Here is a 60,948-nt window from a genome sequence, read left to right as displayed (position 1 = left end):
GAGAACAAAAGGAAAGAGTATACCGGTGCAATTAAGACAAAGAATGGCTGGAACTGAAGTATCTAAAGTGGATGGCATGGCCCCCCTAAACTTGGGATTAACTGTGGTCCTAAAATTTAGCACTCGGATAAACTCATCAAATAACAAAAAAGGTAATCAGTGCACAGTGGACATGCAAGTGTAAATGAAATAAAGTAGTGAGAGAGGTATAAGGGTGGTCCTAAAAATTATATAGCATTCTCTCTCACTGTAGTCACTGTGATGCACCTGATGGAGTCAAACAGATAGATATGAGAACATAACACATGACATCCATAACAAAAGCATATATAAGGAAAATAGAGTACTGGATACATCAAAAGATCAAAGCCAACAGACCGGCTACAAATATAATAATGTAGCAGACTAGCAATATTGATATAGAGCATAAAAAGATAGAGAGACAGGGAGTCTCAGGCAGAGGATGCAGGACTAGCAGGGCGATCTCCGCGAATTTCCCTGGATAAGTCAGCAAGTGCAGCCATGATCTCTGCACAGAAGGAAGCAATGTCAGCTCTAATGGCAAGCAGGGTATCTTCCAAAACCTGCATCTATGCTTCAAGTCTAGGTATTTGATCAGGAGCCTCAGATGCAGGTGGAGCAGAAGAATGGGCAGTCTAAGCTTGGGAGGACTCTGCAGGCTCCTGTGTTCGAACATACTTTTGTTTAGTCATGTCCTACAAAAAGGAAAGTGAAACTTGCCATAGGAGTTAATGCTAGAATAAAGAATTGAAAACACAAAATAGAGACATGCATGTCAAATGAGATAGACAAAACAGATAGATGACATGAATCTATGCAAGTGACAGGATATGAAGCATGCTAAACAATATAAGTATGAAATGCATCGAATATGGAATATCACAGGCATTGGGCATATATGAGATAGCATGAACATAATACATGATGAATGAAGTCTATGTATGAGATCTGTAAAGTTCGATCAATCATAAAAAGGTTTGAGATTGGTCTCAAAATTTCGATCGATTTGAGAAATAAGTTCGATCGATCAAACTGTACGAAGATGAAAATCAAAAGATCACAGATCTGTGACGTGGATGGCACAGGGCCTTCACGAACAACGTCGTGGGCCCATCAACACAACATACAATCAATCCTATTCACTTTACAAAGCCCATACTCCCAAAATCAATTCAAAAATAAAAAAATATACAAAGCATATAAACACAGTGCTTCAAGCTTCATCAATGGTGGATTTCATCAACAATATATCATGGATTCAACATTTAAAACATATATTTAACAACTTAAAGCTTGAAGTTAAAGATGGGGTTTGGATCTTACCCAAAATTAAAGAGAGAAGATGAGATGCCAAGGGGGTGATGTAAACTCAGATCCGAGATGAGAAAGAAGAGAAAGAGAGAGAGAGTCGAAGCTCACTGGATCTTGCCGGAAATTCGCCGGAGATGATGATGAAGATGGGTATACAGTGGCAACGGGAATGAAGGACTGAGGGTTTAGAAAAAGGGGTGGATCGATCTAATGAATCGATTGTGAGATCCTCAGGTTCTATTTTTAAAAACTTTTTCCGATCAGTTCGATCAATCGAACTGAGATTTCAGATCGATTGAACTGTTATGATCTCTCTTCAAAGTATTTTTGGAATTTTTAAATTTTTGAAAAATTAAAAACTAAAATTAAAATTGAAAAATAGAAAATATTTTTGGAAAATAGAATAAAAATAAAAATATTTTTGAATTTTTTTTTTTAAAAAAATTAAAAAGTCAAATGAAGTCAAACAAAAGTCAAAATAGAGAATTGAAGAACTGAGATCAATTTGAACAAAATGTTCGATCGATCACAGAGAGCAAAAATATGCAGGTTTTTGGTTCAAAATTTTGGTTAAGTGGTGGAACTCAAGATCGATCGAACTTTGAAGTTAGATCGATTGAAGAACTTCAGATTGATCTTGAAATGTTTTCAATCAATTAGACAGAGAGCTGAAATATGCAGGTTGATGCAGGCTCAAAATTATTCTAAGTGTTGGAGCACGAGATCGATCGAACTTTGAAGTTGGATCGATCTAAGGTCTTCTGATCAATCTGAGAATAAGTTTGAACGATGGGACAGAGAGGTGATTTGGATGCAGGTGAAAAACTTTTCTAAGTATTGGATGCAGGTGGAAGTTTGATCGATCAAACACTCATTTGAGATCGATCGAACTTATGGAAAATGTTCAATCACAACATAAAAATTCATGCAATCCTAATCACAGTTCCTAGCAATGCATATGAACCAAAAACAAGTATCTAGACTTTGCAAGAAATGAAATTTAAGATAGAAATGAGGAAGGAATAGGGTTTTGACACCCTACGAAATGATTTGCTAGTCTTTAACGTCTCTAGCAAGACGTTGGGCTCTTTTAGCCCGAATCAAAGATCTTGTAATGCATCCCCTCCTTGTTGGGGTGATAGATGCTTTGAACTCCACCCAACAAATAGTTCTTTGAAGAACTTGTTGGATTAACCTCAAAAGAAACTTTTGATCCCTTGTTAATGCAATTTTCTATGTTTTCATACACCGGGTCAACTAGATGTGCAGCTTCCAAATGTCTTTGAAAGACTTGACCCTCTATGTAAGGTTTCAACATCTGTCCATTAACCTTAAAAATGTTTCCCTTCTTTAAATTTTTGATTTCAACCGCTCCATGAGGTGTAACAGAGATGATTTCATAAGGACCCTCCCATTTGGTTCTCAATTTCCCAGGAAAAAGTTTCAGTCCAGAGTTGAAAAGCCAAGCTTTTTGACCGGGTTCCAAAGACTTTTTCACAATATGCTTATCATGAAAGGCTTTTGTTATTTCTTTGTAGAGTTTGGCATTATCATAAGCATTGTGTCTCAATTCTTCTAACTCACTCAATTGAAGTAGCCTATTCTCTCTAGCTTTATCAAGGTCAAAATTGAGCTTTTTAACCGCCCACAAGGCTTTATGCTCTAACTCAACCGGAAGATGGCAAGGCTTTCCATATACAAGCCTATAAGGAGACATGCCAATGGGAGTCTTATATGCCGTCCGATAAGCCCACAAAGCATTATTTAGCTTCCTTGACCAATCCTTTCGGGTGGTATTAACCGTTTTCTCAAGAATATGTTTAATTTCCCGGTTGGACACTTCAACTTGCCCACTTGTTTGAGGATGGTAGGGAGTGGCTACCTTATGAGTGACGGAGTATTTAAGAAATAAATGCCTTAGGAATTGATTGCAATAATGTTTTCCTCCATCGCTTATTATAGCCCGTCGAATACCAAAACGAGCAAAGATATTGTATTTAATGAATTGAATGACCACGGAGTGGTCATTTGTTTTGGTTGCACATGCTTCCACCCACTTGGAAACATAATCAACGGCAAGAAGAATGTATTGAAAACCATAGGACATAGGAAATAGACCCATAAAATCAATGCCCCATATATCAAAGATCTCAACAATAAGTAAATTGGTCAAGGGCATCATATCTCTTCTAGACATTGTCCCCATCTTTTGACATCTCTTACATGATTTGCAAAAATTATAGGCATCTCTATGAATAGTGCACCAAAAGAGCCCACTTTAAAGAACCTTTAAGGCGGTCTTCTTTGCACAAAAATGCCCACCACATGCAAGAGTGTGACAAATCACTAGGACGCTTGGAATTTCACTCTCCGAAATGCATCTCCTCACAATTTGATCCGGACAATATCGGTATAAGACAGGGGTCTTCCCAATAGTAATTCTGGATGTTGGTAAAGAAACGATTCTTTTCGTTCTTCAACCAAGAAGTTGGTAGCTTGCCTACTACCAAGTAATTCACAATGTCGGCAAACCAAAGCATTTTTCCATTGGAAATTTGAAAGAGTTGTTCATCCGGAAAAGAGTTACAAATTGGTAAACTAGGGAAAAGCTCTATCGATAACCTAGAAAGATGATCGGCAACCACATTTTCGCTGCCTTTCTTGTCCTTAATTTCAAAATCGAATTCCTGAAGAAGCAAAATCCATCTAATTAACCTAGGTTTTGTTTCCCTTTTTGTCAATAGGTGTCTCAAGGTGGCATGATCAGAATAAACAACAACCTTGGACCCAAAGAGATAGGAACGGAATTTATTAAGAGTATACACTACGGCAAATAAATCTTTCTCGGTAGTGGAGTAATTCAATTGAGCTCCCGAGAAAGTTTTGCTTGCATAGTAGATGGCACAAGGAAGTTTACCCACTCTTTGTCCCAAAATTGCTCCCATGGCATAATCAGAAGTATCACACATGATTTCAAATGGCAATGACCAATTGGGAGGTTGCATGATAGGAGCAGATGATAATAATTCACGTAATTTATGAAAAACGTTTAAGCATGCTTGGTCAAAGACAAAAAGAGTTTCCTTGGTAAGAAGATTGCACAAGGGTCGAGCAATTTTACTAAAGTCTTTGATAAAACGGTGATAAAAGCCAGCATGACCTAGAAAGGAGTGAACCTCTCTCACCGTTGAAGGTGGAGGCAATTCAGAAATAAGCTCAACCTTCGCTTTATCTACCTCTATTCCTCTCCTTGAGATAACGTGACCCAAAACAATACCCTCTTGAACTATGAAATGGCTCTTTTCCCAACTAACTAAAAGGTTGGTTTCACGACATCTCTTAAGCACTAGATCTAAAATTTTGAGGTATGCATTAAATGAAGACCCAAAGATAGAAAAACCATCCATGAAAACCTCTAGAAACTCTTCCACATATCCGAGAAAATTGACATCATACACCTTTGGAATGTGGCGGGTGCATTGCACAAACCAAAAGGCATCCGTCTATAAGCAAATGTGCCGAATGGACATGTAAAGGTGGTTTTCACTCGTCTAATGGGTCGAGGGCTACTTGATTGTACCCCGAATAGCCATCAAAGAAGCAATAATATTGTTGTCCAGCCAATCTCTCTAGAATTTGATCAATGAATGGCAAGAGGAAGTGATCCTTTCTAGTGGCGGCATTCAATTTGCGGTAATCAATGCATACATGCCATGAATTGGCGGTACGCTTAGAGATTTCCTCACCCTTTGCACTCTCAACCACCGTAATCCCTGATTTTTTGGGAACTACTTGAGTTGGACTCACCCATTTGCTATCGGAGATTGGGTAAATGATTCCGGCATCTAAGAGTTTGACAACTTCCTTCTTAACTACCTCCTTCATGTTTGGATTAAGTCTCCTTTAGGCATCCCTAAAGGGTTTTGTATCATCTTCCATAACTATGCGATGCATACAAATACAAGGTTAATTCCCTTAAGATCCGCCACACTCCATCCTATGGCTTCCTTATTTTCTTTAAGCAGACTTAAGAGAGCATCTTCTTGGTCTTTTTCAAGACTTGAAGAAATGATAACTGGAAAAGTTTCTTTTGGTGCTAAGAATGCATACTTGAGATTGGAAGGTAGAGTTTTTAGCTCAAGAGTTGGTGGAAAAACTAAAGATGAAACAGGTGGAGTGCTAGAGAGTGGAGGAAGAGGTTCTATTGGAGTTTTCTAAGATAGAAAATCTAAGCTTGCAACAGATTCCATGAGATTGCTTACTTCATTCATTGATTTTTCATCATCAAATCCACAATTTTCATACATTTCAAAAAGATAAGAAGCAAGAGGATCATCGGATAAAAGAGATGAAAGACTATCCTCAATTGGTTATTTCATTACCATCGTTGGAATTGATTCCTCAACAACCTCATCTAACACATCAACAAGGCAACACTCATCTTCATCTATGGGATGTCGACTTGCATGGAAAACATTAAGTTTGACCATCATATTGCCAAAAGAAAGGTCCATAATCCGGATCTACAATTAATTATTGCATTTGCTGTGGCAAGGAATGGTCTTCCCAAGATGATTGGGATGTGGTTAGTGGGATTAGAAACTGGTTCGGTATCAAGAACTACAAAATCAACCGGAAAGTAGAATTTATCCACTTTGATGAGGATCTCCTAAACCATGCCCCTAGGTGTTTTGACAGATCTATTGGCCATTTGAAGCACCACCGAGGTTGGCTTCAACTCATTTAACCCTAATTGGACATATACGGAGTAAGGAATCAAATTACCACTTGCACCTAAGTTAAGAAGAGCTCTACAAATTTCATGGGTTCCAATTACACAAAAAATAGTCGGAGCATCTGGATCTTTGAACTTAAGTGGAGTGTGTTGTTGAAGAATGGAGCTCACTTGCTCCGTAAGGAACACTTTTTTAGGGCTTGGTCCCTTGCTCTTCCTCTTTTGTGTGCAAAGATCTTTCAAGAATTTTGCATAAGGTGGAATTTGCTTAATGGCATCCAAAAGAGAAAGATTGAAGTTGACTTGCTTAAAAACTTTCATCATGTCATGTATTTTCCCTTCTTACCTCCCATAAGGTGAAGTTTCTTTTAAAGCATAAGGGAATGGAGCTTTTAGCTCACAAGACTTTGTAATTTGAGATGATGATGGAGAAGATTGAGAATTCCGGTTAGAAACATTTTCATTCAAGGAAGTAGGAGTGGAATTGGGAATTGGATGGGTGACAACTTTAGGTTGCACCGATTCACTATCTTCCTTTGGTAGTTCAACCCTATTGTTCACTTGCTCACTTCTCAAGGTGGTGATGGCTTGTGCTTGAGCTTGGGAAGAACACCCCGATGTAAGGTTTGCTTCCACACAAAATTAGGCTTTTGGATTCCTTTCGGGTTGACTAGGCAATTTTCCAATTTCTCTTACATTCCATACATTAGCTATGGTCCTAATTTGGGATTCAAACTTTGATATGGATTGAGAGTGGGAATGCAACAAGTTAGTATCCTTCTCTAAGCTACCCAAGGCCATTAAAACCTTATCTTCAAATGTAGAATTACTAGAAAGTGCTTGAAGATAATGAAAGCCAACTTGGGAATCATACATTTGAGGATGTAAGAGGTCATTCATTCTTTGATGATGGAAAGAAGAAGAAACAAACCCTTAAGAACCTCCATTTCTTTTATGAGGTGGAATGTATTTTCTTTAAAAAAATTTAGCTTGATAAGGGCTTGAGCTTTCATTCCACAATGGAACATATCATATGCATTTGAATAAGGGTGAGCAAATATAGCATTAACTTGTTCAAAATGTTCATTAACAACATGTCCATGGGGACAATCGAAAGTAGTATGCAAAACACTTGAACATGTCATGCAAGGCTCACAAAGATGGGTTGTATGATGAAAAGGAGATGCATTGATAGCCAGTTTTTGATTCAACAAGAATTGATCAAGTTGTTGAGAAAGAGTTTTAACCTCGGCTACAATTTCCCTTGAACTTTCAATTTGACACACTGTTACACTTTTCTCCTTTTTATTAAAACCATGATCAAGCCGAGAAGTGTAATATTTGTGCAAAGAGTTTTCACTCATTTTTTTAAAAAAGGTGCCAAATGTCATCTTCATGTTTTCCAAAATACGAACCTCCACATGAGGTATCAACTATGTCCTTTTGCATGTCAGATGGCTTTTAAAGAAGTATTGGACAACTTGCCATTTTGGAATACCATGATGTGGACACTTTCTTAGCAAGTCATTCAATCTCTCCTAAGCCTCATGCAACAACTCTCCTTCCGTTTGAGAAAATTCTCTAATTGAAGCACACATTACATTGGTCAAACTTGAGGGGTAAATTTTTAAAAAAAACTCATTTTGCATTTGCGCCCAAGATGTTATTGAATTTACCCCTAAAGTATTGAACCAATGCTTTGCTTTATTTTTAAGCATGAAAGGGAAGAGAAGTAATTTAAGGACTTCTTCTGGGACATCCATGTACCTCACGGTGGAACATAGTTCAAAATATTCATTTAGATGCCTATATGGTTCCTCTTCATCTAAACCATAAAAGAGTGGACACATTTGAATGGTCTCGAGCTTGATTTCATATTGATTAGTCTCAAAATTAGGCAACATAATGCAAGTAGGTGCATGGTATGCATGAAGATTATAATGATCACGAAGGACCATTTGAGGAATTGGAGCTTGAACTCCATGGGCCATGTTGATTAAGAGGTAGGTTTTGCATGAAACGTGGGTCTAAGTAGCCAAGATTACTCTCTAGATTTTCCATGTGAATGCCTAGAATGTATGATATGACAAGGTCTATATAAGACTACAAGCAACACACAAATCACAATAAAATAAGCAAGCACTCCTCCTTCGCAACAAATCAACAATCAACAAACTTCCTCCATATACAATGATCCCTTATTCCCATGCTTTGATAACAATGCAATGAATAATTAAAATGCCTCCACGCGGGCTCACGATTTAACTAAAGGATTGAGTAAAGAAAGTCTCATAAAGGTCCTTTAGCACTTCAACTCCAAATTTTATAGCTTAGCTTAGCAATTTTTTTTTTAACTTTTAAGCATTTTTCCTTGCTTGCTTAGCTCCTTTGCTTGGATGCTCCTTTGCTTACTTCCTAGCTTAATGCTCCTTGTCAAAGATGAACAAACACAATAAGTAATCAAAAGAAAGATAAAAACAAAGTAAAGACATGATCAAAAGAGTACTAATTCCTAATTGATTTTATAAATACAATGTTGCCTAATCCCCGGCAACGGCGCCAAAAACTTGGTGGGTGATTGGTCGTTACTACACCACAAGCTTAGAGAGTGTGCATTAAGGCGAGGGCCAAGTTTTACATTTATAGAAGCCACTACTACCTCCACTAAAAATATAGTTAGGGTGAGTAGGGATCGTCCCAAGGGATTGGAGTCGAATTTAGTTGTAGAGTCGCTATTAGGGTTAGTAGGTCGAGTGATCAAACAAATAGTTGGTTGGTTGATTAAACTAGAGAGTAAATTAAACTAAATAATTGAATGCAATAAAGAGTAAGTAAGAGAGAGATCTTGGGGTTTAGAGGTCACCACCAAACAATATTTTTCTACACCCTTAACAAGTGACTAATGAGGGAAATGTGTGTTACAATATTGATGTGTGTGTGTGTTTGGTTGATTCAACTAGCAAGGGTGACTAATTAAGTATACATTGTCTAATCAACATGTGAAAAGTACAATATATCTAACAATTAAGTGTATATTGTCTAAATAGCATATGAAAAGCACAATATATCTAGCAAGTCATTAATCCTTTCGTTAAGCTCAAAAGTCAAATACACCACAAGGTTAGAGACATATGCTACTTGCATTCAAAAGTATGGAATATCAAACAACAAGTATAGATTGTCCTCCCATCTAACAACTATGCTACCACTACACTACAATTAAGCTAATGACATGAAATTAAACTAATTAAGCTAAGGGAGAGGCACAATCCATCAAAAAATGAGCATAAACCATCTAGAAAATTACAAGAGCATTCCATTAAGCACAATATTTTGACAATCTCTAGATCTATGGCATTAATACACATAGACATGCATCAATAACACAAGAAATAGAGACAAACACATGAACATCTATTCTAGCATACATAGACATATGGATAGAATGAAATGATCAATTAGAAGCATTAAACCACATAAATCATTGAATAAACAAGATATATATATATATATATATATATATATATATATATATATATATATAAGTGCCAAAACAAGTATTACAACACTAATCCCTCAATAATACACAAAATCAAGATGTAGAAAACATGCTTGGGGCTAACTCTAGCCCCAAGAGGATGTCTAGCCACTCATGGTAGTGCTTCTCCAACCCTCAAAGGCTAACTCCATGGTAGAGATTTGCTCCTTGGTTGATGAAGAGTCTCCAATGGTGTCTCTAGCCTCCTTCTCCTCTAAGCTTGCTCTCCAAGAGTTCTACAAGGTATGATATGATACCATGTGATACATGTAAAAAGTAATCCTTATCCTTATATAGGTAGGTCAAATGACACACAAAATAACCTAGGGTTATACAGCAAATATTCCCCAATGATTGGATAAAGGATAACTTTTTGTGAGCTGAAAATTTAACTTTTTTGCATTGGAGGAAGTTCGATCAATCGAACCTTGGACTTGGATCGATCGAACATGGCTAAGATCTATCGAACTTAGGCTGGATCGATCCTCAATGGCGGCGCTTTTTGGATAAAAACAAATCTGAGATATTTTGAAGATATTTTTGGGAAAAGGACAAATGTGGTTGGTAGGGTGGTACAACTAGATAAGATCAATCATTTAGATAAGGACAAGGTAATTCGATCGATCGAAGAATGATGTTGGATCGAACGAACTTTTAAGATCTCTGAAAATGTCATCATGGCTTTGATCCATCTTGAAGTGCTCAGATCGATCATATTGGATCGATCGAACTTTGATCTGAGAACGATCGAAGATTTTGATTTCCACATTTTTCTTCCTTTTGCTTCCTCTTATATCCTTTCTTGGATTCATCCCAGAATTGCTTCATTTCTGCTCTTATTTGGCTGAGTTAGCTTATTTTCGGGATAAGTGCCTGGAAATGGAAATATTATGAAATCAATCTGAGACGGTAAAGTAAGATAGATAAAGGTACTAGAATGCCTAAGCTTAAGGGGTTTAAATATGCACTTTTCAGCACTCATCATCTAGCAAAAAAACTTCTACTTCCATGATGTTTGAAGCTTTGATAGTAACAAACCGAGTAGATGATCAAGTTTTCCTTCTTGGGTCTCGACTGAATCAATGGTAGAGTCTTCAGACCCTTTTGATTTTGGTATTCCAATGGATTGTAAATTGCTTTCCTTATATCTTGAAGGAGGTCTGTATTGGAGTCGAATCGATTGTTAGAGTTGAAAAACATCTGAAATACTTTCAAACATGATAAATGGAGTTGCTTGCATGCTTTGGGCAAATCATTAAAGCCATCCATCAAAACATGTTCAAGTAACTCTTTCTTCTTTTTTTCTAATATCTCCCTTACATTAGTGATTGAGCTTTTAATGTCTGCCCATGGATTTTCTTTCAAATCAAGCAAAACAAGGTTCATATTCCCGTCCTCTTGTTCCTTCTGCATAATATATGAATATATATATATATGTGTGTGAAATTTTTTAGAATGTTTACATGTTAATAGTGGGCATTAATCCAGATGTTATGATCTCTCATCCAAAAAGAGGAGGCTGAGTGTTCGAGCCCACACAGAGCAATACTGTGGGGGTGTATACGTGTGCTTGAACTTTCTAAAAAGAAAATTATATATGTTCATGAAAAGGTACGTTAGTTAATTAACTAACCTGGTTGCTTAATTTGAATGTCATTCAATAAACGAGTAGTGACCATAAGCAATTTCATGACAGTTTCATACTGCACGAGCTTGAGTAATTTGTGAGGCAAGCTCGAACTTATAAAACATGAAGCCAAAAGAACTATAGTGTGCGTAGCAATCGATATCATGCTTATTTCAAGGTATTCATCGATGGATGGTATATATCCACTCTTGCTCCATGTAGTTTCTGGTAGTCACGAAGCAAATGTTTTGCGCCACTTTCACATAAGATTTTCTAAATTGGTTGATAAATAGCTTAAGCATTTGTGAAGTAACTAGTTGAACTACACGGGTAAAAAAGCTTACTATATCTTATAGATCATTTGTTATGTCACTCCCTTATTAATGTAGTTTTTGCTCTGTAATGTCCCTCACAAAGTTGTCAAGGGCATGAAAGATAATCTTACCATGGCCACTTAAGCCTTTACTATCCCATCTGTTATAAAATAAAAAATTAAAAAATATATGTTAAAATGTGAGACAAGGAAAGCTAGAAAAACAAAGTACTATGCAAGGTGTTCTTAAGTAATTCTAGACTGAAAATAAAAGCATATATATATATATATATACCTTAGAACCGCATTGGTTAATCGCTGTAACTCATTCAGAGAGCCTTCCATATCATAAAAATCATCAGCAACTGTAATAAGTATTCCACTTTTGGCAACTACCATTCGAACAGGGGAATTGTGAGGAAGAGAACTACTGGCTGCAACGGCAAAGTAACAGTAAGTATTTTTCTCCCTCCCAAATCCCATTTCACTAAGCCCCACTCCTTGGACCACCTAATGATGAAATAGACAAGCTATTTTGATTAATTACATGTTACTATATATGCATAAATATAACTGTCGTGTTTGTGTGTGTGTGTGTGTGTGTGTATATATATACATGTACCTTTTAAGTTCCTCCAATTCTTTCCTATAAATTGATTGTCGAAACTCATAGTTCTCCACAGCAAGTTGCATTACCTTGTCATTTTGAAGACATAATATCCTAACATTTTATAGTTTTTTTCATTAAAAATATCAATCATATTAGTATGAAATTTAAAAATCTAAAGACTGAATTGTACCTATAGAATGAGACCTTTCCAATGCACAGAGAGTGGATGTTGTTAAATTCAATCCACTTTCTGTGATCCAGATGACTAAGGCGAGCAATCCATGGAACTATCAACTCATGCTCGATCAGTGCAAAATTATGGAGTCATATGATTAATGTGATTAATATACTAGGTTAGAGCCATTGGTGATGGACTATTAAATTTGGTAAGTACAAGAAACTTGGAGTTGGATTATCAATAAAAAAATATTATAAGCTAGGAATAGAAAATTACCAATTTTTGAAAATTTGGTAACATGAAAAGATTATCGTTTATGTTTCCCAATGTACTCATGGATTTCTCAAGTACTTTCCTTGAAAATGACCTTGCCTCCTCTAGTTCATATTCTCTTGAGAACATAAGATCTGTTACTCTATAAACATTATACATTGCACTTGTAAGCACTTCAAAGTTTTCTTCTATATGAGCTACAACATCTTCATAGAGTAGAAACCAACAAAAAGTCCCTGCACATTATAAATTTCAAAATTATTATGACACAAAATTAAGGAGTATTTATATAATCAACATGAGAGGTCTGAAAGACATACATGGGGTCATATTGTACCCTTGCATCTGCAAGAGCCTAAAAGCCAAAGCGTCCTTGTATATTTTTGCAGGTGCTAATTTAACTTTTGTCATTACTGATTCTTGTTTCTTATACATCCTGAGTTTTCGAGTTAAAATTTTCAAAAAGACTAACTAGGTTAGTACGTAACAATAATCGGCATATTTAGTAAGGTGTTGTTTCATAAAAATGAAAATCAAGTATTTTCACTATTAACTGTTTTAAGTTTCAATCTCCTCATTATTTGGATCTTAATTATATATATACGATACATTATCTATACAGGTCTAATAAAGTGTTTTCGATCTCCCCATTGAAATGCTTGGACAACCCTAATCTTTGAATTTGATTAACCATACAAAGCTTTATGAGCTCCTCATCCATGGGATAAATTGATGGAACTGCACCAAAAAACAAGTTCAGAATTCTATATATACATTAATTCCTACACATATACATAAATTAATGAAGCCTTGAGAATTGGTAATATAAAATCATAAATAGAATTAAGAAACTTTTCATAACCTCCATGACCACATCTTCGAACTAGAGAGGCTAAGTAGTCCATGCACTTCTGATTTCCAGTAGTCATATAGGCGTATGCCGTGGCAGAAGGTGATTGGAACAGCGAGCCATTTGATCCATTCAAGTGCATCACTACATCTTCTTGATCAATATCACATGTTGATGGCAAGGCCTCCAAATATGATAATAGTGGAGGATAATGGTATTTATCAACAAATTCTTCCCTATAAATACATGCATGCATGTTACTGATTAATTTAATATCTTGGTGTTAAACAATAATTTTAAAAATATAAATTTGAATATATGCATATTTTTAGGTAAGAATTTACATATCAAGAATCCGTTGCTTGTGGAAGAAAACATCCAGCACTTCTCCTTTGAGCTCGTCAGGGAAGACAATTTCTAGACCTTTTGCTTGAGAAAGTTCAACCATTGCAGGGAAAACAATAGAAAACCAATGAGGATATCCATCTTGTTTTACTTTGAGAAGTGATTGGTACTTTTTGCCGCACTACCGTCCAGTTTGAGAGTGTGTGGATTTTAAGGCGAGGGCCAAGAGTTTTACATTTATAAAAGCCACTACTACCTTCACTAAAAATATAGCAAGGGTGAGTAGGGATCATCCCAAGGGATTGTGAGGATCGGACAAGGTCGTGGAATCGCTATTAGGGCTAGTAGGTCAAGTGATCAAACAATTGGTTGGTTGGTTGATTAGAGAACAACTAAATTAAACTAAGTGATAACAAAAGAATCCAATTAATGGTAAGTAAGAGATAGAGAGATCTTGGGGTTTAGAGATCACCACCAAGCAATGCATTTCGATACCATTGACAAGTGACTAATGAGGGCAAATGGTGTGTTGCAATATTAGTGTGTGTATGTGTTCGGTTGATTCAACAAGCAAGGATGACTAGTTAAACATGTATTATCTAAACATCATATGAAAGGCACAATATATCTAAGCAATGAAGTATATATTGTCTAAACAACATGTGAGAGGTACAATAGATCAAAATAAGTCATTAATCCTTTCATTAAGCTCACAATCCATATACAACACAAGGTTAAAGACTTATGCTTCTTGTATTCAAAAGCTTGAATCATCAAACAATAAGCATAGATTGTCTTCCCATTTAACACTATACTACAACTACACTACATCTGCACTACTAGCATGAAAATAAACTAGGGGAGAGGCAATATCCATCAAGGAATAAGTATGAACCATCAAGAAAATCACAAAAGCATTCTTTTAAGCACTATGTCTTGACAATCTATAAATCTATAGCATCAATACACATAGACATGCATCAATAACACAAAATCTAGAGACAAGCACATGAACATCTATTCTAGCATACATAGACATATGGATAGAATGAAATGATTAATTGGAAGCATTAAACCACATAAATCATTGAATAAACAAGATCTATATATATCAAAGTGTCAAAACATTAATTACAACACTAATCCCTCAATATTACACAAGATTAAGATATAGAAAGCATGTTTGGGGATAACTCTAGCCCCAAGAGGATGTCTAGCCACTCATGGTGATGTTGTTCCAACCCTCAAGGGCTAACTCCATGGTTGAAATCTGCTCCTTGTTGATGGAGAACTCCAATGGTGTCTCTACCCTCCTCCTCCTCTAAGCTTGCTCTCCAAAAGATAATATGAAAATGATATTGGCCCCCTTGTAAAAAATCAATCCTTATCCTTATATATGTAGGTCAAAATGACACCCAAAATGAGCTGGGGTCGTGCACACAATATTCCCTCATGATTAGATAAAGGACAACTTTCAATGAGATGGAAATTTAACTTTTTCGCACTGGAGGAAGTTCAATCGATCGAACCTTGGACTTGGATCGATCGAACTAGCTAAGATCCATCGAACTTAGGCTGGATCGATCCAACTAGTTGAGCTTTTTGGGAAAAGACAAATCCGAGATATTTTGGGGAGATATTTTTGGGAAAAGGACAAAAGTGGTTATTGGGTGGTACAGTTGTGGATAGGATCAATCATTTGAATAAGGACAAAAGTGTTCGATCGATCGAACGAAAGGTGGTGTTAGATCGATCAAACTTTTTGGACTTCATGCTTTTGGGCCAAGGCTTGGATCTATCTTGAAGTGCTGAGATCGATCATTGTTCAATCGATCGAACCTTGAAGTTGGATCGATCGAACTTTGCTGCTTCCCACCTTTGGCTTCATTTGCTTTCTTTTTTCTCCACTTTGCTCCTTTCTTTGTTTAATCCCAGAATTGCTTCAATTAAGCTCTTATTTGGCTGAGTTAGCTTACTTTCGGGATAAGTGCCTAAAAATGGAAATAATACAAAATCAATCTAAAACGGTAAAGTAAGATTGATAAAGGTACTAGAATGCTTATGCTTATGCTTATGCTTAAGGGGTTTAAATACGCACTTTTCAGCACTCATCACACCCCCAAACTTAAATATTGCTAGTCCCTAGCAATGAAGTAGAAAGTAAATGAATGAAATGAACAACTATACAACTATGAGCTAGAAAACAATAAATGGATAACGCCACTTTCGTGGGGAACACGATTGCACTTAGCATATGCAACAAGCCTTCTAAACCCCTAGGTTACCCCTAGTGGACGAGTGAAGTCTCGTGGGGATTTCTAGAAATAGTACCCATAAGCATTAAGCTCATTCTTTCAAAAGAGGTACCAATATTGCAAACAAGCATTGGGAGAAAACTACCTCAAATATGCAATTTTTCAACCCTTTCCAAGCAATCTCTCAAATTTCAACATCAAGCAAGCAAGTATGGTCCTCCACACATCAAGAAAATAATCATGTAAATCAAAACAACTCTATAATTCTTTTGAGTGGACCGGCATCAAATGTGTTGCTATCTAAGCCAACTAAAGAATTAATCATATCCTTACTCTCAAACTAGCACACAAATCTAGTACCGATCATCAAGACAAAAAGTGGACCTTTTATTAAAGCTTTATTGTTCTAGGTGCGCTTATTCTTTTCACTCGATTTTTTATTATTATTATTATTTTTTTTTTTTTTATAGGATCAAAGATGGAAGCATGGTGCAATGTAGTGATCTATGAAGCTTTCTAGCAATTCATGAGGTCGAGCGTTAGGTTAATGACTCCCAAACCAGACGGCTTTAGGGCATTAGGCGTTCAAACACCCCTACAGACTTATAAGCTTAAATCAACTAGGCTACAAATCAAGACAACAACCATCTAATCATTTCTCACTTCTCACCTTTTGGGAGAAGTCCTCACTTTTTATTGCTTTTGCAACTTCTTCTTCTTCTTTTTTTTTTTTTTTTTTTTTTTTTAAAAGCAAGTTCAATTATTAACCTAGAGTTTAGGCCCTCCACTTTTTGGCGTGAGAAGTTCAGTGCTTGATGAGGCTAGAATCCCGGCTACTTAGTGAAAAGGGGTTGTTATCCACCTTTATCAAGAATGAAAGCTTTCAATACACTACTAGTCCAATTGGGATATAACCAATTCAATAATCAACAAAGCATGTACCCCACAAATGAATGTTAGTGTGCACCGGTGCTAGTGTAGAATCCTAGAATGAATCTCAAAACAATCACAAAATCAAGATGATGTGGATCACAAGTGCAAGCAAGATATCAATCTTTCAAAAAATTTACTCCTAAATGGCATCCCTAAGGCATACAAGGAGTATTGGACTCTCAAGTCAAGCAATTTTTAAATTTTAAGTAATATAGTCCTCAAAAGATCAAAATCATAGCTAGATATGGACCAATCATAGAAATATCTCTCAAATACACAAGTCATGCTCAAAATTTTGAATTTAAAACTAACACTGTAAAACACCATTCCCCCCAAACTTAAATGGCACAATGTCCTCAATGTGCAAGAGAATAAGGGAAAGAGTATACCAGTGCAACTAAGCAAGAATGATCGGGACTGAAGTATCCGAAGTGGGTGGCATGGCCCCCCCAAACTTGGGATGAACTGTGGTCCTGAAAATTGGCACTTGGATAAACTCATCAGATAACAAAATGGGATAATTAGTGCACAGTGGACATACAAGTGTAAATGGGATAAACAGATAAATAGATGAGAGAGGTATAAGGGTGGTCCTGAAAATTGGGTAGCACTCTCTCACTGAAGTCACTGTGATGTACCTGATAGAGTCAAACATACAGATATGAGAATATAATCATATGACATCCATAACAAAAATAGATATATAAAATAGATAAAGTGTAGGTACAATAAAAATATCAAAGCCGACAGACCGGCTGTAAAAATAATAATGTACAATGACAAAAGTAAAGTATCAATAGGAGAGAGGGATCATAAAATAGAAGGAACTAGTAACTCAGGAGGATGAGGTAAGACGGGCAGGTCGGGCTCCGCGGATATCTTTGGATAGATCTCGGAACATGGTCGCGACATCCGTGCAGAAGGCAGTAAAATCAGCTCTGTGGGCTATGAGATCAGCTCGTATGGCAACAACAGCATCCTCAAGTGTCTGCAGGCGTACTCCAAAGCTGGGGGTCAGATCTGGAACCTCAGGCATAGATGAATCAGAAGAAAGCTCCTGAGTCTGCTCCTGCTTATGAATAGGTGACCTGGCTAGAGAGTATTGCTTTGTGTCGTCTGTAGGGCACTCCAAGTCAATATCTATATGATCGGCAGCTGGATCGACTAGTGCGTCGTCCGCTGTGGGATCTACTGCTGCTACCGCTGCCTGTGCCTGTGCCTCCTCCTTCTCTAATTCTGCTGTAGCCACTACTGCGTGGTCCTGCAGGCGAGTAATGATGGATCGGTAGCTCTTGTCCCAGTCCTTCTTCAGGAAGTGACAAGAACCTCTCTCGGGGTGCTCCCGAGGATGGATAGGGTAGCACTGGTCTATCAAAATCTGGGTGATGAGGTGGCTGAATGGAAGAGACTTAGCTCGTCTGGGCATTTCCTTGCTAATGTACTCGTCATATAGCTTCCTCATCACGTTCCAGATGAGCACGGGAATGGACACCTAGTGCCCAGTATAGAAGGCGTAGAGGGCTGTCAGATAATCGCCCCTCCGCTAAATCTTGTGTCCGGCCATGTATATGTTCCAATAGAGAACAGAATCTATGAACCAAAGGTCATCCGGAAGGAATGTCCGGGTGGCGAAGGTCTTGACACTGGCATGGTGACCTGTAAGAAAAACTGCCATGTCGACAAATGAAGGCCTGTATAGCCTCGGATATGTGTCCTGAAGCTCCGGAGGACATCTGTGTGGACAGCGGCAAGAGCGGGCTAGTGAGTTCACTGTGATGGTGATCGGATGGCCATCTGTAGAAGTGACCAGCTCGGTTGTGGTATGCGGGGATTGTCGGAGGTTCTGGTAGAACAACCGTACCAGCCGCGGGTAGACCGGCTCTGTGACGGGGGCAAGAATAGCGGCCAGGCCCCTCTAAATGATGTCATGGTAGGCGGATCGGGTCAGCATCGATCTAGAAAAGAAGGCCGTGTCGAACATTGACTCATGGTTGATAGTTATATGCGCATATCGAGTCGCGGGCCTATCACGCTCCAGGTGAGCTGGCTGAGCTGGTATAGGTGAATGCTCAGCTCCAGTATGCGGTGGAGATAGTGATGGTGTAAATGCAGGATGAGCCGCAAAGGTGGATGGCATATCGTCATCCTCGGCCTCATGAGATGGTGACTGAGGTGGGGTAGCCTGTGCTGGCTCCTCCTGTGCATAAGAGGGCTCTGTTGGCTCTTCTGTCCATGGTCTAATGTGTCAATGGGGCCCGTGTTGCCTGTTGGCAATGGTCTTCCTCTTAACCATGGCTTGCAAAAAGAAAAAGAAAAACTTGCAATGGGAGTTAGTGCCAGAATAAGAAATTTTAAGTACGATATAGAAACATGTATGTCAAGTAAAATAGACAAAACAAATATGACATGAATCTATGCAAGTGGCAGGATATGAAACATGTTAAACAATGTAAGTATGAAATGCATCCAATATGGAATATCACAGGCATTAGGCATATATGAGATAGCATGAACGTAAGATATGATGAATGAAGTGTGTGTGTGAGATCTGTGAAGTTCGATCGATCAGAAAAATAAGTGAGATCAATCGTAAATGTTGGATGGATCGAAAATAAGTGAGATTGATCTCACAACTTCGATCGATCGGGGACATGAGTTCGATCGATCTCTCAAGATCGATCTGAGATACAAGTTCGATCGATTGAACTATACGACGATGAAAACTCAAAGGTCACAGATCTGTGACTTTGGAAGCACGGGGCCTACACGAACGTGTTCGTGGGCCCATCAATACAACAAATCAATCAATCCTAGCCACTGTTCAAAGCCCATACTCCCAAATCGAATCAAATCATCAAAAATATATACATATATATATATATATATATATATATATATATATATATATATATATAGACACAAATGCTTCAAGCTTCAACAATGAAGGATTTTGTCATGTATATAGCATGTATACAACATATAAAGCATGTATGCACAAGATTGAAGCTTAAATCATGAGGGACATTCTCGGATCTTACCTCAAACGATGAGAGAAGTGGAGATGTGGAAGAGTGAAGATGAATCTGAGAAGCGAGTGAGAGATTGATGCTTAGATACTCGCCGGAAAATTCACAGAGGTGATGGCACAATGGCGACGGAGAAGGGGGTTAGGGTTTGCAGAGAGGGTGAGATCGATCTAAAGTATCAATCTAAAAAACCATCGGTTCTATTTTTAAAAATATTCCCGACAGAGTTCGATCGATCGAACTTCAACTGAGATAGTTTGAACTTTGATGAACTCTCTTTGAAGTATTTTTAGATTTTTCAAAATTTTGAAAAATTAAAAATTAGAATTTAGAATTAAAATTAAAAATTAGAAAATAAAATAAAATAGAATAAAATATTTTTTTAAAAAAAAATAAATTAAATAAACAATAATAATTAAAAACTAAATAAATTAAAATATTTTTGAATTTTTGAAAACTTTTTGAAAAGTAAAATAAAATGAAATGAAATGAAAATAAAATAAAAGTGAAAATATTCTTGGATTTTTGAAAATTTGAAAAGTCAAAATAATAAAATGAAGAACTGAGATCGATCGAAACAAGAGTTCGATTGATCAGATAGAGAGCAAAAATATGCAGGTTTTTGGCTCAGAAAATTGGCTAAGTGTTAGAACTTAAAGATCGATCAAACTTGGAAGTTGGATCGATCGAAGAACTTTTAGATTGATCTTGGAATGTTTCGACAGATGAGACAGAGAGGTGAAATATGTAGGTTGATGCAGGCTCAAAATTTTTCTAAGTGTTGAATCATAAGATCAATCAAACTTGGAAGTTGGATTGATCGAAGGTCTCTTCATCGATCTAAGAGTTAGTTCGAACGATTGGACATAGAGGTGAAATATGCAGGTTGATGCAGGCTCAAAATTTTTATAAGTGTTGGATGCAGAAAGGAGTTCGATCGATCGAACTTAGGCTTGAGATCGATCAAACTATGCAGAATGCTCAATAATGACATGAAAGCTCATGCAATCCTCACCAAAGTTCCTTTCAATGCATGTGAGAACCAAAAATAAGTATCTAGACTTCGCAAGAAATGAAATGAAAGATAGAAATGAGGGAGGAATAGGGTTTTGACACCCTACGAATGCTTTTACTAGTTTTTAACGTCTCTAGCAAGACATTGGGCTCTTTTAGCTCGGATCGAAGATCTTATAATACATCCCCTCCTTGTTGGGGTGATAGATGATTTGAACTCCACCCAACAAATGGTTCTTTGAAGAACTTATTGGATTAAGCTCAAAAGAAACTTTTGGTCCCTTGTCTATGCAATCATAACCTTTGGGCTTCCATGCCCTTTCAAAGCAAGAATTTGAAACAAGATTTTTAGAATGCAAGGTTGAAGATGATCCTTTGGAAGTTTTGGTCTTACACAAAAGCTCATTTCCTTGACATTGTAGATCAGGACATTTATCTACAACATTAACCTTTCCTTCATATTTGTCAAATGAATTGGGTGTGGGATTAAAGATATTCAACTTCACCTTCATATGGCCAAATGAGATCTTCATTATCCCCGTCCTACAATGGATGTTAACATTAGCGGTTGCCAAGAAAGGACGGCCAAGGATAACGAGAATTTGGCTCTTAGGATTGGGGACCGGTTCAGTGTCAATGACAACGAAATCGACCGGGAAGAAGAATTTATCAATCTTAATCAAAACATATACCCCTAGGCTTCTTAATGGATCGGTCGGCAAGTTGTAAAACTACTGACATCGGTTTCAATTCACCTTGGCCCAATTTGACATAAACTGAGTATGGAAGAAGGTTAACACTTGCTCCTAAGTCAAGAAGCGCCCGATTAATGATATGATCACCAATAAAGCATGATGTAGTTGGTGAACCGGGGTCCTTAAACTTTGGAAGAGTGTTATGTTGCAAAATTGGGCTTACTTGCTCGGTCAAAACCACGTTTCTTGGTGCTTGGCTCTTGTTCTTCCGCTTTTGGGTGCACAAGTCTTTCAAGAATTTGGCATAAGCCAGAATTTGCTTGATTGCATCCAATAGTAGAAGATTAACTTTCGCTTGCCTAAACATTTCCATAATTTCATTGGTTTTGCCTTTTGCTTGTCGTTTGAAATGGATCCTTTTAAGGCATCTGGAAATGGAACTTTTAGTTTAAACACTTTTTAAAAATTTTCTTTTGAACTCTCTTCAACACAAGAAGTTTTCAAATCATTGTGTTCCAAATCATTTTTCAACATCATTTTTCAAAATTTCTTTTTCAAACACATTTTTCAAAACTTTCTCATTTACAAGGTCACGTATATTCAACGAAGGAGGAATGGGATGTGAAACGAGACGAGTGACAACTTGAGGTTGCACCAGTTCACTCTCTTCTATTTGATTGTCCACAATCCTACCACTCCGCAAGGTAGTCACCGCATTAACATATTCAATGGTGTGGCCTTCCGATGAGGAATGGGTTTCCACAACATATTGTTACTTAGGTGGGACATTCACAGGCATCTTTCCCTTCTCTCTTGCATTGAGCGTACTTGCTATTTGCCCTACTTAGGTTTCTAGCTTCGCAATAGATTGAGAGTGAGAATGAAGCAATTGAGTATTAGCCTTTAAAGTGCCCAAAGCATTTAAAACTTTTTCTTCAAATGCGGAACTTCTAGTATTACCTTGGGAATAAGATTGGTTGGGAAAATGAGAATTAGCAAATTGAATCCCTTGTGATTGATAAGGTCTATAACCTTAGGATCCTTGGTTTTGAAGTGGAGGTGGAATGTATTTCCCTTGAAAACCGCCTTGGGAACGGTTTGAGTCCTCTCCTTGGTTTTTCCAAGAGAAATTCGGATAATTCCTCCAACTTGGATTATAGTGAGTACCATAAGGATTGTTCCCTTGGTTCACAAAAGCTGCATTGACTTGTTCATTAGGTTTATTTTGCACTTGTCCGTGAGGACAATGAGAAGTAGAATAAAGAACACTAGAACAAATCATACATGTTTCATTTGATTCACGATGAGAATGGTTAGGGAAGGAAGATACTTGGTTCACCGAGTTTTGGTTAATCAAAAATTGATCAAACCTTTGAGCTAAAGACTTCATTTCAGCGGCTATTTTATTTGAATAGTCAACTTGATGTAAGCCAACACTCTTCCTACCTTGTGAATTTCTACCATTCTTGGATGATAGTGTTCTATGCAAAAATTTTCAGTCATGCTCTCATAAAGACGCCACACGTCATCCTCATGCCTGTCAATGTACGCGCCACCCATGGAAGCATCAACCATACCCTTATAGTTGTCCGATAAGCTCTCAAATAAATATTGAACTAATTGTCATTTGGGCATGTCATGATGTGGACACTTCCTAAGCAATTCATTGAAGCGTTCCCATGCCTCATGAAATATTTCTCCATCCCCATATGAAAATTCTCGAATTGAGGTTCTCATGGCATTGGTCTTTGAAACCGGATAGTACTTCTTCAAGAATTCTTGTTGCATTTCTGCCCAAGAAGTGATTGAAAAAGGCCTAAGATTGTTAAACCAATACTTTACCTTGTCTTTTAAGGTGAATAGAAAAAGTTTGAGTCTTAAAACCTCTTCCGGCTTGTCCGTATATTTTACGGTGGAACATACTTCAAGAAACTCATCCAAATGCTTGTAAGGTTCTTCACTTGGAAGTCCATTAGGAAGCATTTGAATGGTTTGTGGCTTAATTTCATAATGATGTGCTCTAAATAGAGGCAATTGGATACATGTAGGTGCATTATACTCGTTAGGCACATAATGGTCTCTTAAAGCAAGAGGTGGATTAGCTATTTGAGGTACAACATGAACACCTTGGTTTTGAATTCCTTGATTGATGATGGGAGGTTGTGGAGCATACATTGGCCTTGGCATTCCATATGGAACTTGGCCTTGTTGTTGTGCTGGTTGGTGAATGAATGGCCTAGGCATGCCTAATGGTACTTGTATGTTCTCATTGTGCACATTGGGATTAAGGATACCATGTTGGTCTATGCGACCAAGGTCCTCAACATGATCATTATTATGGTCATTCATTGATAGATTGGCTCTATTTGAACTTCCTCTTCCCCTAGGATTTCTAATGATAGATTTAAGATGCAAATCAAGAAGGACAAGAGTTGGTCTCAATGAACGACGTCCATGCATGCACGATGCAAAACACAACAAACACAAAGAATGACAAACACTATACCTTTACAACAATGCAATTAGACTTCTTCCACAAACACTTAATTCATACTCCCATGCTTTAACAACAATGATGCAAGAACAAATAAAAATAAGCCTCCACGCAGGCTAACGATTTAACTAAGGGATTGAGTAAAGAAAGTCTCATAAAGGTCCTTTAGCACTTCAACTCCAAATTTAAAGCTTAGCTTAGCAAATTTTTAGAATTTTTTTTTTTTTTTTTTTTTTTTTTCTTCTTTGCTTAGCTTGAATGCTCCTTTGCTTGCTACCTTTCCAACAATGCACCTAGTTAACTAAGAACAACACAATAAGTAACCAAAAAGAAAAATAAAAATAAAGTAAAGACACAATCAAAAGAGTACTAATCCTAATTGATTTCACAAATCCGACGTTGCCTAATCAAATCAATCAATCCCTGGCAACAGTGCCAAAAACTGACCGGTACTTTTTGCCGCACTACTGTCAAGTTTGAGAGTGTATGGATTTTAAGGCAAGGGCCAAGAGTTTTACATTTATAAAAGCCACTACTACCTTCACTAAAAATATAGCAAGGGTGAGTAGGGATCGTCCCAAGGGATTGTGAGGATCGGACAAGGTCGTGGAATCGCTATTAGGGCTAGTAGGTCAAGTGATCAAACAATTGGTTGGTTGGTTGATTAGAGAACAACTAAATTAAACTAAGTGATAACAAAAGAATGCAATTAAGAGTAAGTAAGAGAGAGAGAGATCTTGGGGTTTAGAGATCACCACCAAGCGATGCATTTCTATACCATTGACAAGTGACTAATGAGGGCAAATGGTGTGTTGCAATATTGGTGTGTGTATGTGTTCGGTTGATTCAACAAGTAAGGATGACTAGTTAAGCATGTATTGTCTAAACATCATGTGAAAGACACAATATATCTAAGCAATGAAGTATATATTGTCTAAACAACATGTGAGAGGCACAATAAAACAAAATAAGTCATTAATCCTTTCATTAAGCTCACAATCTAAATATAACACAAGGTTAGAGACATATGCTTCTTGTATTCAAAAGCTTGGATCATCAAACAACAAGCATAGATTGTCCTCCCATTTAACACTACATTGCATCTAATCTACTAGCATGAAAATAAATTAGGGGAGAGGCACAATCCATCAAGGAATAAGTATGAACCATCAAGAAAATCACAAGAGCATTCTTTTAAGCACTATGTCTTGACAATCTCTAAATCTATAGCATCAATACACATAGACATGCATCAATAACACCAAATCTAGAGACAAGCACATGAACATCTATTCTAGCATACACAGATATATGGATAGAATGAAATGATCAATTGGAAGCATTAAACCACATAAATCATTGAATAAACAAGATCTATATATATCAAAGTGTCAAAACATTAATTACAACAATAATCCCTCAATAATACACAAGATTAAGATATAGAAAACATGCATGGGGCTAAATCTAGCCCTAAGAGGATGTTTAGCCACTCATGGTGATGTTGCTCCAACCCTCAAGGGCTAACTCCATGGTTGAAATCTGCTCCTTGTTGGTGAAGAACTCCAATGGTGTCTCTAGCCTCCTCCTCCTCTAAGCTTGCTCTCCAAGAGATAATATGAAAATGATATTGGCCCCCTTGTAAAAAGCAATCCTTATCCTTATATAGGTAGGTCAAAATGACACCCAAAATGAGCTGGGGTCGTGCACACAATATTCCCTCATGATTGGATAAAGGACAACTTTCAATGAGATGTAAATTTAACTTTTTCGCACTGAAGGAAGTTCAATCGATCAAACATTGGACTTGGATCGATCGAACTGGCTGAGATCTATCGAATTTAGGCTGGATCGATCCAACTAGTTGAGCTTTTTGGGAAAAGACAAATCTGAGATATTTTAGGGAGATATTTTTGGGAAAAGGACAAAAGTGGTTAGTGGGTGGTACAGCTGTGGATAGGATTAATCATTTGAATAAGTTCAAAAGTGTTGGATCGATCGAAGGGTGGTGTTGGATCGATCGAACTTTTTGGACTTCATGCTTTTTGGCCAAGGCTTGGATCAATCTTGAAATGCTGAGATTGATCATTGTTTGATCGATCGAACCTTGAAGTTGGATCGATCGAACTTTGCTACTTCCCACCTTTGGCTTCATTTGCTTCCTTCTTTCTCCACTTTGCTCATTTCTTTGTTTAATCCCAAAATTGCTTCAATTAAGCTCTTATTTGGCTGAGTTAGCTTATTTTCGGGATAAGTGCCTGAAAATGGAAATAATACGAAATCAATCTAAAATGGTAAAGTAAAATAGATAAAGGTACTAGAATGCTTAAGCTTAAGGGGTTTAAATATGCACTTTTTAGCGCTCATCAAGAAGCAACGCCATGTTTGCATGAATAAATTCCAATCCTAAAATATTGAAAGAAATAAAGTGCTTATATGATCATCTCATTAATTAATATATATACAAATAAAATTTAAACGTACAATGCTCAGTTTGCAAGTGTTTCTTACTTTCTTTAGCTTTATGGTTTTTGGTTTAGTAGTGAGGATTTACAAAATATTTAATTGATATCATTTATGAAGTTTTGTTTTGGTAATGGAAATATGGAAATGCTGACAGCGATTTTATATATATATATATATATATTTTTTAAAAATTTCATAATAAGGTAGAAGTCTATGATTGGACACTCATAGCTTAAAATATGCATACACATGTTACGATAGTGATATTTGAAATCGTACACTATTCTATAGAATTTATGCATAGTAAGTGCATGTTTATAAATTTACCTACGAAAGAAACAGTACTGTGTGTATATATATAGACAAAGATAGATATATACCTTTCTTTATGTTTTGGTCCCCAATATTTCAAGGACCAAAAAAGCATTATCAAAGAAATAATAATTGTTGTGTCTTATCAATTTAAAATTATTGCATTGACGATTTAAATTCATTGAATTGACAAAGGATAAAAAAAAAAAAAAACAAATAGTGTGTGAGAACGTACTTAAATGAGAAAGAGTACATTTCTTTATGTTTTGGTCCCCAACGTTCCATGTTTTGAGCACAAGCATGAAAGCAAGAGTTGCAGGAAGAGTATCAATGGTGCTTTGATCCTCTCCCCAGAACCCTTAATCTCTTTGGTTGTCGAGAATCCAATCCAAGCAACCCTTGAACATGGGACAATCCCGTTGTTCGGGATCTGGAATCATGGTTAACCATGCAGTGTCATAAGCTGAAGGAGAAACGAATGAATAAACATCAATGGAATTAGTACTACTACTAGTAGAGAACATCTCTTCTTTGATCTCATTTACAAGGGTTTGAAGTGAGGTTGGTACAGAAGATTCCATGGAAACAAAAGCAAGGTTTTATATATATAACACAATTTCTTTATGTGTAGATGGGTGTAGCATTAAGAAGCAAACAAGCAAGCTATTTATAGAGAAATTTATGTTAGAGTTGCACTATACAACCAACCGGATTTGGTACCAGTTGTTGTAGCGGAAACACAAAATAAACAACACTGTTCAAGAAATAAACAAGCAATCACGAAGAATAAAAGAAATCACACACAAGAACACAAGATATACATGGTTCACCCAAATCTTAGGGCTACGTCCATTGAGCACACCGAACAAATTCACTATGAAAAATATGAAGAATTACAAGGAGAATTCTCTCTCAATTGCTCTCTCTTGTATTGGCACACACTTATCTCTAATTTTCACCCCTATTTATAGAGTCCCAAACTTGTCCTACAAGAACTTGCCTTTTGTAGAATCCAAAACCAATAAGGAAATTAAATCAGATCAGGAAATTGAATTTTCCCTAATAGATTAGGAAACTGAATTTTCCCTAAAATTCAGTACCCTTGAAGTTTCCATATAATTAAATCTTCCTAAAAATCTTTCACCTAATTAGACTCCACAAAACCACAACAATCTCCCACTTGGAGTCTGGAGCACTTGTAAACCCATTCCATCTTCTTCTCATACATGTCCTATACATGTCAGTGCGCTTCTTTCTGTCTTCAAGCTAGAAGACCAATTGAAGTTGCACACAACTTCAGTTTCTCCATGGTCACTGTCTTGGTCAACATGTCAGCTGGATTCTTGGTGCCAAGTATTTTCTCAAGTGTCAACACCCCATCTTCTAACAAAGATCTGATAAAGTGATACCGAAGTCCTATATGCTTGGTCCTTGAATGAAATGCTGAATTCTTTGCCAGATGTATCGCACTCTGACTATCACTATGCAAAACATTCTTTACCTATTCGAATCCCAACTCTGTTAACAAATCTTGTAACCAAATCATCTCTTTGCTGGCCTCTGTCATCGCCATATATTCTGCCTCTGTAGTAGATAACGCTACAATCCTCTGTATTTGCGAAACCCAACTAACTGCAGTTGTACCCACCATAAACACATACCTGGTAGTACTTCTTCTGTGGTCCACCTCACCAGCAAAGTCTGAATCTACATAACCATATAGCTTCACTTCACCCCTTCTGAAACATAAACATCTGTTTATGGTACCCCGTAGATATCTCAATATCCATTTTACTGCTTCCCAGTGTAGCTTGCCCGGATCCTTCATGAACCTGCTTACTACTCCCACTGCATATGCAATGTCTGGTCTTGTGCACACCATGGCATACATCAAACTTCCAATAGCTGAGGCATATAGAATTTTAGCCATGAAGTTTTTCTCATCTTCTGTCTTCGGACACTAATCTTGAGATAAGCGAAAGTGATTAGCTAAAGGAGTACTCACCGCCTTAGCATTATTCATGTTGAACCTCTTCAGAACCCGTTCAATGTACTCAGCCTGAGACAACTGCAAAGTACCTTTATGTTTGTCTCTGCTAATCCTCATCCTAATAATCTGCTTCGCTGCACTAAGATCCTTTATCTTGAATTCACTAGACAACTGCTTCTTCAATTTGCTGATTTCTTTAAAATCAGAACCTGCCACTAACATGTCATCAACATAAAGTAGAAAGGATAATGAAACTTGACTTAAACCTTTTGAAGTAGCAACAATGGTCAGCGTTGCACTTGTTGTAGCTATGTCGCTTCATAAAACCATCAAACTTCTTGTACCATTAACTCGGGGCTTGCTTCAAACCATATAAGTTTTTATTCAACTTGCACACTAGTTTCTCTTTCCCTTTGACTGAGAAACCCTCCGGTTGTTGCATGTAAATCTCCTCCTCAAGATCACCATGGAGGAAAGCAGTTTTGACATCTAACTGCTCAAGGTGCAACCCCTCTACTACAACAATGCTAAAAACTGAGCAAATGGTACTCAGTTTCACAACCGGGGAAAAAATGTCTGTGTAGTTAATACCTTGTTTTTGCTGAAAGCCTTTGACCACCAATCTCGCCTTGTATCTCTTGGAACCATCGTGTTCCTCTTTTACCCTGTACACCCATTTGTTGTGAAGAGATTTCTTCCCTATGGGCAACTTGGCTAGTTCTCATGTTTTGTTGGAGATAAGGGACTTCATCTCATCTTCTATTACAAGCTCCCACTTGCTAGCATTTTCAACCTGACATGCTTCATCATAGCATTCAGGCTCACCATTATCTATGAGCAGCATATAATCCAAATATTTCCTATTCGGTACATGAGGTCGCGTAGACCTTTTAGGTGCAAACATAGGAGTTGGAATCTGCGGTGAACTATATTCTATGAGTTCTGGCCAAAAACCCTCATCTATCTGTTCCGCATCAACGTTCTCTGGATCATTATCCAACTCAATAAACTCAGGCTTACTCTGTACAGGACTAGTTAACTGTGCTGCATCTCTATCCTTGTACATCACCTTCTCGTTGAAAATCATATCTCTACTTCTGATGATTTTCTTGTTCTGATTATCCCAGAGTCGATAACCAAACTCATCTCTGTCATACCCAACGAAGATGCATTTTAGTGACTTGGGGTCGAGCTTTCCCCTAGCATGGTCACTAATATACACATATGCAATACAACTAAAAACTTTCAACCATGAAAGATTTACCTCTTTGCCACTCCATACCTCTTCTGGTATTCGATGCTCCAAAGGCACCGATGGTCCACGATTTATTAGGTAGGATGCTGTATTGACCGCTTCTGCCCAAAACTGTTTGGGTAGACCCGAATATATGTGCATACTTCTGGCTCTTTCTATCAATGTTCTGTTCATCCATTCTACCACACCATTCTGCTGTGGGGTTCCTTGCACAGTCCTCTCTAATCTGATCCCATTATCAAAACAGAACTTTTTGAACCCAGTGTCTTCATACTCACCACCATTGTCTGATCTCCACCTTTTAATCTTCAAACATGTCTCATTCTCTACCATGGCCTTCCACTTCTTGAACACATCAAATACCTTAGATTTGTGCTTCAAAAAATAAACCCATACCTTCCTCGTGTGATCATCAATGAAAGTCACGAAGTAGGATTTTTCGCCAATGGATGAAACAATAGTTGGCCCCCAAACGTCTGTGTGAACTAGCTCAAGTTTCTCCTTTCTAAGATCTCTGCCACTCTTCTTGAAACTACCCTCTTCTGCTTGCCCATCACGCAACTCTCACAGAAGTCAATACCAATTGCCCGTGTATACCTGGTAGTTTTCCCTTTGAGTGCATAATTTTGAGCCCCCTTTCACTCATGTGACCTAGTCTCTGGTGCCAAAGGTTGTGATCTTCTCTGTTTTCTGCAACTGCTATAGACCCACAAGCACTGGTAGTTGTATAGAGAGTGCCAGATTTCTTACCACGTGCAAGGTCATAGCGCCTCTGGAAACTTTCCACAAGTCTTCATTGAAGGTTGTAATAAAACCTTCATCTGACAATTTTCCTATCGAAATCAGATTCTTCCTCAAGTCAAGGATGTATCTCACATCCTTTAACTTCTAAGTTGACCCATTCAACTTGATTTGCACTTCACCCTTGCCAATGATGCTGCAAGGCTGGTCATCACCAAGATACACCTTGCCAAGGTTACTCAGTTCATAGCTATTAAATAGCTCTTTGTTTGAGGTGCCATGAAACAATGCGTTAGAATCTAAAACCCATGACTCCGCCTTGCTCTCCAAAAAGCATATCAATGCATTGTCTGATTCTTCTGAGACAAAGTTTGCTTCAGTTTTTCTTTCGGTTCCCTTCTTTGGAAGTCTGCAATCAACACGGTAATATCCATTCTTTCCACAATTCCAACACTCAACGTCATTGAGATCTGTAGAATTCCTGAAATTTTGAGACTGTGTTCTTCCATTCCTTGACTTGGATCTGCCTTTGTTTCTATTACTATTGCCCTTCTTCTTATTTGAACCTTTGCCTTTGCTTTCAACGTTCAACGCCGAACCACTGGTGGAAATCCTTGTTGTTTGCTTTCTAATGTCTTCAGTCAGAATCATGCTCACAATTTCATTAACCTTTAACTTAGTATTCCCTGCAGAGCTACTAATCGCTGTAACTGTGCCACTCTAACTCTTAGGTAACTGCCCTAGAATTAGCAATGCTCGGACCTCGTCTTTGAAGTTGATATCAACAGACTCTAATTGTCCAACTATCTCGTTGAACGCATTTAGATGTTCATTAAACTTACCACCTTCGACTATCTTCATGTTGAATAACTTCTTGATCAAGTGCACTTTGTTCACTGCAGAAGGCTGTTCATACATACTAGAAAGGGCTGCCATGAGAGACATCGTCGTCTTCTCGTTCTTGATATTGAAGGCGACTGACTTTGACAACGTCAATCTGACGGTGCCAAGAGCCTTCCTATCAAGTAATTCCCAATCTGCATATTTTGTATCCTCTGGCTTCTCTCCCGAAGGTTGATACAAATTTTTCTGAAACAAGAGGTCTTCTATTTGCATCTTTCAGAAACCGAAGTTTGTGCCATCGAACTTCTCGATCATGGATGTGGATGTCTTATCTTCTGATGCCATTACTCCCACTCGAACGGACAGATCTGATCAAAAAACTTTCAGAATTTCGTCAAACACCTTCTGTGCCCTAGGTTCTCAACCAAAGGCTCTGATACCAGTTGTTAGAGTTGCACTACACAATCAACCGAATTTGATACCAGTTGTTGTGGCGGAAACGCAAAATAAATAACACTGTTCAAGGAATAAACAAGCAATCACGAAGAATAAAAAAAATCAAACACAAGAACACAAGATATACATGGTTCACCCAAATCTTAGGGTTACGTCCATGCAGCACACCGAACAAATTTACTATGAAAAAGATGAAGAATTACAAAGAGAATTCTCTCTCAATCTCTCTCAATTGCTCTCTCTTGTATTGGCACACACTTATTTCTAATTTTTACCCCTATTTATAGAGTCCCAAACTTGTCCTACAAGAACTTGTCTTTTGTAGAATCCAAAACCAATAAGGAAATTAAATCAGATTAGGAAACTGAATTTTCCGTAACAGATTAAGAAACTGAATTTTTCCTAAAATCCAATATTCTTGAAGTTTCTATTTAATTAAATCTTCTTAAAAATCTTCCACGTAATTAGACTCCACAAAACCACAACAATTTATGTATGCACGTAATGGTTAGGAACCACAAATTTATGATTTCACGTGGGCCTACGGTGTGAACAAATTTTGCAACTTCGCAATTTATTGATTGATGATGAATAAGATGACGCAATAATGTAACATCACCTCTTATGCCTGTTACTAATTTATTGATGAGAGAATAATGTGATGCTACATGCGGATGGTGAGTGAAAAAGTATATAATATCTCCCATAAGTAATTATATAAAGATAGCTTTCCAGGAAGACGAGTCATGAGTTATCTATTTTAAACCAGCCAACTATTTTACTGAGAGGTTATCAATATGAAAATGACATTTTCAATTCCCATACATACGACAGGAACTATGTAAAAGTCTTGTCAATTCATAATATGCTCTGGCAGTCCCCCCATGAAGCATCCCCATCATTCCCACAATTAAGGGGGCCCAATTTTACAAAACCTGGCTTATCACTCACGTGTAAGTCAATTTGGCATGCAAACCATTTCACACCATATATCTAACAACCAATGTGTTGTTTGTTCCCAATTTGTCGAGCCAAACTATGTCCCATTTTATATGAACTGACAAGACTTGTACATTTTTGTTCCTGTAGTATATATTATTGATTCGGACGATAATCAATGTGTGGGTGAAAATTACTCGCATGCAATTTAGTCAAACAAAAGATGCTTTTTAGTATTTAATATTTATAGGCCGAGTATGTTTCCACCATTGATAGATGACTAGTGTGATATAGTACTATTATATAAAGCCATTCCTGTCAACGTACGTGCTTGTCCTTGTAATCAATGGCATGACCATTACTGTCATTCTTGTCAACGAACGTGCTTGTTCATGACTGTGTTACAATCCCATATTCTATGTGGAATTTGTAATCTTTGACGGTAGCCAAAATATGTGTCCGGTGGTTGAGTTTCATAACAGCAACCCCTCGCAAATGCAATATTATTATCATTTTGTAAAATGTATGAACTCAGCAAGCCGCCTATCCACAAATAATTGGCATTTCCCCCACATATTGACATGGTGGAATTAATATATACACCATGTCCTGATAGACACGTCAGTCTGTCTACTAAAGTACTTCTACTGTTTCACAATAAACAACAAGAAAAATTGCCATAGATTTCTTCAAAACTATTCCAAATTGCAGTTGTCTTTTGTTGTTTCTACCAATTACCATAAGAATTAATCTGGACACCAGGCTCTTTTTAGAATTATATTTTAGTTTTAATATCTTCTTAGAAAATTTAATCAATTCACCAAAGAAAGTTGTAAATTCATACATATTTCGTGTTTTGCAATTCACTCTATTAGATATTAAAACTCCTTTTTTTATAGAAAATTTTACGCATAAGTGGCGTTATTTTCTGCCTGCACTACTGATTAAGATTTTTAAAATGAAGTCCGGCTTTTATTATTTCACAGAGTGACACCAACGGTCCATATATAGCAGTACAACTCGCATTCCTCAAAATGTCCCATGAACGACTGCACGACGGAAAACCTGCATGCTAATTTGTCAAACAAAAATTGTTATGTAGTAGTGTAATATATATAAATGGGCTTTCTGATTGTGTTTTCTTGCAAAAATAAATAAATAAATAAAAACAAATAAGATTGTGTTTTCACCATTAATATATATTATATAAGTAGTGTAATATAATGACATTACTGTCAACGTACTTGTACTTGTACTTGTTATTAATATATTTAAAATGTGTTAAATTGCATTTGATTACTCTTCCTAGCAAACTACATTTATGAACCTGTAGTACAAGCAATTTGAAGATTGTATGATCTTTTTTTTCTTTTTTTTTTTCCTGTCCAACAAACAAAAAACACAAAAAAAGAAGAAGAAGAACAAAAACAAAACCAAACCACTAAGCACCATTATCCAGAGTATCCAGTTCAATAGCTTTCAGCACTTGGGATGGCCAAACATCCCAACTTATATCACTAGATTGAGATGTCATTACCAATTGACTGATAATGTGAATTACTGAATTATTTTTTCCCGACATCCAACCAAGTCATAGTGGGTACGTAGTTTTTTTATTTTTATTTCTTTTAGTTAAATGATAAGCTTGTATATAAGGATGAAGAATGTAGAATGCGTCCCTAAAGAGGAAATAAAAAGAAACAACAAACAGCAGGCATCTAAAGGCAAAACATACTACTTCTACACAACAGTTCAATAATAGACTCAACCACATATTTTAACCTTCCTCCATAGAAGTAAGTATGGTCACTCCAGAGATGTATCCATTAGCAACCCTCACAATTGTTTATGATAAAAGCCAGGAGTGTCCATAAGCTGTGGAACAGCAGTGTTGGAAGAGGATTTGCAGCTGTGAGAGAGAGGTGATCTGATTCAAGTCGGAACTATTTCTAAGCTTGCTTATTGCAAGTCTGGCCCTAACACAGTTTTTGACCTCAGCTATAATGTTGTGTGCAGTGGTTGTTTGGTTTCTGAAAGCTCTTGCATTTCTTTCCATCCAAGTGAAGTACACTATTGCAGCCCATAACAACTTGTGGACTAAAAATTCAGATGAACTCCAATGTAAGGGACACCATTGAAGTAAATCAGACCAGCAGCTTCGCATAGTGTAAAATCCAACCACATCTTGAATAAACCTCCATAGGTGTGAAGTGTACGTAGTTGCACAAGTGACAACATGGCACATTTTTCACCGTTGGATGTAGGCTTGGTCTGGTTAATTGGAGATCAGAAAAACTGTTGGAGAGGATCTATATCCCTAAACAACTAACAAACATGGCACATTTATCACCATTGGATGTAGGTTGGGTATGGTTAATTGGAGATCATAAAAACTATTGGAGAGGATCCATATCCCTTCTCGAACTAAATATCCATTCTAGGTTTCCAACCCTTTTAAGCATACATGATATTAATAGATTTTCGTTATTAATATTCCAAAAATAGTCATTTAAAATTTTAATTTGAAAAAAAAAAAATTGTAATATACTCACTGAAAAGTTAAACCAAAATGCAGAGCATCCATTGAATTTTCGATCACAAAATCATTACGAGCTGTGCTATGCACAATTTTGATTGACACGACGGTACGAACACAATTGTTGGGTCATTATGAGTTGTGCATTTTAAGATTTTTGGACCTATGGAGCATAAAGGTGATTTTCCTTTTTGAGTTTGACTGTTGGTTTGAAAAGTCAAACTTTAGAGTTGACCATTTCGCCCTTATTTTAGGATTTTGGTCAATTAAGGTGTTAAAGAAAGGTGGTGACCCTTATGAGGGTTGTACCATAGGGTTTTGTGTATTTAAGACACAATGGTGTAATCCATTCGTTGTTCTGACCATTTGGATTGTAGGGTTGTAGTGAAATCTCGATTTTGTCCTTTTCGGGGGATTGGTGACCAACTAATCGGGCTCTAGGAAGCGTGTGGTATGCTTGTTTGCTTGTTTCTAAGATTTTAGGATGTTCTAAGTGCCATGGTGAAGCCTAACTTCCAATCAGACAATCAAATTCTTAGTTTTTAGATTTAACCGTATGTGGGCCCTACTAATAACTGGACTTAGGAAATGGAAATTCTATCCCTTTCCTGTGGTTAGGTTGACTTGGAGTGAAATTGGGGGGGGGGGGGGGGGGGGGGGGGGAGGGGGGATGTCTACATACTCACACACTTTCCTCCACTTCTAGACTCAAACTCCTCCCTTTTCTCTTTGAGGATGTTGGGGGGGGGATACATACTCACACACTTTCCTCCACTTTTAGACTCAAACTCCTCCCTTTTCTCTTTGAGGATGTAGAGGTTATATTATTGGACGAAGGACTTCAATTCGCTTGAGTCACTAATGGGCTTTACAATTGAATTCAAGTAATCATTGCTCGTTGTTATATCAACTTTGTACCTAGCGCACATAGGTGGTGCTAAATATGTTATATTTAGAACTTATTATGGAAAAAAATATTGAATACTTGGAAGATACCTACTATGTAGTACTCCTATTTAATATTTATTCATTATTTCTCGAACCAATGCATTAAGCATAAACCTTCGTATCACTCCGGAAAATCCAACATTTTTTTTCGTAACTAATTCAAATATTAGATGTTAGTTAATTACGAAATTATATATAGATGTCTCGATAGCCCGGTAGGTTAGTACTTTCGGTGAACTTTGGAGTATTAGGTTTCGACTTTCTATATCTATTAATCTAACTTTTAACACTTTTTATGGTTGTTCTGAAAGGAAAAAAAAATTATGAAATTATATCTCCCTTTAATTGAATTTAAGTCGCCATATCCACTCCCACAAGTGGCCCACGTTTACAAGACCTTCCTAATTAGCACTCGCGTTTTAAGTCAATCTGGCATGCAACCATTTCACACAGGTTTACCAGCAACACACGATGTAGTTCCCACCTAATATGTCACATCATAATTTCGTGACAAAGAATTAATAGACTTGTACTTTTATATGATTCTATGATCATTTCGTTGCCTTACTTGAATTTAGCAATAATACGGAGGAAGAATTATTTAACACTATTGTTGAAGGCGTAAGGCTTGCCTAATGTAAAATTGTTACATTGTGATATAGAAGTCTCTAGTTTAGAACGGAGGAAGAATTATTTAACACTATTGTTGAAGGCGTAAGGCTTGCCTAATGTAAAATTGTTACATTGTGATATAGAAGTCTCTAGTTTAGAAATGGAAATAGTCTCTCCTGCACGACGGTTTTGCTCATGAGCTTTTACCCCAAAAGGTCTCATACCAATTGGAAATTACCCCAAAAGGCCTCATACCAATTGGAAATGATACACTTACATATAAACACTTCACCTTTCCTCTACCCAAGCCCTTGGAGGCCCGACGTCCCCGTCGGCACACTTCCGGCTAGGTCAGGCTCTGATACCATTTGTAACGACCCACTCGACTACATGGTATGATATTGTCCGCTTTGGACCTGAGCCTGCACGGTTTTGCTCATGGGCTTTTACCCCAAAAGGCCTCATACCAATTGGAGATGACACACTTACATATAAGCACTTCACCTTTCCTCTATCTAGGCGATGTGGGACTTGTGCACCCATAGCTCGCCAGTGTGGTAGCTTGAAAGTGTTTCTCACACCTGCCCACGGCACACCCGCCCACAGGATCATCACAAAAACAATTTAAATTCTAATAGAATTTGTCAACAATATATTAATCTAGCTAGTTTCTCAACCTTAAAAATAATCCAAGACATTTTCAACACAATTAGATAGATTTTTGTCTGTTAAAGACTTCACAAATGCCCTCACTTGACTATGGTTAATGGAAGACCCCATGTAGCAGCCATTTCTCTAAAACCCATTTCACATTTCTGGCCCTTGCTTAGCTTTTGAACATGTGGCCATATTTTTTGTGTAAAAGCGCGGCCCAATCACGCAAAATGTAAGTGTCGTCATTTGACTACACATCCATTTATTCTTGCGAGAATTTATCTCATCTCTCGCGCATTTTGAGGGAGCACCACAACCCAAGTAATATTTGAGATCTATAAAATGCCCCATGAGCATGACAGGAAACCAACATGTATTTTTTTTTTTTCGGTTTCAAGATGATGGTTGCGACAAATAAAAGATGCTTTGTGGTAGTGCAATTTAAATGGCGGCTTGTTACGTTTTCACCATCATACATGAGTAGTGAGTGCTGTAAAATAATGCCATTCCTGTGAATGGACCTGTCCTTGTAATCAATTAATTAAGACTGAATATAGTTCACGATTTGTTAGTAGCCAAAAAAATATTTAATGAATGCTAGCTGTATCGGATATCCGGTGGTTGAGTTCATGACAGCAACAGGCCAATTGGTACCTTTTATAACAAAAAAGTATTCGGAATGTGTTAAATTGCATTGATTCTTCTTCCTAACTACATTCACGAACTTGTGGTACAAGCAATATTTGTAGAATGTGAACTCAACGAGCCGACTTTTATCCATATAGAATTGGCAATCCCCACATATATATGCTTTTGTTTTCCAATATTTGAAGGACCACGTGTTTCCTTTCACCCTTAACTCTTTCCGGACCTGGATGGAAGAAGCAGAATGAATACAAAATTAACATAGTGCTCTCATGCTTGCATTAATTAGCACTACGTCACTTTTACTTTTGCCCCTTAAAATGTTGCAATATTTATTACGTTCAAATTAACAATTTTTGCATTTAGATTGAAGAAATTGAATGAAAAGGAGAAAGAGAAGAGGAATGTGCTAAATTGCATTGAGTCTCTTTCTTGCTAGCTAGATTCACAAAGGCAATCAATTTGTAGATTGTAAGAACTCAACAAGTTGATTTTTTTTTGTTCCTAGTTGGTACTTATACACTCCTCCAAATAATTGTTTGCACCTACCAAAAATTGATTATGAGACCTTATACGTCACGAGACACTAGGGCCTAAATCTTTTTCAACTAATTCAACCCTTGCAGTTTAACAAATTGATTTTTATTCACAAATAATTCATAATCCCCACAAATGGTTCTGGTTTCCAATTTATGGAGGTGACATTAACATCTTTGCAGAATGGACTTATATTGTAGAAGTATCTCACAGAGAGTAAAAAAGAAGTCAATCACTTGTTAGTCGCGGTTAATAAAGACCGTGGAAGAAACAAAATGAATACAAACTTAACTTCACATTATTTGCATAAACTATGATTACTTTTGAACTCGAATATGCATTCTCGTGCTTGCACGGTAGCCAGTAAAATTGCATGTCACTTTCATTCAGTGACAAACCTAGAGATTTGTATAAGAGGAGGCAACTTTGAACAATAATAATGTATAATGGGTGTCATTAGAAATTAAATGGAGGCATATCTAAAATTTTAATTAAAAAGTATAGACATTTTTAAAAAATTTACAAAATATATAGATAATTTTGTAAATAAATAAAACTCAGTGGGGGCGCATGGGTCCATGTCTGCTTTCACTTTTGTCGCTAAAAAAGTTGTAGCTAATATTACTCTCAAATTAACAATGATTACATTTAGGTTGTAGAAGTTGGAGGAAAAGACGAGAAGAGAAGAGAATAGAGTTTATCTCATGTTTGTTTTAAAATGAAACAACTATAATATTACAACCGACTTATAGAGAAGAGAGTAGAGTTTATCTCATGGGCTCGTTTGGCAACCACAGTTGTTTTGTATTTTTGCTTTAACCCGAAACAGAAGTAATATTTCTGTTTTAAGAGTGTGTTCAACACTATTTAAAAACTTGTTTGATAATGTAAATTATTTACAAGATTTTTAGAAGCAAAAATATGAAAATATGTTTGGTAAATAGTGTTGCAAATTTGAAAATTTGAATGGTTAGTTAAAAATGTTATTTTAGAAAGAAAAAAAAAAAAAAAAATTCTTTTAAACAGTGCTTTGCTACAGTGCAGAAGCAAACAAAAGTATCATTTTGATGCTTCCGATTTTGGCCTCAATTTTGGAAGCGCTTCAGTACTATTCAAAAGCATATCAAATATTACCAAACATGTTTTGTGTTTTTACTTTGCTACAGTACACTAGTAAAAATAAAAAAATACGAAGCAAAAACACTAAACAAACAGGTAAGGTTGTTCTGCTAATGCATTTGCTTCGTGTGTTTTGCTTTTGCTATTGTACTGTAGCGAAGCAAAATCACAAAACATGTTTGTAACATTTGTTTTTATTTAAATAGTATTAAAGGGCTTCTGAAATTGAGGTCAAAATCGGAAGCATAAAAATGATGTTTTTGTTTGATTCAGCATTGTAGCAAAGCACTGTTCCAAAAAAAAAAAAAAAAAAAAAAAATTTAAATGACATTTTTAACTAGTCATTCAAATTTTCAAACTTGTAACACTTTTTACCGAACATGCTATCATGTTTTTGCTTACAAAAATCTTGCATCAAATTTACATTACCAAACAAAATTTAAAATAGTGTTGAACATACTCTAAAGCAAAAATGAGTCGAGAAAAAGCACGAAATAAAGGTGATTACCAAATAAGCCCTAAGTGAAGGTGTAAGTTGAAATACAATTTTTCAAAATAAAAACGCCATGAAGGTGACCCTTTTTGGACTTCTTGTATGCAAAGAGAATGTGAGGGAAAATAGCAACAAATGTGAAAGATGGAATTCAACTAATATATAGGGTAAAGTGCAAAAAACATCCTTGAAGTATTGGCTATGTGCAATTAACCCCTTGAGCTACAACTTGCCCCCTTGAACTATCAATTTTGTGCAATTAAGGACATTTCGGCCATTGAGTTGATCGAAAAAATCAATAGACACATTTACCCTTGTTTAAAACGATGTCATCTCACACTTAAGGCACTTCAATGAATATGGTGGAATATAGCAATCTCAAGTAACCAATCATATTTTGACAATATAGGCCAACACTATCTTTATTCTTAGGCCAAACAAAGCCATTTGTTCACCCTGTCTCTAGACAAAAAAAAAAAAATAAAAATAAAAAAAAAAATAAAAAAAAAAATTCCTTTTTTACTCCATCCTCACCGATTACCACGTTCTCAATCTGCCCCCATTTCTCTCCGGCGACTGAACTTCCGTCACCAAATTCATGCCTTCGACGCCGTAGACTTAGAGAAATCAGTCAGAATATAAGCCGGACCCAAGTCCCCTTCTTTCCGACCTGTCGAGATTAGGGATGGCAACGGGGCGGGTTTGGAGCGGGTTTCCCTAAATCCCGCCCCGCCCCTTTTAATTTTTGTAAAGTCCATGCTCGCCCCGAGACCCGCGACGGGTTAGATTTTCATGTTCAGCCCCACCCCGTTGGGAAATACTGTGCCCCGTGCCCGCCCCGCTAACAAATTTTTTTCTCCCACGTTTTGGAACTTAAGCTCGTGCTATTTAAATGTGGAAAGCCTGGGAATGGCACAACATAAATGAAATTATGTATCCCAACAAAAATAAAAAAAATAACATGCACATAACATAATTCAGAGAACATAATAAACAAAAATAAAAATTTAATACAACCAAATCACAAAAAGTTCTAAGTTTCAACTTCCACCATAACCAAAACAAAAACAAATTTAATACCAAGTTTATATCCCAAATTAGGATTGTAAGAGATGGGTAACTCGGTAAGCCGCTAAAATAAGTTATTAATATTATATATATATATATATATATATATATATATATATATATATATATAATATACTTATATGCCTAGTGGGGTGGGGCGGGGCGGGACGGGGCCCCTAGGATATGTGTACTAAACTCTTACCCACCCCGTGACCCGCAACGGGTACAAAATTTGTGTCAATGCGCGGCCCAACGATATAAAAAGTGTTCCCATATCCGTTATTAATCGGGCGGAACAGGGCGAAGCCCCGGCGGGGCGGTAAAAATTGACATCCCTAGTCGAGATCCCTTTTATGACTCCAATAAGGAACTAAAGCCTCCACCCATGTGTGTGAGAATGGGTGGGAAGGTTTTCAAGAAGACTAATAATGTTCGAGCAGTAGCTGAACTCGCATCACCAAATCCGTGCCTCCGACGCCATGGGTGTTACCCAAAATCAAGCTCTTTCTCTAACTTACAGAAGGTGTTGCAGAGACCCAATACGCTTTATCAATATTGGAGAATTGATTTTCTTGAAATTAAGCTGCAAATAATGATTTTTTTGTTAATCAAATTCATAATTGGATTCCAAATCAAACCATTCACGTTCTACTTGGATTGGGGTTTTTTGGACAGAGAGCCTCCTCTTATCATATATATATCAAAAGTTATTATGTGATTCTTGATTTTGAAATTCTTGTTGTTAGAGAGAGTGTGTTAACAAAACAATTGAGTCAACTCACAGCAAAGTAGCGGCGATAAGCAACAGACCCAACTACGGCAAAAATTTGTTTAGGAATATGACTGTGAGAGATTTGGCGGCGCTTTTTCGCCTTCTCTTCACTCTGGACAGGAGCACTAGTTGACACAAGGAGGGAGCAGGTGAAGCATCTCATTTGTAATGGAAAGAAAGAGACCACTAGTTCGTGACCACAATAGTCTCTGACCAGGACTAGGTAACCAATTAGAATTTTGATCTTGACATGTCGGTGGGTTGAGATTTTTATAATTCAATTGAGTTTGGTTGGTGATCAGTGACAAAATATTCATGGTTTTGCGATTGGGTTTGCGGGTCTTATGGATTGGGTTGTCGGCGATGAGCTTGTATCATTAGAGAGATAAAAGAGTAATGTCTTGGGTTGTTCTACAATGTCTACACTTTTAACTTCTTCCATCTTTCCCCTGTCAATACACATATTCTGTCACACCTCATTTACAGATGAAATATATATATATATATATATATATATATATATATATATATATACAGCCACAAATCACTATTAGAATTAAGGGTATTGGTGACAGTCCTTTAGGGACAATTTACAAACTGTCCCTAATGATACCCTCTTTGGTGACGGTCCTACCCATTTTGTCCCTAAAAGACCAAAACGCGCCCTCCAATCTAGTGGCGGCAAAACTTAGCACCATTTTTTAGCGAAATTATAAATTTTTTTAATAAAAAAAATTCAAAATAGCCTTTTGGGATGGTAAAGTTACCATCTCAAAAGGCGATTTAGTAAAATTATAATTTTTTTAATAAAAAATTATCAAAATAGGATTTTAGGACGGTAAAGCTACTGTCCTTAATTAACTACCCTATCAAAATGATGTAGTTTTTGTCAATTAAACATATATCTGTATATGTATTTCTTATTCGATGTGCTCTGTGTCTGAAGACTATTTCTTACCCTAGCTCGATCTTCTCCTTCTTCTTCTCCTTCCATCCTCTCTCAAACTGGTTTGTTCTTCCCCAACCGATCTCTTTCTTTTCTATTAAGTATATATCTGTATATGTAACGAGGGATCACTCTGCTAAATTTCTTATTCGATGCGCTCTGTGTTTGAAGACTGTTTCTTGCCCTAGCTCGATCTTCTCCTTCTGTCCTTCTCTCAAATTGGTTTGGTCTTCCCCAATCGATCTATTTCTTTTCAATTGAAGTCATAGCCCTAGATTTTCTCTTTCTCAAGGTAGGTATCAACATGGAGGTCTTGAAGAGCCCCCCAACAGCAGAAGCCGGAAACGATCTTTCCTGAATTCCTTTACTCTCCTATCGACGAGTCCTTTAACACTCTCAGTCGTCTTCAACATCAATCCCACCGCCGGTAATTTTCACTCCTCAATTCCCTTATTTCCCAATTAATTAACCCTAACTACTTATACATTCACTATATTCACACATATACACATAATTAACATGAATGCTTCAAACGCACAAAACTTGAGTGTTAGCTTTTTGTAGGTTTTGTTGATTGATCTTAATAGTGTATAATTTGCAGTTTATTGGCTTTTTCTTCGTCTAATTGGGTGAACATTTAATTCAATTCAATTGAGAGGCAGCAAAGTCAGTCCATCAATAGGTCCGTCATCTTCTCACAAACCCTACTTTTTCATTCTTGAATATTCTTATTATGACTCTGGAAATATTCTAATTTTGCATTAAGCTAAATGATACTGATGGGTTTTAACCTCTTTTTTTTGGGGAAAAAAAAAAATCATAACAAACTAAATTTAGTATTATTATAAATTATTGGCCTAATTAGTTGTATCCATCTTCTTTTGGAACTAAATTTTCAAAAAGTTTTATTGGGCAAGAAAACAGAAGGGCAATGGTTTTTTTTGGAAGCAATTGTTAATTTGTTATAGAATGCAACACTTGTGTACTGTGTAATTAAGAAAATCTCTAATCATCAAAATTACTGATCCACTTGAGCAGCCAAAAATGTTGTCAATTTAATGGATTTGTAAATTTTGCACTAGCTTAAAATGTTTAGTTGAACACGTAAAGTGATAGTCCTTTATATTTTTGGAATATCCCATTCATTTGTCTTAGTTGATTGGACTGATAGTTTGGAATGTTTTCTATGAATTGGTTGTTTGTTTCGTGCCGCAGATCTTCTCTACAAGGACTACCAAAGCGACCAAAAGTTTAGTATCACTACTTACTCTTCTGCTAGTGTTGTAAGTGTTATTTATTTTTGGTATATTTTTTTCCCGTTGCTTCTTAGATTTGTATATTTGCTTATTTGCTTGGTGAGGCTAGAGTTATTTCTCTATTTATTATTTTGTGTGTGTGGTGTTATTTGTAGAGTATTTTTATATCTGACTCAATGTGTTTTGTTCAAATATCAAAAGAAATCAGTTCAATAGATTTGATACTTATACCCTCTCTGATCTTTGATCCACTTTCAACTTTTGGTCTATGTGATTAATGCATTATGGACTTAAAACATGTGTGTGTGTGTGTGTGTGTGTGTGCGCGTACGCTATGTGGTTTTATACATTGCATATAGTGAACAATTTCTAAAGGGAATCTGCATTCTTGTCACTTTTGATGCCATTTTGTTTTGTGTAATATATCGTTGTGGTTTACTTATTTGTGTCCTCCCATTGAGAAGTACCCAAGTTGCACAAATCATAAAGACATTGGACAGATGAGATATATTACAGTTGGAAAGAATAATCAAAACTACCTTTGGTTTTAAATATATGTGTATAGATATATATATATATATATATATATATATATGGAGATGGCTGAAGCAAAGGGACCCATTGGCATTATAAGTGTGTATAGATGATAAGTAGATTTTGATTGGAAAGAGCCCCCTAAGATTTCTCAATGAGAGTGAACACATGCTAACCACTACACAATATATAAACTTGTAGGTTGTAATCATAAAGACAAACATGCATCAGGCCCCTTCCCTTTTCTACCTTTAAATATAAACCAGAAATATAAGCTAAGTATCAACCTAGCTACCCTTTTTTTTTTGTCGAATAGATGGGAAGATTACATAGCTAGAGTTGTCCAGGGCCACCACTTTTTACACACACAAACACACTCACTGGGGGAAGATATACACAATATATAAACTTGTAGGTTATAATCATAAAGACTAACATGCATCAGGCCCCTTCCCTTTTCTACCTTTAAATATAAACCAGAAATATAAGCTAAGTATCAACCTAGCTACCTTTTTTTTTTGTCGAATAGATAGGAAGATTACATAGCTAGAGTTGTCCAGGGCCACCACTTTTTACACACACAAACACACTCACTGGGGGAAGATATATATATATATATATATATATATATATATATATATATATATATGCTCCTGCAACATTGACAAAAGATGTATCACATTTCTGAAAACCACTGTCTAGCCACATACCATCCTTTTAACAAGTTTTAAAAATCCATAAAAACATATTAAGGTGACTTCTGCTTAAATTGTAATTTCTAGATGTTATTTTTGCCATTTTAGCAATCTCTTACTAAATATTTGTGAAAGATTATATTAAAATCTTATTCTTCCTAAAGTTTATCTAGGAACCATTCTTCCTAAAGCTGATTCAGAGAGAGAGTGTACAGCTCATAAAGATATGTTAGAAGGTATGCATCACACACCACCTCATATAAATTATAGCATTTGATCGTTAACATCTCCATAAGAAGAGTACAAAAAATCTTGGCATTCATCAACAAAAGGCCATTAATAAACAAAGAAATTGAAATTAAAATCAAACACACAAGAAGAAATATAATGTAACTGACATAAAAATTATGAACATAAATAACAAAAGAAAGTAATTGTAATAAATAGAAAAACGATTTTTTTTTTTTACCAAAACCAAAACACAACATAACTCTATTCTTGCAGAGAAGAAAGTAAAAACGAAAACCTCAAAAAGAACAGACTTTTACCCGTAATTGTATACCTATAATGGGCAGGATTCATCAGCAAAAGGAGATTTAAGAAACAAAGAAAAAGAAAGTAAAATTAAAGATAATGTTACCAACATAAAAATCCTGAATAAAAAAATATTCTGAACAAAAAAATGAAGGAATTGTAACCAATACAAAGACTAAAAAAGTTTCATTATTAAGTAAACTCTGAATTCTGAATTTTTACAAAAATAAAAAACCAACGAAAAAAAAAAAAAAAGAGGAAAGAGGAAAAAAAAAAAAAAAAAAAAAAAGCAATAAAAAAGAACTAATTTTTACCCTTAAATTGTATACACAATCGCCTCGATTCATCAACAAAAGAATAAACAAAGAAAAAGAAATTAAAATCAAACACGCACAACAAAAGTAATAATAATAATAATAATAATGTACCCAAAGAAAAATTCTGAATAAAAGTTTAAAATGTAGTAATTGTAACAAATAGAAAAAGTAAGTAAGCAACAAAAAAAAAAAAAAAAAAAAAAACGTTTCATTCTAAACTCAAAATTCTGAACTTTCACTAGAACTCTATTCTTCATTTTAACTTCGATATCTGGGTAACATACATATATATGAGTATCTTTTTTCTTTCTATCAAGGTTCTATGCCTTGTGTTGGTGTATCATTTTTTATTAATAATGATATGAAGGGTATGTGAGTTGCTTGACATCTGGGTATCATTAGTATTGATTGGTGGCATACTGGTGTGTGAATTCACCATTTTCCTTGTAATATAACTTCAAATTGCATGTTTGTTACTCCAATAAGAGCATAAACACAGTCCTTTCTTTTGTTAGAAAAACCATGTTTGAATCAGGTCAAACCTCTGGTTTTCACAGGCCTAAATTAGTTGTCAAGAAGGCCTTGGCTAAGCCTCAAAGTGAAGGCGATGGTGCTGTTGTTAGGAAAAGAATTGGAAGGTACTCTGATTTTCTTCATTTTTTTTTTCATCAATTCTTTGGATATTATGTCATTTGGGTATTGAAATTTTTCTGGGTTTTCTCAATTTTGACTCATGATCACTTGTTATTTGAACAATTTGTCTTATGGGTATGAAATGTTTTGTGTGTTTTATGCATTTTGATCATACAGTGTCACCTCCTACTGGATTTCCTGATCACCCACACAGAGGTTAAATTAAAATCCTCATTTTTTTTCTATATTTTTTATTTAAAAAGAACCCTATTTGTGCTCATTTTCTTGGATCCTGAATTGCATGCTAATTTTGCAGTTTTTGAGACTGTAACATATATGTTGCAGTACTCTTTTTTTTTTTTAGCTACAATCTATTTGAAAATTTGCTTGTGAGAAGGTTGAATTGTTAGATATTGAACGTGGGTTTTAATGTTAATTCTTAGACACGACTAATTTGGTTTTTTAAATAAAGATGGAGGCAAAAGTCATTTCAAGAGAAATTGGTGTTTATGCTGATTGAAGGACTTCGACAGTTGAATATTGTGGTCTGGAATAACGATACTATCTATTACGAACGACTCCATTGGCAGTGAGTATTGAAATCTTTTAATTTTTTTAATTTCTCAATCTCTGCACTCGGTTTTATCTAAAATCTAGTGATCTCTCTGGTGTTTTATTTAATTCTAGGGTTCATTTACAAAAATCCTTTCTCAAGGCTATAATGACTGCCCTGGCCACTTCAGACTAAAATTAGTTGGTATAATCTTCTTGATTGAAGATCATTACTTCATGATTAGCTCAGGTTTGGTGAATTCTAAAATGTAGTAATAAATTTGAACAATAATGTTGGTTAAGCTTAAGGTTAAATTTATAGACAACGCTTTTTTTTTATAATCAAATAAAGTTTTTGATAGTGGTTCTTATCACATATGACAAGTTTTAGGAAGTTGCAACAGAAGGCTATTACTGTTGGGAATAGGCACGTTAACTTTGAGTCTATACCCTGCAAATTCCCTTTTTGCTGAAGGTATAATGGTTTGTAGTTAAATTTGAAGAAAATTCTTAATGGCCACTTCAAGAATAACATGAGATTTTCACTGTCAAATGTCTTTGTGGAACTTGGATCATATATCAAATAGTAGTGATTAATATAGTATATACTTTGCTTTTTTTGGTTTGAAGACATAGTTTTATATGGTAAAATTGTCTCATATGTAGAGCATGACCATATTCCATAGAGTGGTTATTTTATTCACTTCACTAACTGTATGATGTTTATGAACATTTCTTCCTTTTCTAGAATATTTTGTTCTTCAATTGAATTTTGTGCAGAATTTGATTGAATAATACATCTTAATTTCACAACAACTCTAATTATTTTGACAGTTCTTAGCATTTTCGAGATGCACCAGGGTACATGACTTTATGGCAATATGGCTATAGGTTTTTCAAAATAAGGACATTAGAAAGAGGCACTGCATTTAGTTCCTTACCCATTCTTTCTTTAAAGCTTTAGCATTAATTAAGTTTAGTATACATGCAACAGTGAGAATAGAGTGTTACAAGAGTGTAAGTTGCTTACTTTTTGTGATGATTTTAGTTATTTACATGCTTGTTATGTACCTTATTACTTAGCGATAGTGCGGATTCTTGGTTTTCATTGTATAATGGTGTGATAACAAAGTTTTCCTTTCTACATACAGTGATCTTGGAAATGCAAATTTATCTGGTCAACTGGCTCAGCAGCTTGGTCAGCTTTTGAATTTCCAGTTCTTGTGATGATCATAAGAAGAGTAATGAGCAAAATGGTTAAGTTCCAATCCAATGAACCATTACATCACCATTAAATATTGTCTTATTTATATTTTATCTTCATCAATTTGATTATAGGTAATATACTAGCTAGTGTTATTGTTCAGTTTTTATTTGTTCCGTTTTTTCAAATTGTAGATGTTTAAAATGGGGACATACCTTTTCAGGAAGGTGCATTTCAAGGTTGGTTGATAGATGAAAGAAAACTAGGATTGGGTTTTTCATATACATTTCTTACCTCAAGTGAAGTACTGCTCAATGTGGGAAATTGGAATTTCGTGCATGGTTAAGGGTTCTTTTGAACATTTAAAGGGTTCTTTGTTAAATTTAGAGATTATCATGGCTTTTATCACTTCCTTGGCCCCATTCTCTTTTTATCATTTTATCATTGTAATGTCTTCATTTGGAGTCATATAATTCTCTTTTATTTAATCATGTGTATAACATAAAGATATCACATTTAGCCTTTCTTATTTTTCACTATTTTTTTTTCTCACTTTCCTAATTTCTCTCACTTCTCTTGGATTCAAACATATAGGAGATGCATGGAAGATACTATTTGGAACGGCTGGAGCAATGATACCTGACTATGAGGATGTTGAAACCATTTGATGTTAAAGCTGCTACTATTTGGAACGGTTAGACCAATATTGATACCTGACTAGGATGTTGAAACCATTTGATATTAAAGCTGCTAGCGAAGATTTTGTAGTTTTTGTTTAAAAAATTGGAGATTTTATAGCACTATTGTGGTAATTCTTTTTCTAAACTTGATATTGGTATAGAACATATTAATTGTGTTCTTTTTATTCAGAATTTGTTCCATTTGATTTAGAAAAATTGCATACACAATCTCCTTTTTTTTGTTCTTCATACCTTGGACTTGCAACACAGAATGTTTTAATCACACAAATCAAATCGAGCCCAAAATAAAAACATAATAATAAAAATAAAAAATCAAATGAGTATTAGGGACAGTTTTTATCTATCACAAATTTAAAAATAAATAATACATAAATAAAAGAATTATGTATTAGGGACGGTATTTATTGTCCCTAATACTATATATATTGGGGACAGTCACCAAAACTGTCCCTACTATATAAATAATTAGTGACAGTTTCTACCGTCCCTAATACCTTTTAGGGACAGTATTATTTGGGACAGTAGGTATCGTCCCTAAAGGTCTAGTTTTTTGGGGACGGTCATTTTTTACTGTCCCTAAAGATCTTTTGGCACGCAACAATTGGACGGACGATTTTGATCATTAGGGACGGTCTTGGGGTTTTTAGGGACAGATTTGACTGTCCCTAAAAACCAAATTTATTGTAGTGAATCAATCGAGGAAGATGGGGAATGAGAAATTTAGGGAAGATATACATAAAAGGGCATTATGGTCTTTAATTTTTCATAAGGGTTGTCTGGTCATTTAATTATATTTGGGTTGTCAGGTGACTTGCACGTGCTCAAAATTCACCGACAGATCGCCGGACAGGGTAAATTGCTACCAAATCCCTAGTCCAAGGGGGTTAATTGTCAAATTATTAGATCAGGGGGGTTCTTTTCTACATGGCCAATACTTCAAGGGGTTTTTTGCACTTTAATATATATACCGCTTGATGTGACAATACTTCAGTCTAATAGATATTTTTTCCCACCACAAATAACAATAAGGAGTAAACTAATGACAAAATATACACATACAATGAAAAAAATAAAAATAAAATAGGGAGTAATCCTGAACATACAAAATAGAATAAACTAATGAAAAAATATACACATACAATGAAAACAAAATATTAAATAAATAAACAAGTTAGAGAATGATTGTCTTCTCTTTTTAGCCAAAACAAGAATCAAGTACATGTACATGTACATGTACAAGTTTACAATAATCTGGTAGAGATAGTCAACCAAGTCAGCTCATATATAGATGAGGATTGATCATATATAAGTATATTTTTTGGATTTTTCTAAGAAATTCAATTAATTAATCAGGTCATATATATGTGAAACCAAATTTTGACTATGAATTTGTCAAGGGACAGTTTACATGAGGAAACGCAAGACGTGTGTGGGCACCTTTCGTAGAATTTGAATCCCATATTGCATGCAACAATGTCATAGGAGAGGTAAGGACGCGCGCCCACACACACACACATATAGATAATGAGTTGGGTTTTAGTAAAAGTAAGCCCAACCAGCGAGCCCAAAGGTACTCACTGCGAAGGCCGACGAACATTTCAAAACTACAACCCAGCGCCAGGCCCAGCCCAAAACTAATCTCACAACCCTTAAATTCAAAACAAAGAAAAGGTATGTACAATGTGTTAGTAAATTAACCATCACAACTTGCTACCTCAACAAGCTAACTAATTACTTGCTCAAAAGTTTATAAGTGAACAGAAACTTGTTATTACCACCTAGGGTTGTAAGTCAATGATTCCCAACCCATAAGATTAAAGAATATGCATAGTAGCGATAGAGATGTTTCAGAAGACAAATCTGATGTGACCTATATTTTTACTACTTTATCCATACGTGTACAATAAATCCAATTTAGAAATTATTGAAAAAAATAAAATAAAAGATAAGTAATAGAAATTATCGAAAAAATAAAAATTGAGTGTGAAATAATTGGGTGTGATGGTGAAGGAAGCTAGAGTAATTTATCAGGGATTTCAGGATTGTGGTGAGGTAACAGGTTATGAAGGAGTTGTGGTATGATGTTAGCATAAGATCAATGTAGGTCGAGCCTGTAAATAGATCCAATTAATCATATATTGGAGAATAAACTTCTAGATTAAATCAAGAACAAAACCTGTTTCACCAATTGATTCATATATATATATATATGATACACTTATTACATAGCAACAAGACATGCAAGTACCATACTCCAGCTATTGTAGGCTGGCCTTAAAATACATATGTAGCTAATGCTAATATCAAACTGATTCAAATGAAGCATAAACTGAGTTTCAGAGGAATGAACACTTTCGCGCAGCCATTTCTTTATTTAGTCTATGGAACAAAGTGTTGTCTAACAAAAAAAACTCCTACTTCCATGATGTTTGAAGCTTTGATTGTAACGAACCGAGTTGATGATCATATTTTCCTTCTTGGGTCTCGACTGAATCGATGGTAGAGTCTTCACACCCTTTTGATTTTGGTATTCCAATGGATTGTAAATTGCTTTCATTATGTCTTTAAGGAGATCTGTATTGGAGTCGAATCGGTTGCTAGAGTTGAAAAACATCTGAAAACTTTACAAAATAAATGGAGATGCTTGCATGGTTAGGGCAAATCATTAAAGCCATCCATCAAAACATGTTCAAGTAACTCTTTTTTCTTTTCTTCCACCCTTACATTAGTGATTGAGCTTTCAATGTCTGCCCGTGGATTTTCTTTCAAATCAAGCAAAACAAGGTTCATCTTCCCATCCTTTTGTTCCTTCTGCAAAATATATGAATATATATGAAATATTTTAGAATATTTACATGTTAATAGTGGGCATTAATTTAGATGTTATGATCTCTCATCCAAAGAGAGGAAGATGAGTGTTCGAGCCCTGACAGAGCAATATTGTGGGGGTGTATACGTGTATTTGAACTTTACAAAAGGGAAAATGCTTACATGTTCATGAAAAGGTACGTTAGTTAATTAACTAACCTGGTAGCTTTGAATGTCATTCAACAAACGAGCAGTGACCATGAGCAATTTAGTGGCAGTTTCATACTACACGAGCTTGAGTAATTTGTGAGGCAAGCTCGGACTCATAAAACACGAAGCCAAAAGAACTATAGTGTGCGTAGCAATCAATATCATGCCTATTTTATCGATGGATGGTATATATCCACTCTTGCTCCATATAGTTTCTGTTAGCCACGAAACAAATGTTTCGCGCCACTTTCATACAAGATTTTCTAAATTATTTCGAGCTTTACTTGAGAAATAGCTCAAGCATTTGTGAAATAACTAGTTTAACTACACACGTAAAAAAACTTATGATATCTTGTAGATCATTTGTTATGTCACACCCTTGTGGATGGAGTTGTTTCGCTGCAATGTCCATCACAAAATTGTCAAGGGCAAGAAAGATAATCTTACCATGGCCACTTAAGCCTTTACCATCCCATCTGTTATAAAATAAAAAATAATATCTATATCTATATATATATATATATATATATATATATATAATGTGAGACAAGGAGATCTAGAAAAACAAAGTACTATGCAAGGTGTTCGAATTCTTAAATAATTCTAGACTGAAAATAAAAGCCTATATATATATATATATATATATATATATATATACCTTAGAACTGCATTGGTTAATCGTTGTAACTCATTCATAAAAATCATCAGCAACTGTAATAAGTATTGCACTCTTGGCAACTACAATTCAAATAGGGGAATTGTGAGGAAGAGAACTACTCGCTACAACAACAAAGTAACAGTAAGTAGTTTTCTCCCTCCCAAATCCCATTTCACTAAGACCCCACTCCTTGGACCACCTAATGATGAAATAGACAAGCCATTTTGATTAATTACATGTTACTATATATGCATAAATATAACTGTCATGTTTGTGTGTGTGTGTGTGTATTGTTCAATTAATACTGCTAAAGAGTTATGGAAGTCACTAGATAAGAAGTATAAGACAGAGGATGCTGGTTTGAAGAAATTCGTGGTTGAAAGATTTTTGGACTTCAAAATGGTGGACTCCAAGACTGTTATGAGCCAAGTGCAGAAGTTCTAGTTGATCCCACATGGAGATACATGCTGAAAAGATATATGGCTTTGAGTGAATCTTTTCAAGTGGCTTCAATAATCATTGAAAAATTGCCACCTACTTGGAAAGATTTCAAGAATTACTTGAAGCATAAGCGTAAAGACAAGCTAAGGAATGAAGAAGATAACCGCACATTAATTTGAAAAGAAATTTGGTAATTCTTCAATGGTGTCAAAGGCAAATGTAGTGGAAGCTGGACAGAAAAATAAGAAGAGGAAGCACTCTGGACAAGATCCCAGTCAAGAAAACTACAAGAGATTCAACGGGAAGTGTTACATATGCGACAAGCAAGGACACCAAGCTAAAGATTGTTGTAGCCGCAAAGCACAAGATAACTCCGAAAAGAAGACCACTGACATGCACATCGCTAAGGAATTTAAATTGACAACTGATGTGTCAGAACTAAATCTTCCGATTGTGATAGCTGAAATCAACCTTGTGAGCAATAATAGAGAATGGTGGGTGGACACATGAGCTACACATGGTATATATATAATCCTAAATAGAAAGAATGGTGGGTGGACACATGTTCACACAAGAAGATATTCACTACCTATGAGGGTATATACCATGGAGAATAACTCTACTTGGAAAATTCCTCTACGGCCAAGATTGAAGGATAAAGAAAGGTTATACTGATGATGATCTCGGGAAAACAACTCACTCTAAATGATGTCTCTCATAATTTGCTGGTGAAAATACTTCAATCACTTCAATAGTATATGATAATAGATTCCGTAGAACTCTTTGCTTACTAGCTGAAATAAAAGTTCTCTAAATACTCCATACATGTGTATCATGAGGCCATATGAAGTCCACGACTTTGACATGCATATTGATTATTGGAAAGTGCATAACCCCTAATCCCTTGAGAAAATTATTTGATGGGAAATATTCGGCGGCCATGGGCTCTGTCTCTTGTTCGGCATGCAAACTTGGGTAAGCAGCACTGCTCCTAGTCTTGATGATGTGTTGTGAACTTTTAATTGGTTGATACTAGATACATACAAACTTACACATATATGGCATGGTGTAGATGTCCAATCAGTCACCTACCCAAACAATATCCAAATCAGTTGATTGTACATCTATGTATCATATTTATGATTATATATTCTACATATCATAGTAAATTTATTTATTTATTTATTTTTGGGTGAAGGTGGTGGTATTGTAGTTCTTAAATCACCTAATAATCCCTCAAGAAGCATCCAAAACAAATATCCAATTAGTTGATTGTACATATTTGTATTAAATTTATAATTTTTTTTTTCTGCACAATTACTCTCCTATTTTAAATGAACGAGATTATTATATTTCGATTAGGAATTGGAACCCATATTATCTTTCATACAAGTGTCAGCCAGACTTTTTCTCGGAGGACAACGACGTGAGATGTGACTATGGGTACGAGTGATTTATAATGTTTGAGATTTTCGAAACATTGCTGAAAATTATAATGCCCCAACACATTTTGTCAAACAAAAGTTGCTAAAGTTACTTTGTAGTGATACTGTAATATAAATTGCGGCTTGTTATATTTCCACCATGCATGAATACACCAGTAGTGTAATGTAATGGCATTCTTGTCAATGTACCTGTCAAAATTGAATATAATTGTTTTAATACATTCTACTGCCAAATATTAAGGTTGAGAGAACACTAATTTGTAACCTGCTAAACTGCAATTTGTAGAATGTGTGAACTCAACAAACCAATTTTTATCCATAAATAATTGGCAACCCCTTAATTTTCCAATTTCTTACGGTGACATTAACTTATTGGAAATTTAACTGTGTCTAGCTTTGCAAAACAATCTTATTATTGTATTGTAGAAAATATGGCAGAGAGTTAAAAAAAAAAAAAAAAAAAAAAAAAAAAAAAAAAAAAAAAAAAAAAACTTATGCTCCGTCTAGTGGGAAGGAAGGAAGAGGGGTTGAATGAAGATAAGAATAAAGAAATAAACATTTTTCGTTTGGTAGAGAGGAGGTAATGAGAGAAGAGAAAAGAGGATAGATGAGCCATCATTCCTCATTCACAAATTTTCATCACTCCATATGAACCCAAGATGCTGAGGAAGAAAGATAAAGCTATTACAAAAGTTTATAAATTACAAATCTTAACTTATAATTAACACTATATCTTCATTTCTCTCCTAACAAACAAAATAAGGTATTATCTTATTTTCTTCTCTCACAACCAACCAAACAAAAAGAAGGAGAACACAAAAGCCTTGCCTTTGGAAACAGATTGTATCATTCCCTCTTTTTGCTTGATTGAATGGAAGAGAAGAGAATGAGATAATACCTTATTTTGTTTGTTAGAAGAGAGATTGCTACTTATAAGGAAAGTTTTGTAATTTGAAAACTTTTACAAAAGCCTTTTATTTTTTCCTTTACGTCATTTGTCGAGATATGATGGGATAAAAATTTGTGAAGTTGGAAGGATGACTCATTTATCATCTTTTTTCTTCTCTCCTTGCCTTCACTTTATTAAACGAAAGAAAGTTGTTTCTTTCTTCCTATCTTCCCTCTACCGCCCTTCATTTCTTCCTACCAAACAGAGCATATATTAAGGTTTAGATAATATTGTAGTTGGGTTGGGAAGAGATTGCGTCCTCCCCCAAAGGCAAAGTGCATTTAGGTGACAAACACTATACTTAGGTCGAAGTCTTATAGCGAATTGTGTCGAACAGTTTTAATTGGTCATGTTTGTACTATATAACACTTCCTTGTATTTTGCATATGACGACCAATCAAAACTTTTAGACAAACACTCTAAATCCTTGCCTTAAAATCATTTTCCTGAAGTGATAAATGTTCAACTTTTGATCTACAAATAATTACTATTTTTAAAACTATCAAGGTAAATTGAGCATAAGGCCAATTAGTCATATATTGAACCTAGGGAAAAACACTAGTTTCACCAATTAATACATATATGAGACACACTTGTTACATAGCCACAAGACATGCAGGTGCCGTAGTCCAGCATATGTACCTAATACTAATACCAAACTGATTCAAATGAAGCATAAACTGAGTTTTAAAGGAATGAACACTTTCGCGCAGCCATTTCTTGATATAGTCTTTGGAACAAAGTGTTGTCTAACAGAATAACTTCTACTTCCATGATGTTTGAAGCTTTGATCGTAAGGAGCCGAGTAGATGATCAAATTTTCCTTCTTGGGTCTCGAGACTCTTGACTGAATTGATGGTAGAGTCTTCAGAGGCTTTGGATTTTGGTATTCCAATGGATTGTAAATCGCTTTCATTATGTCTTGAAGGAGGTCTGTGTTGGAGTCGAATTGGTTGCTAGAGTTAAAAAACATCTGAAATACTTTTAGACATGATAAATGGAGATGCTTGCATGGTTTGGGCAAATCATTGAAGCCATCCATCAAAATATGTTCAAGTAACTCTTTCTTCTTTTCATCCAATATCTCTTTTACAAACGTGATTGAGCTTTCAATGTCTGCATGTGGATTTTCTTTCAAATTAAGCAAAACAAGGTTCATTTTCCCATCCTCTTGCTCCTTCTGCATTAATGCACAATATATAAATATATATATATATATATATATATATATATATATATATATATAAGATTTCTAGAATATATGTTTAGGTCTTACCGGTGGGCACTAGCCCATATGGGTATATATTCTCTCCCCTCCCCCAAAGGGGAGGTCAAGTGTTTGAGCTGAGCAATATTGAGTGGGGGTGTGTGCATTTACTTGAACTTTCAAAAAAAAAAATGTTTAATCAATTAACCTGGTAACTTTGAATGTCATTCAACAATCGAGCCATGACCATGAGCAATTTCGTGATACTTTTATATTGTGCAGGCTTGAGTAGTTTGGGAGACAAGGTCGAGCTCATAAAAAACAAAGCCGGAAGAACTATAGTATGCGTGGCAATTGATTTCATGCCCGTTTCAAGATATTCATCGAGGGATGGAATATATCCACTCTTACTCCATGTAGTCTCTGTCAGCCACGAAACAAATGTTTCGCGCCACTTTCATACAAGAATTTCAAAAATTATATCAAGTTTTAGTTGTTAGCTCAAGAGTTTGTGAAGTAATTAGTCATATACACATAAGTAAAAATAAATAAATAAATAAATAAAAAACACTTACTATATCTTGCAGATCTTTTGTTATGTCACTTCCTTGTAGATGGAGGTGTTTCGCTGCAATGTCCCTCACAAAATGGTCAAGTGCATTAAATATAATCTTACTATGGCCACTTAAGCCTTTACCATCCCATCTGGTTTAATAAAAAGAAAAAAAAAAATTGTGAGATAAGGAGAGCTAGAAAAATGAAGAATTGTTTTAGAATGCAAATTAATAAAAGCAAAAAAACCTTTGAACTGCATCCGTTAAGTGTTCTAACTCATTCAGAGAGCCTTCCATATCATAAAAATCATCAGCAACTGTAATAAGTATTGCACTCTTGGCAACTATCATTCGAACAGGGGAATTGTGAGGAAGAGAACTACTGGCTGCAACGGCAAAGTAACAGTAAGTAGTTTTCTCCCTCCCAAATCCCATTTCACTAAGACCCCACTCCTTGGACCACCTAATGATGAAATAGACAAGCCATTTTGATTAATTACATGTTACTATATATGCATAAATATAACTGTCACGTTTGTGTGTGTGTGTGTGTGTGTATATATATATATATGCATGTACCTTTTAAGTTCCTCCAATTCTTTCCTGTAGATTGATTGCCGAAACTCATAGTTCTCGACAGCAAGTTGCATTAGCTTGTCATTTTGAAGACATGATAATCTAACATATTTTTCACCATTTCAATATATATATTTTTCATTATAAAGGGAATATATATATATATAATTCATAATAAGAAGAATGAAATTAAATTTAAACAGTAGCTTGTACCTATAGAGGGAGGCCTTTCCAATCGAAAGAGAGTGGACCTTATTCTCTTCAATCCACTTTCTGTGATCCAGATGACTAAGTCGAGCAATCCATGGAAGACTCAACTCATGCTCGATCTATGCAATTTTATGGAGTCATATATATGTATATCCGTACATAGGTCAGTAACTTTGAATTTGAAATTAGTTTATGGAAGCATTTTATTGCTCTATATATAATTAAGTTGAATAGAAATTACCAATCTTTGGAAATTCGGTAACATGACAATGTTATCGTTTATGTTTGTCAGTGTCATGGATTTCTCAAGTAATTTCTTTGAAAATGACCTTGCCTCCTCTAGTTCATATTCTCCTGAGAACATAAGATCTGTTGCTCTATAAACATTATACATTGCACTTGTAAACACTTCAAAGTTTTCTTCTATATGAGCTACAACATCTTCATGGAGTAGAAACCAACAAAAAGTCCCTGCACATTTTAAATTTCATAGTATGACACAAAATTAAGGAGTGTTTATATAATCAGCATGAGAGGTCTGAAACTTGTATGAATGACATACATGGTGTCACATTGTACCCTTGCATCCGCAGGAGCCTAAAAGCCAAAGCGTCCTTGTATATTTTTGCCGGTACTAGTTCAACTTTTGTCGTCAGTGATTCTTGTTTCTCATACATACTTTGAATGTTGGAGTTAAAAATTCAAAGAGACTAATGAGGTTAGTACATAACAATAATCCGCATATATAGTACATCATGCATTATTAACTGTTTAATTTACATCTTAATTGTAAATTGAGAACCTTTTTTTTTGTAAATTGAGAACTTTTTGGATACTTTTTTTTATTTTAATTGTAAATAGTATTTACATTACCTATACACCTCTGATAAAGTTTTTTCAATCTCCTCATTGAAATGCTCGGACAACCCTAATCTTTGAATTTGATTTACCATACAAAGCTTTATGAGCTCCTCATCCATGGGATAAATCGATGGAACTGCATCAAAAATCAAGTTCGATCAGAATTCGAATGAAGCCTTGAGAATTAGTTTTATATATATATATATATATAAGCATAGAATTTAGAAGCTTTATCTAACCTCCATGGCCACATGTTTGAACAAGAGACACTAGGTAGTCCATGCACTTCTGATTTCCAGTAGTCATATAGGCGCATGCCGTGGCCGAAGGTGATTGGAACAATGAGCCGTCTGATTCATTCGAGTGCATCACTATATCTTCTTGATCAATATCATATGTTGATGGCAAGGCCTCCAAATACGACAACAGTGGAGGATAATTGTATTTATCTACAAGTTCTTCCCTACAAAAACTTGCATACATGTCACTGATTATATATATTGGTGTTCAACAATAATTATCACTACAATAAAAATTCAAATATATATATGTATCTCTGTATGTATATTAATTTGTAGGTAAGAATTTACATATCAAGAATTCGTTGCCTGTGGAAGAAAACTTCCAACACTTCTCCTTTGAGCTCGTCAGGGAAAACATTTTCTAGACCTTTTGCTTGAGAAAGTTCAACAATTCCAGGGAAAACAATAGAAAACCAACGAGGATATCCGTCTTGTTTTACTTTGATCAGAAGCATCTCCATGGTTGAATGAATAAATTCCAACCCTAAAATGTTGATAGAAATTAATAACATGCTTATATCATCTCGTTAAATGATACTAAAAAATAAAATAAAATAACGGTCAGTGTGTTTCTTTCGATGATGTGTGGTTTTTAGTTTGCTAGTGAGGATTTTAAAGAAAAAAATTCATCTTTTTAATTTCAAAACTTCAAAAACGAAAGTACTGAAAGTGAAACATGAAAATGACAAAAGAAGCGACCCAGCAAGGCCCGAGCAGGTAGAAGTGAACTTCGGATCACGACTCATACATA

General features: G+C 35.8%; 1 protein-coding gene and 3 pseudogenes across 1 annotated transcript in view; 1 reads left to right on the top strand and 3 right to left on the bottom strand.

Moving 5' to 3' along the window:
• Positions 1-452: 452 nt before the first annotated feature.
• Positions 453-27,577, bottom strand: LOC132277295 ((E,E)-geranyllinalool synthase-like; annotated as a pseudogene).
• LOC132283831 (small nucleolar RNA R71) lies at positions 23,358-23,456 on the top strand (annotated as a pseudogene).
• A 24,494-nt stretch (positions 27,578-52,071) lies between the features above and the next one.
• Positions 52,072-53,736, bottom strand: LOC132277280 ((E,E)-geranyllinalool synthase-like; annotated as a pseudogene).
• Positions 53,737-57,015: 3,279 nt separating this feature from the next.
• Positions 57,016-60,948, bottom strand: part of LOC132277270 ((E,E)-geranyllinalool synthase-like) — a 4,988-nt gene continuing 1,055 nt past the window's right edge. The window contains exons 2-12 of the mRNA XM_059779086.1: positions 60,486-60,681; positions 60,135-60,397; positions 59,908-60,031; positions 59,597-59,730; positions 59,303-59,505; positions 59,038-59,153; positions 58,828-58,926; positions 58,496-58,711; positions 58,270-58,399; positions 57,903-58,148; positions 57,016-57,667 (exon numbers count right to left, since the gene is read on the bottom strand). Of these exons, the coding sequence (XP_059635069.1) occupies positions 57,152-57,667; positions 57,903-58,148; positions 58,270-58,399; positions 58,496-58,711; positions 58,828-58,926; positions 59,038-59,153; positions 59,303-59,505; positions 59,597-59,730; positions 59,908-60,031; positions 60,135-60,397; positions 60,486-60,681 (2,243 nt within the window). The 3' untranslated portion in view covers positions 57,016-57,151. The remainder of the gene's footprint in view (positions 57,668-57,902; positions 58,149-58,269; positions 58,400-58,495; positions 58,712-58,827; positions 58,927-59,037; positions 59,154-59,302; positions 59,506-59,596; positions 59,731-59,907; positions 60,032-60,134; positions 60,398-60,485; positions 60,682-60,948) is intronic.

This window comes from Cornus florida, unplaced genomic scaffold, assembly GCF_030987335.1.
Source record: "Cornus florida cultivar Cherokee Brave unplaced genomic scaffold, ASM3098733v1 CherokeeBrave_3.0.0_Hap2_Chr01, whole genome shotgun sequence".
Taxonomy (NCBI): domain Eukaryota; kingdom Viridiplantae; phylum Streptophyta; class Magnoliopsida; order Cornales; family Cornaceae; genus Cornus; species Cornus florida.
The sequence above is the reverse complement of the archived record's forward strand: the minus strand, read 5'-3'. Positions and strand labels throughout refer to the sequence as shown.